The sequence below is a fragment of the Sturnus vulgaris genome, unplaced genomic scaffold, assembly GCF_052056855.1.
Source record: "Sturnus vulgaris isolate bStuVul1 unplaced genomic scaffold, bStuVul1.hap1 Scaffold_521, whole genome shotgun sequence".
Classification (NCBI taxonomy): Eukaryota; Metazoa; Chordata; class Aves; order Passeriformes; family Sturnidae; genus Sturnus; species Sturnus vulgaris.
In genome coordinates this window covers 446,185-517,702 of record NW_028276515.1, presented here as the reverse complement: position 1 = coordinate 517,702, position 71,518 = coordinate 446,185, and the positions used below count along the sequence as shown (strand labels likewise).

General features: G+C 50.0%; 4 long non-coding RNA genes across 4 annotated transcripts; all 4 read right to left on the bottom strand.

The window, feature by feature from the left end:
• Window positions 1–2,794: 2,794 nt before the first annotated feature.
• Window positions 2,795–4,259, bottom strand: LOC148217640 (uncharacterized). The gene is made up of 2 exons (XR_015800934.1): window positions 4,091–4,259; window positions 2,795–3,764 (listed from the first exon to the last, which is right to left on the bottom strand). It is a non-coding gene; the product is annotated as an uncharacterized LOC148217640 (long non-coding RNA).
• Window positions 4,260–22,220: 17,961 nt separating this feature from the next.
• Window positions 22,221–24,891, bottom strand: LOC148217639 (uncharacterized). The gene is made up of 2 exons (XR_015800933.1): window positions 23,517–24,891; window positions 22,221–23,190 (listed from the first exon to the last, which is right to left on the bottom strand). It is a non-coding gene; the product is annotated as an uncharacterized LOC148217639 (long non-coding RNA).
• A 17,761-nt stretch (window positions 24,892–42,652) lies between these two features.
• On the bottom strand, window positions 42,653–45,277 carry LOC148217638 (uncharacterized). Its single transcript, XR_015800932.1, has 2 exons — window positions 43,949–45,277; window positions 42,653–43,622 (listed from the first exon to the last, which is right to left on the bottom strand). It is a non-coding gene; the product is annotated as an uncharacterized LOC148217638 (long non-coding RNA).
• A 16,801-nt stretch (window positions 45,278–62,078) lies between these two features.
• On the bottom strand, window positions 62,079–64,749 carry LOC148217637 (uncharacterized). Its single transcript, XR_015800928.1, has 2 exons — window positions 63,375–64,749; window positions 62,079–63,048 (listed from the first exon to the last, which is right to left on the bottom strand). It is a non-coding gene; the product is annotated as an uncharacterized LOC148217637 (long non-coding RNA).
• Window positions 64,750–71,518: the final 6,769 nt, after the last annotated feature.

Genomic DNA, 71,518 nt, shown 5'->3' with positions numbered 1-71,518 from the left:
TATATCGGCGTTCGATTGCTAATGCCTGCCGATCGATTAGATCGGCGATCGATTGATCGCGCCTGCCGATCGATTAGATCGGCGATCGATTGATCGCGCCTGCCGATCGATTATATCGGCGTTCGATTGCTAATGCCTGCCGATCGATTATATCGGCGATCGATTGCTAATGCCTGCCGATCGATTAGATCGGCGATCGATTGCTAATGCCTGCCGATCGATTGATCGCGCCTGCCGATCGATTATATCGGCGATCGATTGCTAATGCCTGCCGATCGATTCGATCGGCGATCGATTGATCGCGGCTGCCGATCGATTAGATCGGCGATCGATTGATCGTGCCTGTCGATCGATTAGATCGGCGAGCGATTGCTAATGCCTGCCGATCGATTAGATCGGCGATCGATTGATCGCGCCTGCCGATCGATTATATCGGCGTTCGATTGCTAATGCCTGCCGATCGATTAGATCGGCGATCGATTGATCGCGCCTGCCGATCGATTAGATCGGCGATCGATTGCTAATGCCTGCCGATCGATTAGATCGGCGATCGATTGATCGCGCCTGCCGATCGATTAGATCGGCGATCGATTGATCGCGCCTGCTGATCGATTAGATCGGCGATCGATTGCTAATGCCTGCCGATCGATTAGATCGGCGATCGATTGATCGCGCCTGCCGATCGATTAGATCGGCGATCGATTGCCAATGCCTGCCGATCGATTGCTAATGCACACTATTTGCACACTCCTTGCACACCCTTTGCACTCATACAGAGGCAGGAGGTTTCTCAGTTCTGGTCGGGGTTTTTTGGGGCGTTCATTCAGGGGGATTTCCTCAAGGATTGGGACACTCCTTGATTCCATCCCTTGCCTGTCTCCCAAGCGCCACCCTGTGGGCAGAGCGCGGTACTGCGCGCCTGCCTCTCCCAAGATGGCGGCTAGGGTGTCGCTCCCCGACCTTCTAACTCTGGCTGCAAAAGGAGGGTGGCACAGCAAGGAGCCCGCTCGCTCTAGTGGGATGCCTGCGCACGACGCCGACACCGATCCCACGGGTGCGATTTTCGGCGGCGTTTCCAATCGTGCGGACATCTCCTTCAGCCCGCTTCGGCCCGGGGAAGAGGGGCGGGGCCGCCAGCGATGGTCCCGGCGCAGCCCGGGCAGGCTCGGGGCGGAGCCGGGGCTTGGCGAGGCGGGGCACGGAGGTCCCGGGGACGGGACCGGGCGGGGCCGGGGCGGTGCTTTAGGGGCGGTCCCCAGTGGTCCCGGGCGGCACCGGGGCCGGGGCCGGGTGATCCCGGAGCGGTACCGAGCTGTGCTGGGGACGGTGCTGCAGGGGCGGTGCCGGGCCCGCCTCAGGGTGATTGAATGCCCAGAAATCGCCTCCTCTGCCCCGTGCTCACACTGAGCTGCGGGCTGCAGCGTGCTGTCGGAGCTCCGCACACAGCACGGATTTGGGCTTCCCCTCCTCTCAAACCCTCTCCCCCTTCTTCCTCCTCCTCATCTTCCTCTTTGTCCTCTGTCACTGCTGAGGCTCTGGAAAGAACTGAAATTCTGCAGGGAGAGATGTCCTCTCGTGGCCCCAGGGACTGCCTCGGCACGGGCCACGAGCGCCTCCGGCCCCTGCCTTCTCCTGCTTGAAAAGATCACCTGGAGCCCGAGCTCGGGGGGGTGAAATCAGCTGAAATCCAGGTAACTCTGTCAAGTGCCCCCCAGGGACATCGGCGGGGCTGGGGGATGAGGGTTTGAAACAGCAAATTCTTTGGAATATACACCTGTCCCCGTGCCGATGCTGCTGAGCTTCCTGCCACAGTATATCCCCACTCCATGAGGCGCTGTGAGGTTATGGCAGTGGGAATTGAGCAGGGAATTCGGGGCTATGGGCATAATTCACGGGAGCTAGCAAAGCTGACAGCCAACCCCAAATCGGGGCACAGCACAGAGAACAATCTGTGTGCTGCCCTGTCAGCTCAAGCTCCTGGGCTGGCAAGTATTGGGAGTTAAATGTATGGAATTACACAAATCACAGCAACTGGCATCACCCAGAGGGACAATCCAAGGCCCAAACAATTCCTCCACAGTCCACTCTGGGAAAAACACCCTGTGCCTGCCAGGAGCTCTGACCCTGCTTTTCCTACCAGCTCCTGAGCAGTGTCAGGGCCACCACGACGCCTTTAAAATCCAGATAAACCCCAAATCCTACACAGTGATTAATCCAAAGAAAGTACTGAATTGTTGTCATTAAAAGCTCAAAACTCATTAAGAATTCTATGACAACAGTGTAATGGACTCCCAGGAACCTCATGAATGCTCTCGGTTTCATTTTTGTGTATTTTTACTCCCTCATTTGGCAGCTTGTAAAACTTACCTTGGAATTCAGAGGTCAAGCAGGATCGACTTTGGATTGACCTTCACCTCTGTTCCCACTTTGTGCAAACACAACTCGTGCCCAGGTGGGTGAACTCATCACCTCAGCTTTTCACTCCAGAGTATCCCCTCCTTATTTCCCTGTAGATGAACTCAGATCCACTCCTCACCTCCACTGGTCATCCAAGCGTCCATTCTGTTCCCCACAGGCCCTGGTGGCCCCGGGGAGCTCCCTTGGCCTTTCTCCTGCCCCTCTGCAGCCCGAGGTCGCTACACAAACAGTTCTTGTGTCCCCTCTAAATGACCCCGGGTTTTCTGCTCAATGAATGGCATGACCCGTGCCCACTGCTCATGATTCACCCAACCAAAATCAAGAGCAAATGTTGCTTGGGCTTTAAGAACTTGAAATAACTCTGAAGCAAAAGAAATCACCTTTTTCTCCTGGTTTTTATTTTTATTTTTTCATTTAAGATGCTGGACTTGCCTCTGTGGATGTGTGCTGAGCTCTCACTGCAGGGGACTGTCAGGCCTGAATGGCTGTGAGTTCGTGTTCTTCTCAGTAGGGAATCAGAAATTATTCTTAGACCATAGAATTGTTTTCTGAAACCTTTCCCCTTTCCTCTTTGTGCCTTTGAATTTTTCAGCTGTTCCCTGTTGTCACTTCCCCTGCCTGACTTCTGTGCAGCTCCTAGCTGGGAAAAACTGGGAAAACTTAGGGGGTACAGAGGTGGAATTTTTGGCTGGATTTTTCTAACATTTCTAATTTTGCTGAACTTATTTCCCCAGTGAGAAGAGCACGAACTCACAGCCATGCAGGCCTGACAGTCACTGCGGGAAATCTGACACAGTATTAATAAGTAACCTTTCCTGAGAGCAGTCACCACCCCAGTCCTCCAGCCTTGTCAAATGTTTGCAATAAATGGACCCAAGTTCTAATCCTTAATCTAAATTTATGTCAGCTTTTGTTAGAAAGATACCGGACAGTAAATCATACAAGAGAATTTAAAAATTGCACAAAGAATAACAGGCCCAGACCAAACCCAACCACCCCCATCAGTGCTCCACCCCAATTTTGGGAGAAACAGTGATACAGTTTATAAATACTCTCCTTCCACACTATTCAGTCCTTCACCGCACATCCCCAGAGAGGAGTCCCTCAGACCTTGCTCCCCTGAACACCAGGAGAGCTGGAGTTTCACCCAGATCCCACATTCCCATGGCAGTTAATCCCAGCAGGGAGGCAAAGAGGAACCCTGCATCCTCTGACATAGCCCACAGCACGGGCAGCACCAGGAGCCCTCCAGGCTCAGACCTCTGGTGCTGAAGCCTCTGGGCTTTGGCTGATCAAACACCACAGCTCTTGGCAAAGATGGCAGGAGAGTCGTGATTCTTCCTGTCCTGAAAGAGAGGAGGAAAAGAAAATTAAGTCGACTGCAGAAGGATTCCAGCTCTCAACTTCTGCTCTGATTCCTCACTCTGGGGTTTTATCCATGACAAGTGACACCAATTCAGAGTGCCCTTTTCCAGCATTTTTATTCCTAACTATTTCAGACATTAAAAGGATGCTCATTTCTCTTATTGTATTCTTTGCTTAATTTTATTAGCGGCATTTTCATCCCAGACCCCACTTGTCAGTTCTTCAATCCTTTAGCACTGGACTTGGCACAAAGGGATACCCGTGGTGCTGCATCACAAGAAATCCCAAAGAGAAACCCCTTCCAAACCTGACGGAGAAAGCTTTCAAGGCACTCCAGAACACAGACAGCTTTTCCTGCCTTGTCAGGCCACACCAATTCTGTCCCATCCACCTGAACTGTGCAGGTGAGGAAAAGGCTTTCCTTGCTCCTCGGGAATCACTGTCTGAGACCACAGATGTCCATCCTGGGCAGCACCTGGAAACAACGTGGGAAAGGCAAAATGAGAGTGTTTTCTATCAGAAAATTACTACTACTAATAAAAATAACAATCAGAACTTCTGGACAAATTTAGTAACATCACTTTGATATGAGAAATACAGGCCATGCCCATCCTTGTAGCCCAGGTGAAAACAGGAAGGAGAACTAGAGGAAAAGCAGAGTCCCTTATTTGATCTCTGGACACAAACGGAGGCCTTTTCCCTGTGAAAGCAAACTCACCCTTCCAGGGTTCCTGAGATCAGCTACGAGGAGGCTTTTGGCACTCCAAGAGCAGCTGGGTCACAGCTGGATGCGGCTTGGGTCTGGGAGACACCGTGCTCCTTCTGGAATTCTAGCACGCAAATGCCTGCTCCTGGCCCCAGGCCCGGAGATAAAATCTGTGGGGTTTTTCCCTGTGCAACATTGTTCACCCCTCCCAGGTTCCTGAGATCTGCACAGAGGAGGCTTTGGGCACCCCAAAGGCAGCCAGGGTTACAGGTGGGGGCAGCTTGGGGCTGGGAGAAATCCTCATCCATTTGGAATTTTATCAGGCAGAAACCTGGCTGGGTGCACAGGTCTCTGGACACGACCAGTGGCCCTTTCCCCTGTGAAACAAAACTCACCCTGCCAGGCTCCTGAGACCACTTAGGAGGAGGGGTTTGACTCTCCAAGAGCAGTCGCAACGAGAGATGCTCACACAGAAGGCCATGCAGAAGAGGAAACGAGCGCACCCGCATTCCCCCAAGGCGCGCCCCAACGCCCCAGACCCGGCACCGCCAGCTCGGGCAGTCCCATAAAGCATCCCCCGCCTCCGCAGCGGCGGGACAGGCGGGGCCCGGGGTCCCCGGGTCCGCACGGGCAGTCCCCGCGTCCCGGCCGGTCCCGAGGGCCCCGAGGAAACCGAGCGTGCCCGGAGGCGCGGCAGGACGGCAGCGCAGCGCCGCCTGGCGGCGGAGCAGGAGAGCAGCGCCGGGCCCCATGGCAGTATCGGTACCCGTGCGCCCCCTGCTGTCCGCGGCGATGCAGCGCCCGATGCCGAGTTCCACGCCCGTGTCGCCGAGGGAGAGGGGCACCGCTGGCTGGGGCCTCCCCGCCGACACGGACAGAAGCCGAAGCAGAAGCCCCGGTGCCATTGGCGGCCCCTACCCAGCGGGCCGGGCTCCGCACGGGCCCGCGGCCCCGCGCGGTATCGGGTCATCCCGCTCCCGTCTTCGTCGCACCCGGGCCCTGCTCCTGGCATGAAGCGCGTCACCGCCCCGCGCCGTCCCGCCCCCCGCGCGTCATCGCGTGCGTTCGGCGGCCCGCCCCGGGGGCGGTGCCGGGGGCGCTACCCGGGGCGGTGCCGGGGCAGTGCCGGGGGCGGCACCGGGGGCGGTGCCGGGGGCGTTCCCGGTCGCCGTGCCGGGGTAGCCCGGGGAGCGGTTCCGGGAGCGGTTCGGGGGGCGGTGCCGATTGCAGTCCCGGTCACTGTCCCCAGTCCCCGTTCCCAGTCCTGGTCCCGGTCCCAGTCCCCGGTTCCGGTCCCCGATCCTGGTCCCAGTCCCAGTTCCCCGTCCCGGAACCCGATCACGGTCCTGGTCCCAGTCCCCCATCCCGGTCCCGGTCCCTGTCTCCAGTCCCCGTCCCCGATCCCGGTCCCTGTCCCTTTTCCCCGTCCCGGTCCCCAATCCCAGTCCCGGTCCACGTCCCCGATCCCGATTTTTCCCCCCCTTTCACACTGATTTTTCCCCCGATTTATCAATGATTTTTTTCCCCATTTTTCCCCCATTTCTCACTGATATTTCCCCCCATTTTTCAGGGATTTTTTCCAGATTTATCCCCATTTCCCACTGATTTTTCCCCATTTTTCATGGATTTCCCCCCCCCCCGTTTCTTACTTATGTTTTTCCCCGATTTCTCATTGATTCCCCCCCCCCCCCCGCCCCCCCATTTCGCACTGATTTTTTACCCATTTTTCCCCATTTCTCACTGATTTCTTTCGCCATTTTTCATGGAATTTCCCCACCCATTTCTCACTGATTTGTTCCCCCATTTTTCATGGATTTTTTTCCCCATTTCTCACTGATTTTTCCCCCCCATTCTTCATGATTTACAGGATACTCTATCGTGAATGGAAAGCAATTAAAGGAAGGGGGGAGGTTACCAGCCACCTGGTCAGCTCAGACAGCAGAGCTGCACACGCTTGTGAGAGCCTGTGAATTATAGCAGGACAAGACATTAAATATATTTACTGATTCTAAATATGCATATGCGGTAATACATGCATTTGGAAAACTATGGGGAAAAAAAGAGGTTTATTAAGCTGCAGAAGAAAGAAGAAAAAAATTGGTTTACAAGGGATGGCAAGCAGTGGATACCAAAAGCTCTAGCCTTACAATTGTTAAAACACCTTCATTAAAGGAGTCGTTCTGTGCCTTCTTTGGGGTGAGGAAAAAAGGCTGAGGGGGGCTCCGACGTGGTTTGGGGCACCCCAAGGTCCCTGGGAGAGGGAGCCGGGCTGCGCTGGAGGAGCAGGTGAGTCGGGCATGGGGGGGGGGTCATGGTGGGTGCCAGAACATTGAGAGGGAGGGGTGGGTGTAGAATGCATGAAAAACAGAACCTTAAAAAATAGCTAAATATAGTCTAAAAGGAATGTTTTATTGGCTTGTGTTTGGCTAGAGGTAGGGTTTTTTTATAGATACTGTAAATAGAAAAGATAAAGAATAAAAATATAGAAGCAAATATAAGAAACCAATATATAAATATATTACATTACATTATATTATGTTATGAAAATAGAAATATATAAATATTCAGACTTTAAAAGGAATGTTTTATTGGTTCTTATTTGGTTAGAGGAGGGTTTTTTGAAAATAATATAGGCAAAAATATACAAATATGCAAAAATAGATACTGACATAAAATTATTATAACTATATATGCATATATATATGTAAGTATAAATATATAGAAATAAATATAAATATAAAATACATGTATGTAGTATGTAATACAAATAATTTATCGATTTTAATATGTTATATTAAATAGTATGTTATAATAGAATGTAAATAGCATCTAGTATATTAATATACTAGTAAAAACTACATTAAATAGTATATAAATATAGAATACACAATATAGACATATAAATCTACAGTTATAAATATGAAAACTAAATAGAAAAATATATTCAAATATAATTTAAAATAATCGAGTTTTTTGTTTCTATTTGGTTAGAGGCAGAGCTTTTAAAGAAATAATATTAAAAACTATGAACCTCCAAATATAGATGGATATAGATAAAATAGAAATAACATTAGTAATATAAATCTATGTATATAATGAATAATAAAAGAATATTGTATATATGATAAATAGAATAGCAATTAAATTGAATATATGAAATATGTCTAGATTATGACTATAAATTAAATATTAAAAATTAGATGATTTTTATATATAAAAGGTTTTTTTTTTCATTTGGTCAGAGGCAGGGCATTTTTAGTTTGGGTCGGGGTTTTTTTGGGGCATTCATTGAGAGGATTTTATGACGGGTGGGGACTCTGGTGCTTGGAACTCTCTCCCTTCTCTGTCTGTCCCTGACAGGGCGGCAGTGCCGGGCTGAGTTGGGCGGCAGTGCTGCCGCCGTGTGGACACAGGCGGGTACTGCACCGTGCCCCTCTCAGGATGGCGGAAGGGCCCGCGGGCCGGGACCCAGCCGTGCGGCAGCGCTCAAGATGGCGGCCGGTCTAGGACCCCGGCGGATAGGCGTTTACATAAAACGCCTGCCCGCGCCTGCCGACGCCCTCACGCCCGCGGCACCGCGAACCGCGCGGCCGTTGTCGGCACGCTCTGGAACGTCCGGGAAAATTGGCGGCGAGCGGATCGGCGTCGGCGATGTAATCAGGCATCTTATGCCTACACACCGGGGTCCTGATTTTTTCCCGCCCTTTCTGCCGCCATTTTGGGAAGGTCAGGCGGGGTGCCGCCCGAGCCGCCATTTTGAGAGTGCGGACACGCTCAAGATGGCGGCCGGTCTAGGACCCCGGCGGATAGGCGTCTACATAAAACGCCTGCCCGCGCCCGCCGGCGCCCTCACGCCCGCGGCACCGCGGACCGCGCGGCCGTTGTCGGCACGCTCTGACACGTCCGGGAAAATTGGCGGCGAGCGGATCGGCGTCGGCGATGTAATCAGGCATCTTATGCCTACACACCGGGGTCCTGATTTTTTCCCGCCCTTTCTGCCGCCATTTTGGGAAGGTCAGGCGGGGTGCCGCCCGAGCCGCCATTTTGAGAGTGCAGACACGCTCAAGATGGCGGCCGGTCTAGGACCCCGGCGGATAGGCGTTTACATAAAACGCCTGCCCGCGCCCGCCGGCGCCCTCACGCCCGCGGCACCGCGGTCAGCGCGGCCGTTGTCGGCACGCTCTGAAACGTCCGGGAAAATTGTCGGCGAGCGGATCGGCGTCGGCGATGTAATCAGGCATCTTATGCCTACACACCGGGGTCCTGATTTTTTCCCGCCCTTTCTGCCGCCATTTTGGGAAGGTCAGCCGGGGTGCTGCCCGAGCCACCATTTTGAGAGTGCGGACACGCTCAAGATGGCGGCCTCTCTAGGACCCCGGCGGATAGGCGTCTACATAAAACGCCTGCCCGCGCCCGCCGGCATAAAAATAAATATGCATAAATATAAACATAGACATAAACATGCACAAACGTTAACCTGCATAGATATAAACAATAACATAAACATAAACATAAACATAAACATGCAAAAGAATAATAATAAATATAAATATAAATATAAATATAAATATAAATATAAATATAAATATAAATATAAATATAAATATAAATATAAATATAAATATAAATATAAATATAAATATAAACATAATTAGAAATAGAAATACAAACATTAATAAAATCAGTGAGAAATGGGGTAAAATCAGTGAGAAATGGGGGGGAAAAACCATGAAAAATGATGGAAAAATCAGAGAGAAATGGGGGAAAAATCGGTGAGGAATGGGGAAAAAGATCATCGAAAAATTGGGAAAAATCAGTCAGAAGTGGGGGATAAAAATCAGTGAGAAATGGGGGGAAAAGTCAGTGAGAAATGGGGGAAAAATCAGTGATTAATGGGCGGGAAAATGCATGAAAAATGGGGGGAATAATTCAGAGAGAAATGGGGGCAAATATCAGTGAGAAATGGGGGGGAAAATCAGGAAATATCCATGAAAATTGGGGGAAACATCCATGAAAAATGGCGGAAAAAATCAGTGAGAAATGGGGAAAAATGGGGAAAAAGGAGTGATAAATGGGGGAAAAAATCAGTGAGAAATGGGGAAAAATGGGGAAAAAATCCACGAAAAATGGATGGAAAAATCCATGAAAAATCAACGGAAAAATCAGTGAGAAATGGGGAAAACATCATGGTGAAATGGGGAAAAAATCAGAGAGAAATGGGGAAAAATCATTGAAAAATGGGGGATAAAAATCAGTGAGAAATGGGGGGAAAATGGGGAAAAACATCAGTGAGAAATGGGGAAAAAAATCTTTGATAAATTGGGGCAAAAATCATTGAGAAATGGGGAAAAAAATCAGTGAGAAATGGGGAAAATTTGGGATAAATCCACGAAAATTGCGGGAAAAAATGCTTGAAAAATTGGGGAAAAAAATCCGAGAGAAAATCCCCGGGAATCCCCGGGAAAATCCCCCCGGAATCCCCGAGAAAATCCCCCGGAATTCCCCGGGAAAATCCCCCTGAATTCCCCGAGAAACTCATCCCGGAATCCCCGTGATAATCCGTCCGCTATCCCCGAGAAAATCCCCCAGGAATCCCCCAGAAAATCTCCCCGAAATCCCCGGGATAATCTCCCCGGAATCCCCGAGAAAATCCGCCCCGAATCCCCTGGAAGATTCCCCCGGAATCCCCGAGAAAATCCCCCCGGAATTCGCCGGGAAAATCCCCCCGGAATCCCCGAGAAAATCCCCCCAGATTCCCCGGAAAATCCCCCCGGAATACTCTGCAATATCCCCCCGGAATCCCCTGGATAATCCCCCCGGAATCCCCGAGAAAATCCCCCCGGAATTCCTCGGGAAAATCCCCCCGGAATCCCCGAGAATATCCCCCCGGAATACTCGGGAAAATCCTCCCGGAATCCCCGAGAAAATCCACCCGGTATCTCCGGGAAAATCCCCCCGGAATCCCCGAGAAAATCCCCCCGGATTCCCCGGGAAAATCGCCCCGGAAAACCCGAGAAATTCTTCCAGGAATTCCCTGGGAAAATCCCTCCGGAATCCCCGAGAAAATCCCCCGGAATCCCCGAAAAAATCCCCCCGGAATACTCGGGAAAATCCCCCCGGAATACTCCTGAAAATCCTCCCGGAATTCCCGAGAAAATCCCCCGGAATTCCCTGAGAAAATCGCCCCGGAATCCCAGTGAAAATCCCCCCGGAATCCCCGGGAAAATCCCCATGAATTCCCCGGGAAAATAATCTCGGAATCCCCGTGAAAATCTCCCCGGAATCACCGAGATAATGGCCCCGGAATACCCGAGAACATCCCCCGGAATTGCCCGAGAAAATCATCCCGTAATCCCCGAGGAAATCCCCCCGGAACACTCGGGAAAATCCCCCCGGAATTCCTCGTAAAATCACCCCGGATACCCCGGGAAAATCCCTCCGGACTCCCCGAAAAATTCCCCCCGGAATACTCGGGAAAATCCCCCCGGAATCCCCGAGAAAATCCCCCGGAATCCCCTGGAAAATCCCCCAGGTATCCCCGATAAAATCCCCCTGGAATCCCCTGGATAATCCCCATGGAATCCCTTGGAAAATACCCCCGGATTTCCTGGGAAAAATCCCCCCGGAATCCCCGATAAAATCTCCCCGGAATCCCTGAGAAAATCCCCCCGGAATCCGCGAGAAAATATGCCCAGAATCCCCGATAAAATCCCCCCGGCATCCCCGAGAAAATCCCCCAGGAATCCCCGAGAAAATCCCCCCGGAATCCCCGGGATAATTCCCCGGAATTCCTCGTAAAATCCCCCTGGAATCCCCGGGAAAATCCCTCCGGACTCCCCGAAAAAATCCCCCGGATTTCCCGGGAAAAATCCCCCCGGAATCCCCGAGAAAATCCCCCGGAATTTCCCGGGAAAATCACCCCGGAATCGCCAAGAAAATTCTCCCGAAATACTCGGCAAAATCCCCCAGGAATCCACGGAAAATTCCCCGGAATCCAGGAGAAAATACCCCGGAATTCCCATGAAAATCCCCCCGGAATCTCCGAGAAAATCCCCCGGAATCACCGAGATAATGGCCCCGGAATACCCGAGAACATCCCCCGGAATTGCCCGAGAAAATCATCCCGTAATCCCCGAGGAAATCCCCCCGGAACACTCGGGAAAATCCCCCCGGAATTCCTCGTAAAATCACCCCGGATACCCCGGGAAAATCCCTCCGGACTCCCCGAAAAATTCCCCCCGGAATACTCGGGAAAATCCCCCCGGAATCCCCGAGAAAATCCACCCGGAATCCCCTGGAAAATCCACCGGGAATTCCCCGGGAAATTCCTCGCTGAAACCCCTGGAAAATCCCCCCGGAATCCCGGAGAAAATCCCCCCGGAATTCCCCGGGAATATCCCCTCGGAATCCCCGGGAAAATCCCCCCGGACTCCCCGAAAATATCCCCCCGGAATACTCGGGAAAATCCCCCCGGAATACTCCTGAAAATCCTCCCGGAATTCCCGAGAAAATCCCCCGGAATTCCCTGAGAAAATCGCCCCGGAATTCCCTGAGAAAATTCCCCCGGAATCCCCGTGAAAATCCCCCCGGAATCCCCGGGAAAATCCCCATGGAATCCCTTGGAAAATCCCCCAGGAATCCCCGAGAAAATATGCCCGGAATCCCCTGGAAAATCCCCCTGGAATTGCGGGGAAAATCCCCCCGGATTTCCCGGGAAAAATCCCCCCGGAATCCCCGATAAAATCTCCCCGGAATCCCCGAGAAAATCCCCCCGGAATCCGCGAGAAAATCTGCCCAGAATCCCCGATAAAATCCCCCCGGAATCCCCGGGAATATCCCCCAGGAATCCCCGATAAAATCCCCCCGGAATCCCCCAGAAAATCCCCCCGGAATCCCCGACAAAATCCCCCCGGAATTCCAGAGAAAATCCCCCCGGAATCCCCGACAAAATCCCCCCGGAATTCCAGAGAAAATCCCCCCGGAAATCCCCGACAAAATCCTCCCGGAATACTCGAGAAAATCCCCCCGGAATACTCGGGAAAATCCTCCCGGAATCCTCGAGAAAATCCACCCGGTATCTCCGGGAAAATCCCCCCGGAATCCTCGGCAAAATCCCCCCGGAATCCCCGAGAAAATCCCCCCGGATTCCCCGGGAAAATCGCCCCGGAAAACCCGAGAAATTCTTCCAGGCTTTCCCTGGGAAAATCTCCCCGGAATCACCGAGATAATGGCCCCCGAATACCCGAGAACATTCCCCGGAATTGCCCGAGAAAATCATCCCGTAATCCCCGAGGAAATCCCCCCGGAACACTCGGGAAAATCCCCCCGGAATTCCTCGTAAAATCACCCCGGATACCCCGGGAAAATCCCTCCGGACTCCCCGAAAAATTCCCCCCGGAATAATCGGGAAAATCCCCCCGGAATCCCCGAGAAAATCCACCCGGAATCCCCTGGAAAATCCACCGGGAATTCCCCGGGAAATTCCTCGCTGAAACCCCTGGAAAATCCCCCCGGAATCCCGGAGAAAATCCCCCCGGAATTCCCCGGGAATATCCCCTCGGAATCCCCGGGAAAATCCCCCCGGACTCCCCGAAAAAATCCCCCCGGAATACTCGGGAAAATCCCCCCGGAATACTCGGGAAAATCCTCCCGGAATTCCCGAGAAAATCCCCCGGAATTCCCTGAGAAAATCGCCCCGGAATCCCAGTGAAAATCCCCCCGGAATCCCCGTGAAAATCCCCCCGGAATCCCCGGGAAAATCCCCATGGAATCCCTTGGAAAATCCCCCAGGTATCCCCGATAAAATCCCCCTGGAATCCCCTGGAAAATCCCCCTGGAATCGCGGGGAAAAAGCCCCCCGGATTTCCCGGGAAAAATCCCCCCGGAATCCCCGATAAAATCTCCCCGGAATCCCTGAGAAAATCCCCCCGGAATCCGCGAGAAAATATGCCCAGAATCCCCCATAAAATCCCCCCGGAATCCCCGGGAATATCCCCCAGGAATCCCCGATAAAATCCCCCCGGAATCCCCCAGAAATTCCCCCCGGAATCCCCGACAAAATCCTCCCGGAATCCCCAGAAAATCCCCCCGGAATTCCCGATAAAATCCCCCCGGAATCCCCGGAAAATCCCCGCGGAATTCCGGTCCATTTCTGTAGGAGAATAGTTTGTAAGGATAGTGCAGAAGGCACTAGTTGCCAACGAGTTACAGCTGTACTGACTAGCAAGGAGTGGAAACAGCCTTGCCTGCCCAGTGAGGCTGGTTGTTATAAAAGCGTGGGTCAGCTGGCTGCCAGTTTCACTAAGCACAGCTCCAGCTGGAGGTGCAGAGCCTGCTGCAGTGTGGGCTGGAGCCTGCTGGCTGTGCTGCGAGGAGGAAGGGACACGTGGCCGTGCAAGGGATGGACAAGGTGAGAGGATGCTGTGTGTGGGACAGACAGGCTCAGGTGGCTGGGGAAGGGACAGGCTGGGGTTTAGCCAGTCGTACAGAGGAGAGGAGGAGTCGGTGCTGTGTGGAGCTGCCTGTGAGAAAAGGAGTCAGAGTTGCCTCAAAGAAATCTGTGGAGAGAAGGCATGAAAAGTGTGTAATGAAAGACTAATGTTGGTGCCTGTCATGTCTGTCTTGATATAATTGCTACACGTTTTCTCGGAATGCTTGAATTTAGACATAAAATGAAAACTTTCTTGTAAGAAAGGAATGCATTTCTCACCAAAGTGGTGTAGGGTGGGGGATCACAACTCCCAGATGGCCTGGAAGCGGAACGGCCACAGGGGTTACTGTAACTGGGCCTCCAGTACCAAAGCCCCAGTGGGTTTAAAGGCTAGAGCTGGGCTGGGATTAGCACGGGCTATGCAGCTGGGCTCATGCACAGGTCTGTCAGCACTCCTACCCGAGGACAGTCCCTCACCTAGGGAGAGGTTCTAGGCCTGGAGATGAGGCTGAGTTTGGGAAGGGTGATGAGGACATGGTTAGGGAGGGATGTAAATGCATCTCAAAAGACTTAATTTTGAGGGGTGGCAAGCATTAGCTATAAACCAGTAAGTATTTACAGCTAAAGGCTGGAGGTGGGGGCTGTCTGAGGAGGACAGGACTGTTTAAGGCTGAAGTTGGAAGAGAAACCTTGGTGAAGCTTTTGCGTTAGAAACGGCCTCACCTGCCAAATCAGATTTTTGTCCTCAGGATTGCATGAGTGAGGATGCCACAGCCAAGGAAAAGGTTCAGGTTTGGGAGGCAAAGGCGAGTTAGGCAGGGCTGCAGGGCTGGGGCTTGGCTGTTTCCATACTGCTCAGGGCAGCAAAGGGTAGCTGGCTCACTGGGCCTTGGATCTAGAACTCTTTCTGGAACAAGGTGGAGAGCTGAGGTTCATGCAAGGAAGGGGCCAGGAATTCTTTGTCTGACTGGAAAATGCCAGAGGGGCAGTGTGTGACTCGGATAGGATGATATGTTCGTCTGGCGAGAGTCACAAAAGAATATTTTGGTTTACTGATAACTGGGCAGCTCAGAAGTTACTACTTGACTTAGTTGCTGCTCCCATCTGTTGCACACATAAACAGAGCAAAGCAGACGAATTCTCTCGGAGCCTGAGGTCTTTGACTGGCCCTCCAAAAATGCTGCCCGCTAAAAAACAGACGTGGGGGAGGAAAGTTGTCAGATACAATAGAGCAAGAAAAGGACACGGGCTTCAAAGTGCCCTCCAGCAGACCATGGAAGTGACCTGTCTGGAAGTGAAACCAGCAGTCTGCTTCCCCAGCCTCCTGGAAGCCTCTAACAGCTACACAGGCAGTGAGGGGAGAGAACAATTCAACCTCAAAATAATTTTCAGTAGCGTTCTGCACTGCTGTTAAAAATACTGCAACCAGGGAATGTGGTGTGGTGATAACTATTAGGCCTGTAAGTCTGGTAACTGGGGCTTTTAGCTCAAACATCTCGGTATGGCTACTTTGAGCCTTGTAAAAGCTGCGTTAAGTCCAATTTCTTGGGTAGTTCTACTAGCTCTAGCCTTGCTTTTCATCCCCTCAGTAACAAAGCAACTCCCTCTCGAGAATGTTATTTACTTTCCATATGATGTGCCTACCGATTTCTGGAATTGCAAATGTCTTTGGATACATGCGTAAATTGAAGTTTCAAGAAAGCTGTCAAGCTAAAACAAAGGCTTGCCATAATGCAGAAGAAAATGTTTTATGGAAGAACTGAGAGGTCCCTACCTGGGCATAGAATTTGCTATACGAAGGTGTGTTCCAAACGGATCTGCCATCTAAACAAGCAGAAAAATAGTTGGAATGTAGTGAGTTCAATTTAACTATTGCTAGAAATAGGAATTATTAGCAGAGCTTGGAGCATGATATCACTAGCAGCAGTAAGACGCTTTTAGCTTGCTTCTCATCAATTACTTGTCAAAAGCATTTGTACCTAGTGTGTAGCAATTAATATTTCCCCATTTTCTTCCCCCCCGCCCCCCAGTCTCAGGTACTCCTTTTATTTTACCCTTTTCTGTCTTGTAACATCACCTTCCTTTATTTTATTCTATCTTCTGTTCTCAGAACATCGCAGCATCCTCTGTCAATGTGAAAGCATTTGTTCATCCTGTCTTGGAATGGCTGTCAATGTTGCCCTCTTCTGGATCACTTTTTTTTTTTTTTTTTTTTTTTTTTTTTTTTTTTTTTTTTTTAACAATATGTTGCTAAATGTCAGGAAAATTAATCCACAAACACCAGCGGTTTATGTCCAAAAAGGAAACAGAGGAGTCCTTTTTGCTTTATTCGAATAAAGGGAGAGGCCATGGGACATTCCCCTGGGATCTCTCAAATTTTTGGAGGACGCAGCCTCCTTTTTATCCTATTTTCCCGGCCGCATTTCCCTCTCTCTTTTCCCATTGGCTGAGGTACTTGAGAGGCACAGACTTCCCGGAACGCCTGATACCTGAAATTCCCCTCTAATGTATAACCCTCCCTTTTAATTTTTAATTCTTCTAGAATTCATAGTTTCCCCCCGTTGCTTCTTTCATCTTTCGATATCCAATTTCATTTATCAGCAGCCCCGCAGTTTGTTTGTAAAGGCAACTATCTCTTTCCATTCATCAATCAGTGGAATCCATCCCATTGTTTCTTTTATCTCTCAGTGCTAGCCTTATCTACAGGCTGATCCACAGCTCATTTGTAAAGACAAATTCAACATTCCTCTCAGCTAATAAATGAGAAGTTAGCTGAAAAAAGTAAAAACTGGATTTTTTTTCCGGTGTGTGTCGGACAATACAGTGGAGAGAATTTGCGGGAGGATGATCGAGGATATCCTATTATAATATCGTTCTCGGACATTTTACTATTTTAGATCATCAGTTGTATTCTGAAAGAAATCTATTTTCATGATATGTGTACGTTTGCACGAAGTTATAGTTAAATATAGCTTGCGGCTGGGCTCTTTAATGACTAGGGGTATTTTTGGTTTTAATTCAATATTTTATGCTTGTGGTGTGTAGTGTGCTGATTTATTTTTTAATGTTATTTACTACGTGCGCTTTTGTTTTTGAGTGAAGGTAACTTTCTGGATGGTTTTGTATTTGAGGCAGAATGAATTGAAGTAGGTTTTTAAAACTGATTTTTCATCTGTACGATGGGGAGTTTAGTAGGGGCAGCTCTGATGGTGGGGGCTTGGTTGTTAATTTTATCAGACGGCTTTTGTTAGATACAGCTTTTAATTCTGGAAAGTTTTTTTTTCTAATGTCGTGCTTTGAAGGTGGTTTTCGAGGATGTATGGTATAGCTTTATTTTGTTTGTAGATGGTGTATGATAAGGGCTATGGTCTATTTATCTAATGCCATGTTTTTTCATTCAGGTGTTGATAAGGGAGTTCTTGAATGGCGTTTTGTGTTGTTTTTGTTTTTGGTGGGGCGTTGTTTTTAAAGGATACCTTGATAAGGTTTGCCGATGGCGTTCTAGGCTGTAGCATAAGGCATAGGGTAGTTTTTGAATTATTTTGTGGTGGCTTTGATTCTTGCCAGTATGTAGTGTTTGTTTGAGGTAATGCTGTGTAGCTAATTTCTGTTTTCTTATTAATATTAGAATTGGAGTGTTGTAGTATATGGGCTGTTATTATATCCTAGGGGTTCTATTTATTTGGTTGGATTGTTTTCTAGTTATGGATAATTTTTCTCAAAAAACCATTTTCAGGATTTCAGGCGTGACACAAAAGAACACTCAGATTGCTGGAAGGGAAACGTGTGCCCAGATTGTCTCGAAGCAGTGCTGCTGTCGGTTCTCGTTCAGTTGTGTCTTCTGAAAATGAGACTGTTGTATTCATTGCGCTGTGCTAAACACTTGTCATTCTCCCAATGCCAGGAAACAGATGAAGCTTGAAGAAAGAGGAAGGAATTTGGAAGCGTACAAACAAGCTGAGAAGAGGTTCGGAGATCAGGGTGCTCACTGGCAGCAGGGGCTGGGGTTAGGGCTGAGCAGGAGCAAAGCCGGAGCACATCAACCTCACCTCGTGTTTTCTCGGGGGCTTTATGGCCCTGGCAAGAGAGAGATGTTCACTGATGAGTCCCAGGCCGAGCCGTGAGCACAGCATGTTGTGTTGGAGCTGGGGGTTTTTTTTGAGACGTTCAGCAGCCACACTCTCTAGTCAAGAGTCCTGAGGTTTGTTGCTGCTCCACTTTCATCCTCATATCCAGCTTCCAGCCCTTTTCTTCTCTCTGTCCAGTGTGTCTTTTGTGTTCCTTTCTTGTCCTGTGTGCTCCCCATCCCATTCCCGTTCCCTACGGAGGGGGAGGGTGTGGAGACTGGGGGCTCCGACGTGGTTTGGGGCACCCCAAGGTCCCTGGGAAAGGGAGCCGGGCTGCGCTGGAGGAGCAGGTGAGTCGGGCATGGGGGGGGGGGGGGGGGGGTCATGCTGGGTGCCAGAACATTGAGAGGGAGGGGTGGGTGTAGAATGCATGAAAAACAGAACCATAAAAAATAGCTAAATATAGTCTAAAAGGAATGTTTAAATGCTTTTTATTTGGGTAGAGGCACGGTTTTTATAGCTAATATAAAAATAAAATATGAAGAATAGAAATAGATTGGTATACATGTAAAATATAATGAAATATAAGTAGCAAATATCTATGAAAAATCTAGTGTATAACAGAAATAATGCAACTATAAGAATATGTATAAATATAAAATAGAGCTATGAGAATGGTAATAAGAATGGGGTAAAACATCAGTGAGAAATGGAAAAAAACCACATGAAAAATGGTGGGAAAATCAGTGAGAAATGGAGAAAAATCAGTGAAAAACGGGGGGGGGGGAATCTTTGAAAAATGGGGAAAAAAATCCGTGAGAAATGGGGGAAAAAAAATCCATGAAAAATGGGGGAATAAATCAGTGAGAAACGGGGAAAAGTGGGGAAAAAATAATTGAGAAATGGGGAAAAAATCAGTGAGAAATGGGGGAAAAGTCGATGAAAAATGGGGGAATATTCAGTGAGAAATGGGGGGGGGGGGGAATCAGTGAGAAATGGGGAAAAAATCCATGGAAAACAGGGAAACAATCCATGGGCAATGGCGGGAACAGAGCGAGCTGTTGTCGCTCGTGCTGTGGGGAAAAAATAAGTGAAAAATGGGGGCAATAATCAGTGATAAATGGGGAGAAAATCAGTGATTAATGGGCGGAAAAATGCATGAAAAATGGGGGGAAAATTCAGAGAGAAATGGGGGCAAATATCAGTGATAAATGGGGAAAAAAATCAGTGATTAATGGGGGGAAAAATGCATGGAAAATGGGGGGAAAATTCAGAGAGAAATGGGGGCAAAAATCAGTGAGCAATGGGGGGGAAAATCGGGAAATATCCATGGAAAAATGGGGGGAAAAAATCACTGAGAAATGGGGGAAAAAATCAGTGAGAAATGGGGAAAATATGGGAAAAAATCCACGAAAATTGCGGGAAAAAATGCATGAAAAATTGGGGAAAAATCAGTAAGAAATGGGGGAAAAAATCCATGAAAAATGGCGGGAAAAATCAGATCGGCGATCGATAGCTAATGCGTGCCTATGGATTAGATCGGCGATCGATTGATCACGACTACCGATCGATTAGATCGGCGATCGATTGCTAATGCCTGCCGATCGATTAGATCGGCGATCGATTGATCGCGCCTGCCGATCGATTAGATCGGCGTTCGATTGCTAATGCCTGCCGATCGATTATATCGGCGTTCGATTGCTAATGCCTGTCGATCGATTAGATCGGCGATCGATTGGTAATGCCTGCCGATCGATTAGATCGGCGATCGATTGCTAATGCCTGCCGATCGATTAGATCGGCGATCGATTGCTAATGCCTGCCGATCGATTGCCTCGGCGATCGATTGCTAATGCCTGCCGATCGATTATATCGGCGATCGATTGCTAATGCCTGCCGATCGATTAGATCGGCGATCGATTGCTAATGCCTGCCGATCGATTAGATCGGCGATCGATTGCTAATGCCTGGCGATCGATTAGATCGGCGATCGATTGATCGCGCCTGCCGATCGATTAGATCGGCGATCGATTGCTAATGCCTGTCGATCGATTAGATCGGCGATCGATTGCTAATGCCTGCCGATCGATTAGATCGGCGATCGATTGATCGCGCCTGCCGATCGATTAGATCGGCGATCGATTTCCAATGCCTGCCGATCGATTGCTAATGCACACTATTTGCACACTCCTTGCACACCCTTTGCACTCGTACAGATGCAGGAGGTTTCTCAGTTCTGGTCGGGGTTTCTTGGGGCGTTCATTTCGGAGGATTTCCTCAAGGATTGGGACACTCCTTGATTCCATCCCTTGCCTGTCTCCCAAGCGCCACCCTGTGGGCAGAGCGCGGTACTGCGCGCCTGCCTCTCCCAAGATGGCGGCTCGGGTGTCGCTCCCCGACCTTCTAACTCTGGCTGCAAAAGGAGGGGGGCACAGCAAGGAGCCCGCTCGCTCTAGTGGGATGCCTGCGCACGACGCCGACACCGATGCCACGGGTGCGATTTTCGGCGGCGTTTCCAATCGTGCGGACATCTCCTTCAGCCCGCTTCGGCCCGGGGAAGAGGGGCGGGGCCGCCAGCGATGGTCCCGGCGCAGCCCGGGCAGGCTCGGGGCGGAGCCGGGGCTTGGCGAGGCGGGGCACGGAGGTCCCGGGGACGGGACCGGGCGGGGCCGGGGCGGTGCTTTAGGGGCGGTCCCCAGTGGTCCCGGGCGGCACCGGGGGCGGGGCCGGGTGATCCCGGAGCGGTACCGAGCTGTGCTGGGGACGGTGCTGCAGGGGCGGTGCCGGGCCCGCCTCAGGGTGATTGAATGCCCAGAAATCGCCTCCTCTGCCCCGTGCTCACACTGAGCTGCGGGCTGCAGCGTGCTGTCGGAGCTCCGCACACAGCACGGATTTGGGCTTCCCCTCCTCTCAAACCCTCTCCCCCTTCTTCCTCCTCCTCATCTTCCTCTTTGTCCTCTGTCACTGCTGAGGCTCTGGAAAGAACTGAAATTCTGCAGGGAGAGATGTCCTCTCGTGGCCCCAGGGACTGCCTCGGCACGGGCCACGAGCGCCTCCGGCCCCTGCCTTCTCCTGCTTGAAAAGATCACCTGGAGCCCGAGCTCGGGGGGGTGAAATCAGCTGAAATCCAGGTAACTCTGTCAAGTGCCCCCCAGGGACATCGGCGGGGCTGGGGGATGAGGGTTTGAAACAGCAAATTCTTTGGAATATACACCTGTCCCTGTGCCGATGCTGCTGAGCTTCCTGCCACAGTATATCCCCACTCCATGAGGCGCTGTGAGGTTATGGCAGTGGGAATTGAGCAGGGAATTGGGGGCTATGGGCATAATTCACGGGAGCTAGCAAAGCTGACAGCCAACCCCAAATCGGGGCACAGCACAGAGAACAATCTGTGTGCTGCCCTGTCAGCTCAAGCTCCTGGGCTGGGAAGTATTGGGAGTTAAATGTATGGAATTACACAAATCACAGCAACTGGCATCACCCAGAGGGACAATCCAAGGCCCAAACAATTCCTCCACAGTCCACTCTGGGAAAAACACCCTGTGCCTGCCAGGAGCTCTGACCCTGCTTTTCCTACCAGCTCCTGAGCAGTGTCAGGGCCACCACGACGCCTTTAAAATCCAGATAAACCCCAAATCCTACACAGTGAATAATCCAAAGAAAGTACTGAATTGTTGTCATTAAAAGCTCAAAACTCATTAAGAATTCTATGACAACAGTGTAATGGACTCCCAGGAACCTCATGAATGCTCTCGGTTTCATTTTTGTGTATTTTTACTCCCTCATTTGGCAGCTTGTAAAACTTATCCTGGAATTCAGAGGTCAAGCAGGATCGACTTTGGATTGACCTTCACCTCTGTTCCCACTTTGTGCAAACACAACTCGTGCCCAGGTGGGTGAACTCATCACCTCAGCTTTTCACTCCAGAGTATCCCCTCCTTATTTCCCTGTAGATGAACTCAGATCCACTCCTCACCTCCACTGGTCATCCAAGCGTCCATTCTGTTCCCCACAGGCCCTGGTGGCCCCGGGGAGCTCCCTTGGCCTTTCTCCTGCCCCTCTGCAGCCCGAGGTCGCTACACAAACAGTTCTTGTGTCCCCTCTAAATGACCCCGGGTTTTCTGCTCAATGAATGGCATGACCCGTGCCCACTGCTCATGATTCACCCAACCCAAATCAAGAGCAAATGTTGCTTGGGCTTTAAGAACTTGAAATAACTCTGAAGCAAAAGAAATCACCTTTTTCTTCTGGTTTTTATTTTTATTTTTTCATTTAAGATGCTGGACTTGCCTCTGTGGATGTGTGCTGAGCTCTCACTGCAGGGGACTGTCAGGCCTGAATGGCTGTGAGTTCGTGTTCTTCTCAGTAGGGAATCAGAAATTATTCTTAGACCATAGAATTGTTTTCTGAAACCTTTCCCCTTTCCTCTTTGTGCCTTTGAATTTTTCAGCTGTTCCCTGTTGTCACTTCCCCTGCCTGACTTCTGTGCAGCTCCTAGCTGGGAAAAACTGGGAAAACTTAGGGGGTACAGAGGTGGAATTTTTGGCTGGATTTTTCTAACATTTCTAATTTTGCTGAACTTATTTCCCCAGTGAGAAGAGCACGAACTCACAGCCATGCAGGCCTGACAGTCACTGCGGGAAATCTGACACAGTATTAATAAGTAACCTTTCCTGAGAGCAGTCACCACCCCAGTCCTCCAGCCTTGTCAAATGTTTGCAATGAATGGACCCAAGTTCTAATCCTTAATCTAAATTTATGTCAGCTTTTGTTAGGAAGATACCGGACAGTAAATCATACAAGAGAATTTAAAAATTGCACAAAGAATAACAGGCCCAGACCAAACCCAACCGCCCCCATCACCGCTCCACCCCAATTTTGGGAGAAACAGTGATACAGTTTATAAATACTCTCCTTCCACACTATTCAGTCCTTCACCGCACATCCCCAGAGAGGAGTCCCTCAGACCTTGCTCCCCTGAACACCAGGAGAGCTGGAGTTTCACCCAGATCCCACATTCCCATGGCAGTTAATCCCAGCAGGGAGGCAAAGAGGAACCCTGCATCCTCTGACATAGCCCACAGCACGGGCAGCACCAGGAGCCCTCCAGGCTCAGACCTCTGGTGCTGAAGCCTCTGGGCTTTGGCTGATCAAACACCACAGCTCTTGGCAAAGATGCCAGGAGAGTCGTGATTCTTCCTGTCCTGAAAGAGAGGAGGAAAAGAAAATTAAGTCGACTGCAGAAGGATTCCAGCTCTCAACTTCTGCTCTGATTCCTCACTCTGGGGTTTTATCCATGACAAGTGACACCAATTCAGAGTGCCCTTTTCCAGCATTTTTATTCCTAACTATTTCAGACATTAAAAGGATGCTCATTTCTCTTATTGTATTCTTTGCTTAATTTTATTAGCGGCATTTTCATCCCAGACCCCACTTGTCAGTTCTTCAATCCTTTAGCACTGGACTTGGCACAAAGGGATACCCGTGGTGCTGCATCACAAGAAATCCCAAAGAGAAACCCCTTCCAAACCTGACGGAGAAAGCTTTCAAGGCACTCCAGAACACAGACAGCTTTTCCTGCCTTGTCAGGCCACACCAATTCTGTCCCATCCACCTGAACTGTGCAGGTGAGGAAAAGGCTTTCCTTGCTCCTCGGGAATCACTGTCTGAGACCACGGATGTCCATCCTGGGCAGCACCTGGAAACAACGTGGGAAAGGCAAAATGAGAGTGTTTTCTATCAGAAAATTACTACTACTAATAAAAATAATAATCAGAACTTCTGGACAAATTTAGTAACATCACTTTGATATGAGAAATACAGGCCATGCCCATCCTTGTAGCCCAGGTGAAAACAGGAAGGAGAACTAGAGGAAAAGCAGAGTCCCTTATTTGATCTCTGGACACAAACTGAGGCCTTTTCCCTGTGAAACCAAACTCACCCTTCCAGGGTTCCAGAGATCAGCTACGAGGAGGCTTTTGGCACTCCAAGAGCAGCTGGGTCACAGCTGGATGCGGCTTGGGTCTGGGAGACACCGTGCTCCTTCTGGAATTATAGCACGCAAATGCCTGCTCCTGGCCCCAGGCCCGGAGATAAAATCTGTGGGGTTTTTCCCTGTGCAACATTGTTCACCCCTCCCAGGTTCCTGAGATCTGCACAGAGGAGGCTTTGGGCACCCCAAAGGCAGCCAGGGTTACAGGTGGGGGCAGCTTGGGGCTGGGAGAAATCCTCATCCATTTGGAATTTTATCAGGCAGAAACCTGGCTGGGTGCACAGGTCTCTGGACACGACCAGTGGCCCTTTCCCCTGTGAAACAAAACTCACCCTGCCAGGCTCCTGAGACCACTTAGGAGGAGGGGTTTGACTCTCCAAGAGCAGTCGCAACGAGAGATGCTCACACAGAAGGCCATGCAGAAGAGGAAACGAGCGCACCCGCAGCCCCCCAAGGCGCGCCCCAACGCCCCAGACCCGGCACCGCCAGCTCGGGCAGTCCCATAAAGCATCCCCCGCCTCCGCAGCGGCGGGACAGGCGGGGCCCGGGGTCCCGAGGAAACCGAGCGTGCCCGGAGGCGCGGCAGGACGGCAGCGCAGCGCCGCCTGGCGGCGGAGCAGGAGAGCAGCGCCGGGCCCCATGGCAGTATCGGTACCCGTGCGCCCCCTGCTGTCCGCGGCGATGCAGCGCCCGATGCCGAGTTCCACGCCCGTGTCGCCGAGGGAGAGGGGCACCGCTGGCTGGGGCCTCCCCGCCGACACGGACAGAAGCCGAAGCAGAAGCCCCGGTGCCATTGGCGGCCCCTACCCAGCGGGCCGGGCTCCGCCGGGCCCGCGGCCCCGCGCGGTATCGGGTCGGCCCGCTCCCGTCTTCGTCGCACCCGGGCCCTGCTCCTGGCATGAAGCGCGTCACCGCCCCGCGCCGTCCCGCCCCCCGCGCGTCATCGCGTGCGTTCGGCGGCCCGCCCCGGGGGCGGTGCCGGGGGCGCTACCCGGGGCTGTGCCGGGGCAGTGCCGGGGGCGGCACCGGGGGCGGTGCCGGGGGCGTTCCCGGTCGCCGTGCCGGGGTAGCCCGGGGAGCGGTTCCGGGAGCGGTTCGGGGGGCGGTGCCGATTGCAGTCCCGGTCACTGTCCCCAGTCCCCGTCCCCAGTCGTGGTCCCGGTCCCAGTCCCCGGTTCCGGTCCCCGATCCTGGTCCCAGTCCCAGTTCCCCGTCCCGGAACCCGATCACGGTCCTGGTCCCAGTCCCCAATCCCGGTCCCGGTCCCTGTCTCCAGTCCCCGTCCCCGATCCCGGTTCCGGTCCCTGTCCCAGGTCCCCGTCCGCGATCCCGGTCCCTGTCCCATTTCCCCGTCCCGGTCCCCGATCCCAGTCCCGGTCCACGTCCCCGATCCCGATTTTTCCCCCCCTTTCACACTGATTTTTCCCCCGATTTATCAATGATTTTTTTCCCCATTTTTTCCCATTTCTCACTGATATTTTCCCCCATTTTTCAGGGATTTTTTTCCCCATTTCTCACTGATTTTTTTCCCCATTCTTCATGGAGTTTTCCCCCCGTTTTTCACTGACTTTTCCCCATTTCTCACTGACTTTTTCCCCATTTTCCCCCATTTCTCACTGATATTTTCCCCCATTTTTCATGGATTTTTTCCAGATTTATCCCCATTTCCCACTGATTTTTCCCCATTTTTCATGGACTTTTCCCCCCCGTTTCTTACTTATGTTTTTCCCCGATTTCTCATTGATTCCCCCCCCCCCCCCCCCCCCATTTCGCACTGATTTTTTACCCATTTTTCCCCATTTCTCACTGATTTCTTTCGCCATTTTTCATGGAATTTCCCCACCCATTTCTAACGGATTTTTTCCCCACTTTTCCCCATTTCTCACTGATTTTTCCCCCCATTCTTCAGGGATTTTTTTCCCCATTTCTCACTGATTTTTTCCCCATTTCTCAATTAACTTTTCCCCACTTTTCCCCGTTGCTCACTGATTTGTTCCCCCATTTTTCATGGATTTTTTTTCCCCATTTCTCACTGATTTTTCCCCCCCATTCTTCATGATTTACAGGATACTCTATCGTTAATGGAAAGCAATTAAAGGAAGGGGGGAGGTTACCAGCCACCTGGTCAGCTCAGACAGCAGAGCTGCACACGCTTGTGAGAGCCTGTGAATTATAGCAGGACAAGACATTAAATATATTTACTGATTCTAAATATGCATATGCGGTAATACATGCATTTGGAAAACTATGGGGAAAAAAAGAGGTTTATTAAGCTGCAGAAGAAAGAAGAAAAAAATTGGTTTACAAGGGATGGCAAGCAGTGGATACCAAAAGCTCTAGCCTTACAATTGTTAAAACAACTTCATTAAAGGAGTCGTTCTGTGCCTTCTTTGGGGTGAGGAAAAAAGGCTGAGGGGGGCTCCGACGTGGTTTGGGGCACCCCAAGGTCCCTGGGAGAGGGAGCCGGGCTGCGCTGGAGGAGCAGGTGAGTCGGGCATGGGGGGGGGTCATGGTGGGTGCCAGAACATTGAGAGGGAGGGGTGGGTGTAGAATGCATGAAAAACAGAACCTTAAAAAATAGCTAAATATAGTCTAAAAGGAATGTTTTATTGGCTTGTGTTTGGATAGAGGTAGGGTTTTTTTATAGATACTGTAAATAGAAAAGATAAAGAATAAAAATATAGAAGCAAATATAAGAAACCAATATATAAATATATTACATTACATTATATTATGTTATGAAAATAGAAATATATAAATATTCAGACTTTAAAAGGAATGTTTTATTGGTTCTTATTTGGTTAGAGGAGGGTTTTTTGAAAATAATATAGGCAAAAATATACAAATATGCAAAAATAGATACTGACATAAAATTATTATAACTATATATGCATATATATATGTAAGTATAAATCTATAGAAATAAATATAAATATAAAATACATGTATGTAGTATGTAATATAAATAATTTATCGATTTTAATATGTTATATTAAATAGTATGTTATAATAGAATGTAAATAGCATCTAGTATATTAATATACTAGTAAAAACTACATTAAATAGTATATAAATATAGAATCCACAATATAGACATATAAATCTACAGATATAAATATGAAAACTAAATAGAAAAATATATTCAAATATAATTTAAAATAATCGAGTTTTTTGTTTCTACTTGGTTAGAGGCAGAGCTTTTAAAGAAATAATATTAAAAACTATGAACCTCCAAATATAGATGGATATAGATAAAATAGAAATAACATTAGTAATATAAATCTATGTATATAATGAATAATAAAATAATATTGTATATATGATAAATAGAATAGCAATTAAATTGAATATATGAAATATGTCTAGATTATGACTATAAATTAAATATTAAAAAATAGATGATTTCTATATATAAAAGGGTTTTTTTTTCATTTGGTCAGAGGCAGGGCATTTTTAGTTTGGGTCGGGGTTTTTTTGGGGCGTTCATTGAGAGGATTTTATGACGGGTGGGGACTCTGGTGCTTGGAACTCTCTCCCTTCTCTGTCTGTCCCTGACAGGGCGGCAGTGCCGGGCTGAGTTGGGCGGCAGTGCTGCCGCCGTGTGGACACGGGCGGGTACTGCACCGTGCCCCTCTCAGGATGGCGGAAGGGCCCGCGGGCCGGGACCCAGCCCTGCGGCAGCGCTCAAGATGGCGGCCTCACTAGGACCCCGGCGGATAGGCGTCTACATAAAACGCCTGTCCGCGCCCGCCGGCGCCCTCACGCCCGCGGCACCGCGGACCGCGCGGCCGTTGTCGGCACGCTCTGAAACGTCCGGGAAAATTGTCGGCGAGCGGATCGGCGTCGGCGATGTAATCAGGCATCTTATGCCTACACACCGGGGTCCTGATTTTTTCCCGCCCTTTCTGCCGCCATTTTGGGAAGGTCAGGCGGGGTGCCGCCCGAGCCGCCATTTTGAGAGTGCGGACACGCTCAAGATGGCGGTCTCTCTAGGACCCCGGCGGATAGGCGTTTACATAAAACGCCTGCCCGCATCCGCCGGCACCCTCACTCCCGCGGCACCGCGGACCGCGCGGCCGTTGTCGGCACGCTCTGAAACGTCCGGGAAAATTGTCGGCGAGCGGATCGGCGTCGGCGATGCAATCAGGCATCTTATGCTTACACACCGGGGTCCTGATTTTTTCCCGCCCTTTTCTGCCGCCATTTTGGGCAGGTCAGCCGGGGTGCCGCCCGAGGCGCCATTTTGAGAGTCCAGACACGCTCAAGATGGCGGCCTCTCTAGGACCCCGGCGGATGGGCGTTTACATAAAACGCCTGTCCGCGTTCGCCGGCATAAAAATAAATATGCATAAATATAAACATAGACATAAACATGCACAAACGTTAACCTGCATAGATATAAACATAAACATAAACATAAACATAAACATACAAAACAATAATAATAAATATAAATATAAATATAAATATAAACATAATTAGAAATAGAAATACAAACATTAAAAAAATCAGTGAGAAATGGGGTAAAATCAGTGAGAAATGGGGGGGAAAAACCATGAAAAATGATGGAAAAATCAGAGAGAAATGGGGGAAAAATCGGTGAGGAATGGGGAAAAAGATCAACGAAAAATTGGGAAAAATCAGTCAGAAGTGGGGGATAAAAATCAGTGAGAAATGGGGGAAAAGTCGGTGAGAAATGGGGAAAAAATCCGTGATTAATGGGCGGGAAAATGCATGAAAAATGGGGGGAATAATTCAGAGAGAAATGGGGGCAAATATCAGTGAGAAATGGGGGGGGAAATCAGGAAATATCCATGAAAATTGGGGGAAACATCCATGAAAAATGGCGGAAAAAATCAGTGAGAAATGGGGAAAAATGGGGAAAAAGGAGTGATAAATGGGGGAAAAAATCAGTGAGAAATGGGGAAAAATGGGGAAAAATCCACGAAAAATGGGTGGAAAAATCCATGAAAAATCAACGGAAAAATCAGTGAGAAATGGGGAAAACATCATGGTGAAATGGGGAAAAAATCAGAGAGAAATGGGGAAAAATCATTGAAAAATGGGGGATAAAAATCAGTGAGAAATGGGGGGAAAATGGGGAAAAACATCAGTGAGAAATGGGGAAAAAAATATTTGATAAATTGGGGCAAAAATCATTGAGAAATGGGGAAAAAAAATCAGTGAAAAATGGGGAAAATTTGGGAAAAATCCACGAATATTGCGGGAAAAAATGCTTGAAAAATTGGGGAAAAAAATCCGAGAGAAAATCCCCGGGAATCCCCGAGAAAATCCCCCCGGAATCCCCGAGAAAATCCCCCGGAATTCCCCGGGAAACTCATCCCGGAATCCCCGTGATAATCCGTCCGCTATCCCCGAGAAAATCCCCCAGGAATCCCCCAGAAAATCTCCCCGAAATCCCCGGGATAATCTCCCCGGAATCCCCGAGAAAATCTGCCCCGAATCCCCTGGAAGATTCCCCCGGAATCCCCGAGAAAATCCCTCGGAATTCCCCGGGAAAATCAACCCGGAATCCCCGAGAAAATCCCCCCGGAATCCCCGGAAAATGCCCCCCGAATCCCCGGGATACTCACCCCGAGATCCCCGGGAAAATCCCCTGGAATTACCAGGGAAAATCCCCCCAGAATCCCCGCGAAAATCGGCCCCGAATCCCCTGGAAAATTCCCCCAGAATCCCCGGAAAATCCCCCCGGAATCCCCGGGAAAATCCCCCCGGAATCCCCGAGAAAATCCCCCCGGAATTCCCCGGGAAAATTCCCCGGGAATCCCCGAGAAAATCCCCCGGAATCCCCGGAAAATGCCCCCCGAATCCCCGGGATACTCTCCCCGAGATCCCCGGGAAAATCCCCTGGAATTACCAGGGAAAATCCCCCCGCAATCCCAGGGAAAATCCCCCCAGAATCCCCGCGAAAATCGGCCCCGAATCCCCTGGAAAATTCCCCCGGAATCCCCGAAAAATCCCCCCGGAATCCCCGGAAAAATCCCCCCGGAATTCCCCGGGAAAATCCCCCGGGAATCCCCGAGAAAAAAAACCCGGAATCCACGAGAAAATCCGCCCGGAATCCCCGGGAAAATCCTCCAGAAATCCCCGAGAAAATCCCCCGGAGTCCCCGGGAAAATCAACCCGGAGTCCGATGGAAAATCCCCCCAGAATCCCCGAGAAAATCCCCCGGAATTCCCCTAGAAAATCCCCCCGGACTCCCCGAGAAATTTCCCCCGGAATCCCCGGGAAAATAGACCCCGGAATCCGCGAGAAAATCCCCCCGGAATCCACGCGAAAATCCCCCAGAAATCCCTGTGAAACCCCCCCGGAATCCCCAAGAAAATCTCCCCGGAATCCCCGAGAAAATTCGCCCGTAATACTCGGGAAAATATGCCCGGAATCCCCTGGAAAAACCCCCCGGAATCCCCTGGATAATCCCCCCGGAATCCCCTGGATAATCCCCCCGGAATCCCCGATAAAATCCCCCCGGAATCCCCTGAAAATCCCCCCTGAATCCCCGAGAAAATCCCCCCGGATTCCCCTGAAAATCCCTCGGAATTCCCCGGGAAAATCCCCCCGGAATCCACGAGAAAATCCGCCCGGAATCCCCGGGAAAATCCTCCAGAAATCCCCGAGAAAATCCCCCGGAGTCCCCGGGAAAATCAACCCGGAGTCCGATGGAAAATCCCCCCGGACTCCCCGAGAAATTCCTCCCGGAATCCCCGGGAAAATCCCCCCGGAATCCCCAAGAAAATCTCCCCGGAATCCCCGAGAAAATTCGCCCGTAATAGTCGGGAAAATATGCCCGGAATCCCCTGGAAAATCCCCCCGGAATCCCCGACAAAATCCCCCCGGAATCCCCGACAAAATCCCCCCGGAATCCTCGGAAAATGCCCCCCGAATCTCCGGGATACTCTCCCCGAGATCCCCGGAAAAATCCCCTGGAATTACCAGGGAAAATCCCCCCGCAATCCCAGGGAAAATCCCCCCAGAATCCCCGCGAAAATCGGCCCCGAATCCCCTGGAAAATTCCCCCAGAATCCCCGGAAAATCCCCCCGGAATCCCCGGGAAAATCCCCCCGGAATCCCCGAGAAAATCCCCCCGGAATTCCCGAGAAAATCCCCCCGGAATCCCCGAGAAAATCCCCCTGGAATTCCTCGGGAAAATCGTCCCGGAATCCACGAGAAAATCCGCCGGAAATCCCCGACAAAATCCTCCCGGAATACTCGGGAAAATCCCCCCGGAATCCCCGGGGAAATCCCCACGGAATCCCCGAGAAAACCCCCCCGGATTCCCCGGGAAAATCGCCCCGGAAAACCCGAGAAATTCTTCCAGGAATTCCCTGGGAAAATCCCTCCGGAATCCCCGAGGAAATCGCCCCGGAAACCCAGGGAAAATCCACCCGGAATACCCGGGGAAAATCCCCCCGGAATCCCCGAGAAAATCCCCCCGAAATCCCCGGAAAATGACCACCGGAATCACGCGGGAAATCCCCCCGCAATCCCGGGGAACATCTCCCCGGAATTCCCGAGAAAATCCGCCCCGAATCCACGGAAAATCTCCACGGAATCCCCGGAAAATCCCCCGGAATTCCTCGTAAAATCCCCCTGGAATCCCCGGGAAAATCCCTCCGGACTCCCCGAAAAAATCCCCCCGGAATACTCGGGAAAATCCCCCCGGAATCCCCGAGAAAATCCCCCGGAATTCCTCGTAAAATCCCCCCAGAATCCCCGGGAAAATCCCTCCGGACTCCCCGAAAAAATCCCCCGGGATACTCGGGAAAATCCCCCGGGAATCCCCGAGAAAATCCCCCGGAATTTCCCGGGAAAATCACCCCGAAATCCCCGAGAAAATTCTCCCGAAATACTCGAGAAAATCCCCCAGGAATCCACGGAAAATTCCCCGGAATCCAGGAGAAAATACCCCGGAATCCCCATGAAAATCCCCCCGGAATCCCCGGGAAAATCCCCCGGAATCCCCGGGAAAATCCCCATGAATTCCCCGGGAAAATAATCTCGGAATCCCCGAGAAAATCTCCCCGCAATCACCGAGATAATGGCCCCGGAATACCCGAGAACATCCCCCGGAATTGCCCGAGAAAATCATCCCGTAATCCCCGAGGAAATCCACGCGGAACACTCGGGAAAATCCCCCCGGAATTCCTCGTAAAATCACCCCGGATACCCCGGGAAAATCCCTCCGGACTCCCCGAAAAATTCCCCCCGGAATACTCGGGAAAATCCCCCCGGAATCCCCGAGAAAATCCACCCGGAATCCCCTGGAAAATCCACCGGGAATTCCCCGGGAAATTCCTCGCTGAAACCCCTGGAAAATCCCCCCGGAATCCCGGAGAAAATCCCCCCGGAATTCCCCGGGAATATCCCCTCGGAATCCCCGGGAAAATCCCCCCGGAATACTCGGGAAAATCCCCCCGGAATACTCCTGAAAATCCTCCCGGAATTCCCGAGAAAATCCCCCGGAATTCCCTGAGAAAATCGCCCCGGAATCCCAGTGAAAATCCCCCCGGAATCCCCGGGAAAATCCCCCAGGAATCCCCTGGAAAATCCCCCAGGAATCCCCGATAAAATCCCCCTGGAATCCCCTGGAAAATCCCCCTGGAATCGCGGGGAAAAAGCCCCCCGCATTTCCCGGGAAAAATCCCCCCGGAATCCCCGATAAAATCTCCCCGGAATCCCTGAGAAAATCCCCCCGGAATCCGCGAGAAAATCTGCCCAGAATCCCCGAGAAAATCCCCCCGGAATCCCCCAGAAATTCCCCCCGGAATCCCCGACAAAATCCCCCCGGAATTCCCGACAAAATCCTCCCGGAATCCCCGGAAAATCCCCCCGGAATTCCCGACAAAATCCCCCCGGAATTCCCGACAAAATCCCCCCGGAATCCCCGGAAAATCCCCGCGGAATTCCGGTCCATTTCTGTAGGAGAATAGTTTGTAAGGATAGTGCAGAAGGCACTAGTTGCCAACGAGTTACAGCTGTAGTGATTAGCAAGGAGTGGAAACAGCCTTGCCTGCCCAGTGAGGCTGGTTGTTATAAAAGCGTGGGTCAGCTGGCTGCCAGTTTCACTAAGCACAGCTCCAGCTGGAGGTGCAGAGCCTGCTGCAGTGTGGGCTGGAGCCTGCTGGCTGTGCTGCGAGGAGGAAGGGACACGTGGCCGTGCAAGGGATGGACAAGGTGAGAGGATGCTGTGTGTGGGACAGACAGGCTCAGGTGGCTGGGGAAGGGACAGGCTGGGGTTTAGCCAGTCGTACAGAGGAGAGGAGGAGTCGGTGCTGTGTGGAGCTGCCTGTGAGAAAAGGAGTCAGAGTTGCCTCAAAGAAATCTGTGGAGAGAAGGCATGAAAAGTGTGTAATGAAAGACTCATGTTGGTGCCTGTCATGTCTGTCTTGATAGAATTGCTACACGTTTTCTCGGAATGCTTGAATTTAGACATAAAATGAAAACTTTCTTGTAAGAAAGGAATGCATTTCTCACCAAAGTGGTGTAGGGTGGGGGATCACAACTCCCAGATGGCCTGGAAGCGGAACGGCCACAGGGGTTACTGTAACTGGGCCTCCAGTACCAAAGCCCCAGTGGGTTTAAAGGCTAGAGCTGGGCTGGGATTAGCACGGGCTCTGCAGCTGGGCTCATGCACAGGTCTGTCAGCACTCCTACCCGAGGACAGTCCCTCACCTAGGGAGAGGTTCTAGGCCTGGAGATGAGGCTGAGTTTGGGAAGGGTGATGAGGACATGGTTAGGGAGGGATGTAAATGCATATCAAAAGACTTAATTTTGAGGGGTGGCAAGCATTAGCTATAAACCAGTAAGTATTTACAGCTAAAGGCTGGAGGTGGGGGCTGTCTGAGGAGGACAGGACTGTTTAAGGCTGAAGTTGGAAGAGAAACCTTGGTGAAGCTTTTGCGTTAGAAACGGCCTCACCTGCCAAATCAGATTTTTGTCTTCAGGATTGCATGAGTGAGGATGCCACAGCCAAGGAAAAGGTTCAGGTTTGGGAGGCAAAGGCGAGTTAGGCAGGGCTGCAGGGCTGGGGCTTGGCTGTTTCCATACTGCTCAGGGCAGCAAAGGGTAGCTGGCTCACTGGGCCTTGGATCTAGAACTCTTTCTGGAACAAGGTGGAGAGCTGAGGTTCATGCAAGGAAGGGGCCAGGAATTCTTTGTCTGACTGGAAAATGCCAGAGGGGCAGTGTGTGACTCGGATAGGATGATATGTTCGTCTGGCGAGAGTCACAAACGAATATTTTGGTTTACTGATAACTGGGCAGCTCAGAAGTTACTACTTGACTTAGTTGCTGCTCCCATCTGTTGCACACATAAACAGAGCAAAGCAGACGAATTCTCTCGGAGCCTGAGGTCTTTGACTGGCCCTCCAAAAATGCTGCCCGCTAAAAAACAGACGTGGGGGAGGAAAGTTGTCAGATACAATAGAGCAAGAAAAGGCCACGGGCTTCAAAGTGCCCTCCAGCAGACCATGGAAGTGACGTGTCTGGAAGTGAAACCAGCAGTCTGCTTCCCCAGCCTCCTGGAAGCCTCTAACAGCTACACAGGCAGTGAGGGGAGAGAACAATTCAACCTAAAAATAATTTTCAGTAGCGTTCTGCACTGCTGTTAAAAATACTGCAACCAGGGAATGTGGTGTGGTGATAACTATTAGGCCTGTAAGTCTGGTAACTGGGGCTTTTAGCTCAAACATCTCGGTATGGCTACTTTGAGCCTTGTAAAAGCTGCGTTAAGTCCAATTTCTTGGGTAGTTCTACTAGCTCTAGCCTTGCTTTTCATCCCCTCAGTAACAAAGCAACTCCCTCTCGAGAATGTTATTTACTTTCCATATGATGTGCCTACCGATTTCTGGAATTGCAAATGTCTTTGGATACATGCGTGAATTGAAGTTTCAAGAAAGCTGTCAAGCTGAAATAAAGGCTTGCCATAATGCAGAAGAAAATGTTTTATGGAAGAACTGAGAGGTCCCTAGCTGGGCATAGAATTTGCTATACTAAGGTGTGTTCCAAACGGATCTGCCATCTAAACAAGCAGAAAAATAGTTGGAATGTAGTGAGTTCAATTTAACTATTGCTAGAAAGAGGAATTATTAGCAGAGTTTGGAGCATGATATCACTAGCAGCAGTAAGACGCTTTTAGCTTGCTTCTCATCAATTACTTGTAAAAAGCATTTGTACCTAGTGTGTAGCAATTAATATTTCCCCATTTTCTTCCCCCCCGCCCCCCAGTCTCAGGTACTCCTTTTATTTTACCCTTTTCTGTCTTGTAACATCACCTTCCTTTATTTTATTCTATCTTCTGTTCTCAGAACATCGCAGCATCCTCTGTCAATGTGAAAGCATTTGTTCATCCTGTCTTGGAATGGCTGTCAATGTTGCCCTCTTCTGGATCACTTTTTTTTTTTTTTTTTTTTTTTAACAATATGTTGCTAAATGTCAGGCAAATTAATCCACAAACACCAGCGGTTTATGTCCAAAAAGGAAACGGAGGAGTCCTTTTTGCTTTATTCGAATAAAGGGAGAGGCCATGGGACATTCCCCTGGGATCTCTCAAATTTTTGGAGGACGCAGCCTCCTTTTTATCCTATTTTCCCGGCCGCATTTCCCTCTCTCTTTTCCCATTGGCTGAGGTACTTGAGAGGCACAGACTTCCCGGAACGCCTGATACCTGAAATTCCCCTCTAATGTATAACCCTCCCTTTTAATTTTTAATTCTTATAGAATTCATAGTTTCCCCCCGTTGCTTCTTTCATCTTTCGATATCCAATTTCATTTATCAGCAGCCCTGCAGTTTGTTTGTAAAGGCAACTATCTCTTTCCATTCATCAATCAGTGGAATCCATCCCATTGTTTCTTTTATCTCTCAGTGCTAGCCTTATCTACAGGCTGCTCCACAGCTCATTTGTAAAGACAAATTCAACATTCCTCTCAGCTAATAAATGAGAAGTTAGCTGAAAAAAGTAAAAACTGGATTTTTTTTCCGGTGTGTGTCGGACAATACAGTGGAGAGAATTTGCGGGAGGATGATCGAGGATATCCTATTATAATATCGTTCTCGGACATTTTACTATTTTAGATCATCAGTTGTATTCTGAAAGAAATCTATTTTAATGATATGTGTACGTTTGCACGAAGTTATAGTTAAATATAGCTTGCGGCTGGGCTCTTTAATGACTAGGGGTATTTTTGGTTTTAATTCAATATTTTATGCTTGTGGTGTGTAGTGTGCTGATTTATTTTTTAATGTTATTTACTACGTGCGCTTTTGTTTTTGAGTGAAGGTAACTTTCTGGATGGCTTTGTATTTGAGGCAGAATGAATTGAAGTAGGTTTTTAAAACTGATTTTTCATATGTACGATGGGGAGTTTAGTAGGGGCAGCTCTGATGGTGGGGGCTTGGTTGTTAATTTTATCAGACGGCTTTTGTTAGATACAGCTTTTAATTCTGGAAAGTTTTTTTTTCTAATGTCGTGCTTTGAAGGTGGTTTTCGAGGATGTATGGTATAGCTTTATTTTGTTTGTAGATGGTGTATGATAAGGGCTATGGTCTATTTATCTAATGCCATGTTTTTTCATTCAGGTGTTGATAAGGGAGTTCTTGAATGGCGTTTTGTGTTGTTTTTGTTTTTGGTGGGGCGTTGTTTTTAAAGGATACCTTGATAAGGTTTGCCGATGGCGTTCTAGCCTGTAGCATAAGGCATAGGGTAGTTTTTGAATTATTTTGTGGTGGCTTTGATTCTTGCCAGTATGTAGTGTTTGTTTGAGGTAATGCTGTGTAGCTAATTTCTGTTTTCTTATTAATATTAGAATTGGAGTGTTGTAGTATATGGGCTGTTATTATATCATAGGGGTTCTATTTATTTGGTTTGATTGTTTTCTAGTTATGGATAATTTTTCTCAAAAAACCATTTTCAGAATTTCAGGCGTGACACAAAAGAACGCTCAGATTGCTGGAAGGGAAACGTGTGCCCAGATTGTCTCGAAGCAGTGCTGCTGTCGGTTCTCGTTCAGTTGTGTCTTCTGAAAATGAGACTGTTGTATTCATTGCGCTGTGCTAAACACTTGTCATTCTCCCAATGCCAGGAAACAGATGAAGCTTGAAGAAAGAGGAAGGAATTTGGAAGCGTACAAACAAGCTGAGAAGAGGTTCAGAGATCAGGGTGCTCACTGGCAGCAGGGGCTGGGGTTAGGGCTGAGCAGGAGCAAAGCCGGAGCACATCAACCTCACCTCGTGTTTTCTCGGGGGCTTTATGGCCCTGGCAAGAGAGAGATGTTCACTGACGAGTCCCAGGCCGAGCCGTGAGCACAGCATGTTGTGTTGGAGCTGGGGTTTTTTTTTGAGACGTTCAGCAGCCACACTCTCTAGTCAAGAGTCCTGAGGTTTGTTGCTGCTCCACTTTCATCCTCATATCCAGCTTCCAGCCCTTTTCTTCTCTCTGTCCAGTGTGTCTTTTGTGTTCCTTTCTTGTCCTTTGTGCTCCCCATCCCATTCCCGTTCCCTACGGAGGGGGAGGGTGTGGAGACTGGGGGCTCCGACGTGGTTTGGGGCACCCCAAGGTCCCTGGGAAAGGGAGCCGGGCTGCGCTGGAGGAGCAGGTGAGTCGGGCATGGGGGGGGGGGGGGGGGGGGGGGTCATGGTGGGTGCCAGAACATTGACAGGGAGGGGTGGGTGTAGAATGCATGAAAAACAGAACCATAAAAAATACCTAAATATAGTCTAAAAGGAATGTTTAAATGCTTTTTATTTGGGTAGAGGCACGGTTTTTATAGCTAATATAAAAATAAAATATAAAGAATAGAAATAGATTGGTATACATGTAAAATATAATGAAATATAAGTAGCAAATATCTATGAAAAATCTAGTGTATAACAGAAATAATGCAAATATAAGAATATGTATAAATATAAAATAGAGCTATGAGAATGGTAATAAGAATGGGGTAAAACATCAGTGAGAAATGGAAAAAGACCACATGAAAAATGGTGGGAAAATCAGTGAGAAATGGAGAAAAATCAGTGAAAAACGGGGGGGGGGAATCTTTGAAAAATGGGGAAAAAAATCAGTGAGAAATGGGGGAAAAAAATCCATGAAAAATGGGGGAATAAATCAGTGAGAAATGGGGAAAAGTGGGGGAAAAAATAATTGAGAAGTGGGGAAAAAATCAGTGAGAAATGGGGGAAAAAATCCGTGACGAATGGCGGGAAAAGTCATTAAGAAATAGGGGAAAAATCAGTGAGAAACAGGGAAAAAAAATCAATGAGAAATGGGGGAAAATTTGGGACAAAGTCAGCGAGAAATGGGGGAAAAATCAGTGGTAAATGGAGGAAAAGTCGATGAAAAATGGGGGAATATTCAGTGAGAAATGGGGGGGGGGGGAAATCAGTGAGAAATGGGGAAAAAATCCATGGAAAACAGGGAAACAATCCATGGGCAATGGCGGGAACAGAGCGAGCTGTTGTTGCTCGTGCTTTGGTGGCCGATGCTGTGGGGAAAAAATAAGTGAAAAATGGGGGCAATAATCAGTGATAAATGGGGAGAAAATCAGTGATTAATGGGCGGAAAAATGCATGAAAAATGGAAGGAAAAATTCAGAGAGAAATGGGGGCAAATATCAGTGATAAATGGGGAAAAAAAATCAGTGATTAATGGGGGGAAAAATGCATGGAAAATGGGGGGAAAATTCAGAGAGAAATGGGGGCAAAAATCAGTGAGCAATGGGGGGGAAAATCGGGAAATATCCATGGAAAAATGGGGGGAAAAAATCAGTGAGAAATGGGGGAAAAAATCAGTGAGAAATGGGGGAAACATCATGGTGAAATGGGGAAAAAAAAATCTTTGATAAATTGGGGAAACAAATCATTGAGAAATGTGGGAAAAAAATCAGTGAGAAATGGGGAAAATATGGGAAAAAATCCACGAAAATTGCGGGGAAAAATGCATGAAAAATTGGGGAAAAATCAGTAAGAAATGGGGGAAAAAATCCATGAAAAATGGCGGGAAAAATCAGATCGGCGATCGATAGCTAATGCGTGCCGATCGATTAGATCGGCGATCGATTGATCACGACTACCGATCGATTATATCGGCGTTCGATTGCTAATGCCTGCCGATCGATTAGATCGGCGATCGATTGATCGCGCCTGCCGATCGATTATTTCGGCGATCGACTGTTAATGCCTGCCGATCGATTATATCGGCGTTCGATTGCTAATGCCTGCCGATCGATTATATCGGCGATCGATTGCTAATGCCTGCCGATCGATTAGATCGGCGATCGATTGATCGCGCCTGCCGATCGATTAGATCGGCGATCGATTGCTAATGCCTGCCGATCGATTAGATCGGCGATCGATTGATCGCGCCTGCCGATCGATTAGCTCGGCGATCGATTGCCAATGCCTGCCGATCGATTAGCTCGGCGATCGATTGCTAATGCCTGCCGATCGATTAGATCGGCGATCGATTGCCAATGCCTGCCGATCGATTAGATCGCGCCTGCCGATCGATTAGCTCGGCGATCGATTGCTAATGCCTGCCGATCGATTACATCGGCTTTCGATTGCTAATGCCTGCCGATCGATTAGATCGGCGATCGATTGATCGCGCCTGCCGATCGATTAGCTCGGCGATCGATTGATCGCGCCTGCCGATCGATTATATCGGCGATCGATTGCTAATGCCTGCCGATCGATTAGATCGGCGTTCGATTGCTAATGCCTGCCGATCGATTAGATCGGCGATCGATTGATCGCGCCTGCCGATCGATTGCTAATGCCTGCCGATCGATTAGATCGGCGATCGATTGATCGCGCCTGCCGATCGATTAGCTCGGCGTTCGATTGCTAATGCCTGCCGATCGATTATATCGGCGTTCGATTGCTAATGCCTGCCGATCGATTAGATCGGCGATCGATTGATCGCGCCTGCCGATCGATTAGATCGGCGATCGATTGATCGCGCCTGCCGATCGATTATATCGGCGTTCGATTGCTAATGCCTGCCGATCGATTATATCGGCGATCGATTGCTAATGCCTGCCGATCGATTAGATCGGCGATCGATTGCTAATGCCTGCCGATCGATTGATCGCGCCTGCCGATCGATTATATCGGCGATCGATTGCTAATGCCTGCCGATCGATTCGATCGGCGATCGATTGATCGCGGCTGCCGATCGATTAGATCGGCGATCGATTGATCGTGCCTGTCGATCGATTAGATCGGCGAGCGATTGCTAATGCCTGCCGATCGATTAGATCGGCGATCGATTGATCGCGCCTGCCGATCGATTATATCGGCGTTCGATTGCTAATGCCTGCCGATCGATTAGATCGGCGATCGATTGATCGCGCCTGCCGATCGATTAGATCGGCGATCGATTGCTAATGCCTGCCGATCGATTAGATCGGCGATCGATTGATCGCGCCTGCCGATCGATTAGATCGGCGATCGATTGATCGCGCCTGCTGATCGATTAGATCGGCGATCGATTGCTAATGCCTGCCGATCGATTAGATCGGCGATCGATTGATCGCGCCTGCCGATCGATTAGATCGGCGATCGATTGCCAATGCCTGCCGATCGATTGCTAATGCACACTATTTGCACACTCCTTGCACACCCTTTGCACTCATACAGAGGCAGGAGGTTTCTCAGTTCTGGTCGGGGTTTTTTGGGGCGTTCATTCAGGGGGATTTCCTCAAGGATTGGGACACTCCTTGATTCCATCCCTTGCCTGTCTCCCAAGCGCCACCCTGTGGGCAGAGCGCGGTACTGCGCGCCTGCCTCTCCCAAGATGGCGGCTAGGGTGTCGCTCCCCGACCTTCTAACTCTGGCTGCAAAAGGAGGGTGGCACAGCAAGGAGCCCGCTCGCTCTAGTGGGATGCCTGCGCACGACGCCGACACCGATCCCACGGGTGCGATTTTCGGCGGCGTTTCCAATCGTGCGGACATCTCCTTCAGCCCGCTTCGGCCCGGGGAAGAGGGGCGGGGCCGCCAGCGATGGTCCCGGCGCAGCCCGGGCAGGCTCGGGGCGGAGCCGGGGCTTGGCGAGGCGGGGCACGGAGGTCCCGGGGACGGGACCGGGCGGGGCCGGGGCGGTGCTTTAGGGGCGGTCCCCAGTGGTCCCGGGCGGCACCGGGGCCGGGGCCGGGTGATCCCGGAGCGGTACCGAGCTGTGCTGGGGACGGTGCTGCAGGGGCGGTGCCGGGCCCGCCTCAGGGTGATTGAATGCCCAGAAATCGCCTCCTCTGCCCCGTGCTCACACTGAGCTGCGGGCTGCAGCGTGCTGTCGGAGCTCCGCACACAGCACGGATTTGGGCTTCCCCTCCTCTCAAACCCTCTCCCCCTTCTTCCTCCTCCTCATCTTCCTCTTTGTCCTCTGTCACTGCTGAGGCTCTGGAAAGAACTGAAATTCTGCAGGGAGAGATGTCCTCTCGTGGCCCCAGGGACTGCCTCGGCACGGGCCACGAGCGCCTCCGGCCCCTGCCTTCTCCTGCTTGAAAAGATCACCTGGAGCCCGAGCTCGGGGGGGTGAAATCAGCTGAAATCCAGGTAACTCTGTCAAGTGCCCCCCAGGGACATCGGCGGGGCTGGGGGATGAGGGTTTGAAACAGCAAATTCTTTGGAATATACACCTGTCCCCGTGCCGATGCTGCTGAGCTTCCTGCCACAGTATATCCCCACTCCATGAGGCGCTGTGAGGTTATGGCAGTGGGAATTGAGCAGGGAATTCGGGGCTATGGGCATAATTCACGGGAGCTAGCAAAGCTGACAGCCAACCCCAAATCGGGGCACAGCACAGAGAACAATCTGTGTGCTGCCCTGTCAGCTCAAGCTCCTGGGCTGGCAAGTATTGGGAGTTAAATGTATGGAATTACACAAATCACAGCAACTGGCATCACCCAGAGGGACAATCCAAGGCCCAAACAATTCCTCCACAGTCCACTCTGGGAAAAACACCCTGTGCCTGCCAGGAGCTCTGACCCTGCTTTTCCTACCAGCTCCTGAGCAGTGTCAGGGCCACCACGACGCCTTTAAAATCCAGATAAACCCCAAATCCTACACAGTGATTAATCCAAAGAAAGTACTGAATTGTTGTCATTAAAAGCTCAAAACTCATTAAGAATTCTATGACAACAGTGTAATGGACTCCCAGGAACCTCATGAATGCTCTCGGTTTCATTTTTGTGTATTTTTACTCCCTCATTTGGCAGCTTGTAAAACTTACCTTGGAATTCAGAGGTCAAGCAGGATCGACTTTGGATTGACCTTCACCTCTGTTCCCACTTTGTGCAAACACAACTCGTGCCCAGGTGGGTGAACTCATCACCTCAGCTTTTCACTCCAGAGTATCCCCTCCTTATTTCCCTGTAGATGAACTCAGATCCACTCCTCACCTCCACTGGTCATCCAAGCGTCCATTCTGTTCCCCACAGGCCCTGGTGGCCCCGGGGAGCTCCCTTGGCCTTTCTCCTGCCCCTCTGCAGCCCGAGGTCGCTACACAAACAGTTCTTGTGTCCCCTCTAAATGACCCCGGGTTTTCTGCTCAATGAATGGCATGACCCGTGCCCACTGCTCATGATTCACCCAACCAAAATCAAGAGCAAATGTTGCTTGGGCTTTAAGAACTTGAAATAACTCTGAAGCAAAAGAAATCACCTTTTTCTCCTGGTTTTTATTTTTATTTTTTCATTTAAGATGCTGGACTTGCCTCTGTGGATGTGTGCTGAGCTCTCACTGCAGGGGACTGTCAGGCCTGAATGGCTGTGAGTTCGTGTTCTTCTCAGTAGGGAATCAGAAATTATTCTTAGACCATAGAATTGTTTTCTGAAACCTTTCCCCTTTCCTCTTTGTGCCTTTGAATTTTTCAGCTGTTCCCTGTTGTCACTTCCCCTGCCTGACTTCTGTGCAGCTCCTAGCTGGGAAAAACTGGGAAAACTTAGGGGGTACAGAGGTGGAATTTTTGGCTGGATTTTTCTAACATTTCTAATTTTGCTGAACTTATTTCCCCAGTGAGAAGAGCACGAACTCACAGCCATGCAGGCCTGACAGTCACTGCGGGAAATCTGACACAGTATTAATAAGTAACCTTTCCTGAGAGCAGTCACCACCCCAGTCCTCCAGCCTTGTCAAATGTTTGCAATAAATGGACCCAAGTTCTAATCCTTAATCTAAATTTATGTCAGCTTTTGTTAGAAAGATACCGGACAGTAAATCATACAAGAGAATTTAAAAATTGCACAAAGAATAACAGGCCCAGACCAAACCCAACCACCCCCATCAGTGCTCCACCCCAATTTTGGGAGAAACAGTGATACAGTTTATAAATACTCTCCTTCCACACTATTCAGTCCTTCACCGCACATCCCCAGAGAGGAGTCCCTCAGACCTTGCTCCCCTGAACACCAGGAGAGCTGGAGTTTCACCCAGATCCCACATTCCCATGGCAGTTAATCCCAGCAGGGAGGCAAAGAGGAACCCTGCATCCTCTGACATAGCCCACAGCACGGGCAGCACCAGGAGCCCTCCAGGCTCAGACCTCTGGTGCTGAAGCCTCTGGGCTTTGGCTGATCAAACACCACAGCTCTTGGCAAAGATGGCAGGAGAGTCGTGATTCTTCCTGTCCTGAAAGAGAGGAGGAAAAGAAAATTAAGTCGACTGCAGAAGGATTCCAGCTCTCAACTTCTGCTCTGATTCCTCACTCTGGGGTTTTATCCATGACAAGTGACACCAATTCAGAGTGCCCTTTTCCAGCATTTTTATTCCTAACTATTTCAGACATTAAAAGGATGCTCATTTCTCTTATTGTATTCTTTGCTTAATTTTATTAGCGGCATTTTCATCCCAGACCCCACTTGTCAGTTCTTCAATCCTTTAGCACTGGACTTGGCACAAAGGGATACCCGTGGTGCTGCATCACAAGAAATCCCAAAGAGAAACCCCTTCCAAACCTGACGGAGAAAGCTTTCAAGGCACTCCAGAACACAGACAGCTTTTCCTGCCTTGTCAGGCCACACCAATTCTGTCCCATCCACCTGAACTGTGCAGGTGAGGAAAAGGCTTTCCTTGCTCCTCGGGAATCACTGTCTGAGACCACAGATGTCCATCCTGGGCAGCACCTGGAAACAACGTGGGAAAGGCAAAATGAGAGTGTTTTCTATCAGAAAATTACTACTACTAATAAAAATAACAATCAGAACTTCTGGACAAATTTAGTAACATCACTTTGATATGAGAAATACAGGCCATGCCCATCCTTGTAGCCCAGGTGAAAACAGGAAGGAGAACTAGAGGAAAAGCAGAGTCCCTTATTTGATCTCTGGACACAAACGGAGGCCTTTTCCCTGTGAAAGCAAACTCACCCTTCCAGGGTTCCTGAGATCAGCTACGAGGAGGCTTTTGGCACTCCAAGAGCAGCTGGGTCACAGCTGGATGCGGCTTGGGTCTGGGAGACACCGTGCTCCTTCTGGAATTCTAGCACGCAAATGCCTGCTCCTGGCCCCAGGCCCGGAGATAAAATCTGTGGGGTTTTTCCCTGTGCAACATTGTTCACCCCTCCCAGGTTCCTGAGATCTGCACAGAGGAGGCTTTGGGCACCCCAAAGGCAGCCAGGGTTACAGGTGGGGGCAGCTTGGGGCTGGGAGAAATCCTCATCCATTTGGAATTTTATCAGGCAGAAACCTGGCTGGGTGCACAGGTCTCTGGACACGACCAGTGGCCCTTTCCCCTGTGAAACAAAACTCACCCTGCCAGGCTCCTGAGACCACTTAGGAGGAGGGGTTTGACTCTCCAAGAGCAGTCGCAACGAGAGATGCTCACACAGAAGGCCATGCAGAAGAGGAAACGAGCGCACCCGCATTCCCCCAAGGCGCGCCCCAACGCCCCAGACCCGGCACCGCCAGCTCGGGCAGTCCCATAAAGCATCCCCCGCCTCCGCAGCGGCGGGACAGGCGGGGCCCGGGGTCCCCGGGTCCGCACGGGCAGTCCCCGCGTCCCGGCCGGTCCCGAGGGCCCCGAGGAAACCGAGCGTGCCCGGAGGCGCGGCAGGACGGCAGCGCAGCGCCGCCTGGCGGCGGAGCAGGAGAGCAGCGCCGGGCCCCATGGCAGTATCGGTACCCGTGCGCCCCCTGCTGTCCGCGGCGATGCAGCGCCCGATGCCGAGTTCCACGCCCGTGTCGCCGAGGGAGAGGGGCACCGCTGGCTGGGGCCTCCCCGCCGACACGGACAGAAGCCGAAGCAGAAGCCCCGGTGCCATTGGCGGCCCCTACCCAGCGGGCCGGGCTCCGCACGGGCCCGCGGCCCCGCGCGGTATCGGGTCATCCCGCTCCCGTCTTCGTCGCACCCGGGCCCTGCTCCTGGCATGAAGCGCGTCACCGCCCCGCGCCGTCCCGCCCCCCGCGCGTCATCGCGTGCGTTCGGCGGCCCGCCCCGGGGGCGGTGCCGGGGGCGCTACCCGGGGCGGTGCCGGGGCAGTGCCGGGGGCGGCACCGGGGGCGGTGCCGGGGGCGTTCCCGGTCGCCGTGCCGGGGTAGCCCGGGGAGCGGTTCCGGGAGCGGTTCGGGGGGCGGTGCCGATTGCAGTCCCGGTCACTGTCCCCAGTCCCCGTTCCCAGTCCTGGTCCCGGTCCCAGTCCCCGGTTCCGGTCCCCGATCCTGGTCCCAGTCCCAGTTCCCCGTCCCGGAACCCGATCACGGTCCTGGTCCCAGTCCCCCATCCCGGTCCCGGTCCCTGTCTCCAGTCCCCGTCCCCGATCCCGGTCCCTGTCCCTTTTCCCCGTCCCGGTCCCCAATCCCAGTCCCGGTCCACGTCCCCGATCCCGATTTTTCCCCCCCTTTCACACTGATTTTTCCCCCGATTTATCAATGATTTTTTTCCCCATTTTTCCCCCATTTCTCACTGATATTTCCCCCCATTTTTCAGGGATTTTTTCCAGATTTATCCCCATTTCCCACTGATTTTTCCCCATTTTTCATGGATTTCCCCCCCCCCCGTTTCTTACTTATGTTTTTCCCCGATTTCTCATTGATTCCCCCCCCCCCCCCGCCCCCCCATTTCGCACTGATTTTTTACCCATTTTTCCCCATTTCTCACTGATTTCTTTCGCCATTTTTCATGGAATTTCCCCACCCATTTCTCACTGATTTGTTCCCCCATTTTTCATGGATTTTTTTCCCCATTTCTCACTGATTTTTCCCCCCCATTCTTCATGATTTACAGGATACTCTATCGTGAATGGAAAGCAATTAAAGGAAGGGGGGAGGTTACCAGCCACCTGGTCAGCTCAGACAGCAGAGCTGCACACGCTTGTGAGAGCCTGTGAATTATAGCAGGACAAGACATTAAATATATTTACTGATTCTAAATATGCATATGCGGTAATACATGCATTTGGAAAACTATGGGGAAAAAAAGAGGTTTATTAAGCTGCAGAAGAAAGAAGAAAAAAATTGGTTTACAAGGGATGGCAAGCAGTGGATACCAAAAGCTCTAGCCTTACAATTGTTAAAACACCTTCATTAAAGGAGTCGTTCTGTGCCTTCTTTGGGGTGAGGAAAAAAGGCTGAGGGGGGCTCCGACGTGGTTTGGGGCACCCCAAGGTCCCTGGGAGAGGGAGCCGGGCTGCGCTGGAGGAGCAGGTGAGTCGGGCATGGGGGGGGGGTCATGGTGGGTGCCAGAACATTGAGAGGGAGGGGTGGGTGTAGAATGCATGAAAAACAGAACCTTAAAAAATAGCTAAATATAGTCTAAAAGGAATGTTTTATTGGCTTGTGTTTGGCTAGAGGTAGGGTTTTTTTATAGATACTGTAAATAGAAAAGATAAAGAATAAAAATATAGAAGCAAATATAAGAAACCAATATATAAATATATTACATTACATTATATTATGTTATGAAAATAGAAATATATAAATATTCAGACTTTAAAAGGAATGTTTTATTGGTTCTTATTTGGTTAGAGGAGGGTTTTTTGAAAATAATATAGGCAAAAATATACAAATATGCAAAAATAGATACTGACATAAAATTATTATAACTATATATGCATATATATATGTAAGTATAAATATATAGAAATAAATATAAATATAAAATACATGTATGTAGTATGTAATACAAATAATTTATCGATTTTAATATGTTATATTAAATAGTATGTTATAATAGAATGTAAATAGCATCTAGTATATTAATATACTAGTAAAAACTACATTAAATAGTATATAAATATAGAATACACAATATAGACATATAAATCTACAGTTATAAATATGAAAACTAAATAGAAAAATATATTCAAATATAATTTAAAATAATCGAGTTTTTTGTTTCTATTTGGTTAGAGGCAGAGCTTTTAAAGAAATAATATTAAAAACTATGAACCTCCAAATATAGATGGATATAGATAAAATAGAAATAACATTAGTAATATAAATCTATGTATATAATGAATAATAAAAGAATATTGTATATATGATAAATAGAATAGCAATTAAATTGAATATATGAAATATGTCTAGATTATGACTATAAATTAAATATTAAAAATTAGATGATTTTTATATATAAAAGGTTTTTTTTTTCATTTGGTCAGAGGCAGGGCATTTTTAGTTTGGGTCGGGGTTTTTTTGGGGCATTCATTGAGAGGATTTTATGACGGGTGGGGACTCTGGTGCTTGGAACTCTCTCCCTTCTCTGTCTGTCCCTGACAGGGCGGCAGTGCCGGGCTGAGTTGGGCGGCAGTGCTGCCGCCGTGTGGACACAGGCGGGTACTGCACCGTGCCCCTCTCAGGATGGCGGAAGGGCCCGCGGGCCGGGACCCAGCCGTGCGGCAGCGCTCAAGATGGCGGCCGGTCTAGGACCCCGGCGGATAGGCGTTTACATAAAACGCCTGCCCGCGCCTGCCGACGCCCTCACGCCCGCGGCACCGCGAACCGCGCGGCCGTTGTCGGCACGCTCTGGAACGTCCGGGAAAATTGGCGGCGAGCGGATCGGCGTCGGCGATGTAATCAGGCATCTTATGCCTACACACCGGGGTCCTGATTTTTTCCCGCCCTTTCTGCCGCCATTTTGGGAAGGTCAGGCGGGGTGCCGCCCGAGCCGCCATTTTGAGAGTGCGGACACGCTCAAGATGGCGGCCGGTCTAGGACCCCGGCGGATAGGCGTCTACATAAAACGCCTGCCCGCGCCCGCCGGCGCCCTCACGCCCGCGGCACCGCGGACCGCGCGGCCGTTGTCGGCACGCTCTGACACGTCCGGGAAAATTGGCGGCGAGCGGATCGGCGTCGGCGATGTAATCAGGCATCTTATGCCTACACACCGGGGTCCTGATTTTTTCCCGCCCTTTCTGCCGCCATTTTGGGAAGGTCAGGCGGGGTGCCGCCCGAGCCGCCATTTTGAGAGTGCAGACACGCTCAAGATGGCGGCCGGTCTAGGACCCCGGCGGATAGGCGTTTACATAAAACGCCTGCCCGCGCCCGCCGGCGCCCTCACGCCCGCGGCACCGCGGTCAGCGCGGCCGTTGTCGGCACGCTCTGAAACGTCCGGGAAAATTGTCGGCGAGCGGATCGGCGTCGGCGATGTAATCAGGCATCTTATGCCTACACACCGGGGTCCTGATTTTTTCCCGCCCTTTCTGCCGCCATTTTGGGAAGGTCAGCCGGGGTGCTGCCCGAGCCACCATTTTGAGAGTGCGGACACGCTCAAGATGGCGGCCTCTCTAGGACCCCGGCGGATAGGCGTCTACATAAAACGCCTGCCCGCGCCCGCCGGCATAAAAATAAATATGCATAAATATAAACATAGACATAAACATGCACAAACGTTAACCTGCATAGATATAAACAATAACATAAACATAAACATAAACATAAACATGCAAAAGAATAATAATAAATATAAATATAAATATAAATATAAATATAAATATAAATATAAATATAAATATAAATATAAATATAAATATAAATATAAATATAAATATAAATATAAATATAAACATAATTAGAAATAGAAATACAAACATTAATAAAATCAGTGAGAAATGGGGTAAAATCAGTGAGAAATGGGGGGGAAAAACCATGAAAAATGATGGAAAAATCAGAGAGAAATGGGGGAAAAATCGGTGAGGAATGGGGAAAAAGATCATCGAAAAATTGGGAAAAATCAGTCAGAAGTGGGGGATAAAAATCAGTGAGAAATGGGGGGAAAAGTCAGTGAGAAATGGGGGAAAAATCAGTGATTAATGGGCGGGAAAATGCATGAAAAATGGGGGGAATAATTCAGAGAGAAATGGGGGCAAATATCAGTGAGAAATGGGGGGGAAAATCAGGAAATATCCATGAAAATTGGGGGAAACATCCATGAAAAATGGCGGAAAAAATCAGTGAGAAATGGGGAAAAATGGGGAAAAAGGAGTGATAAATGGGGGAAAAAATCAGTGAGAAATGGGGAAAAATGGGGAAAAAATCCACGAAAAATGGATGGAAAAATCCATGAAAAATCAACGGAAAAATCAGTGAGAAATGGGGAAAACATCATGGTGAAATGGGGAAAAAATCAGAGAGAAATGGGGAAAAATCATTGAAAAATGGGGGATAAAAATCAGTGAGAAATGGGGGGAAAATGGGGAAAAACATCAGTGAGAAATGGGGAAAAAAATCTTTGATAAATTGGGGCAAAAATCATTGAGAAATGGGGAAAAAAATCAGTGAGAAATGGGGAAAATTTGGGATAAATCCACGAAAATTGCGGGAAAAAATGCTTGAAAAATTGGGGAAAAAAATCCGAGAGAAAATCCCCGGGAATCCCCGGGAAAATCCCCCCGGAATCCCCGAGAAAATCCCCCGGAATTCCCCGGGAAAATCCCCCTGAATTCCCCGAGAAACTCATCCCGGAATCCCCGTGATAATCCGTCCGCTATCCCCGAGAAAATCCCCCAGGAATCCCCCAGAAAATCTCCCCGAAATCCCCGGGATAATCTCCCCGGAATCCCCGAGAAAATCCGCCCCGAATCCCCTGGAAGATTCCCCCGGAATCCCCGAGAAAATCCCCCCGGAATTCGCCGGGAAAATCCCCCCGGAATCCCCGAGAAAATCCCCCCAGATTCCCCGGAAAATCCCCCCGGAATACTCTGCAATATCCCCCCGGAATCCCCTGGATAATCCCCCCGGAATCCCCGAGAAAATCCCCCCGGAATTCCTCGGGAAAATCCCCCCGGAATCCCCGAGAATATCCCCCCGGAATACTCGGGAAAATCCTCCCGGAATCCCCGAGAAAATCCACCCGGTATCTCCGGGAAAATCCCCCCGGAATCCCCGAGAAAATCCCCCCGGATTCCCCGGGAAAATCGCCCCGGAAAACCCGAGAAATTCTTCCAGGAATTCCCTGGGAAAATCCCTCCGGAATCCCCGAGAAAATCCCCCGGAATCCCCGAAAAAATCCCCCCGGAATACTCGGGAAAATCCCCCCGGAATACTCCTGAAAATCCTCCCGGAATTCCCGAGAAAATCCCCCGGAATTCCCTGAGAAAATCGCCCCGGAATCCCAGTGAAAATCCCCCCGGAATCCCCGGGAAAATCCCCATGAATTCCCCGGGAAAATAATCTCGGAATCCCCGTGAAAATCTCCCCGGAATCACCGAGATAATGGCCCCGGAATACCCGAGAACATCCCCCGGAATTGCCCGAGAAAATCATCCCGTAATCCCCGAGGAAATCCCCCCGGAACACTCGGGAAAATCCCCCCGGAATTCCTCGTAAAATCACCCCGGATACCCCGGGAAAATCCCTCCGGACTCCCCGAAAAATTCCCCCCGGAATACTCGGGAAAATCCCCCCGGAATCCCCGAGAAAATCCCCCGGAATCCCCTGGAAAATCCCCCAGGTATCCCCGATAAAATCCCCCTGGAATCCCCTGGATAATCCCCATGGAATCCCTTGGAAAATACCCCCGGATTTCCTGGGAAAAATCCCCCCGGAATCCCCGATAAAATCTCCCCGGAATCCCTGAGAAAATCCCCCCGGAATCCGCGAGAAAATATGCCCAGAATCCCCGATAAAATCCCCCCGGCATCCCCGAGAAAATCCCCCAGGAATCCCCGAGAAAATCCCCCCGGAATCCCCGGGATAATTCCCCGGAATTCCTCGTAAAATCCCCCTGGAATCCCCGGGAAAATCCCTCCGGACTCCCCGAAAAAATCCCCCGGATTTCCCGGGAAAAATCCCCCCGGAATCCCCGAGAAAATCCCCCGGAATTTCCCGGGAAAATCACCCCGGAATCGCCAAGAAAATTCTCCCGAAATACTCGGCAAAATCCCCCAGGAATCCACGGAAAATTCCCCGGAATCCAGGAGAAAATACCCCGGAATTCCCATGAAAATCCCCCCGGAATCTCCGAGAAAATCCCCCGGAATCACCGAGATAATGGCCCCGGAATACCCGAGAACATCCCCCGGAATTGCCCGAGAAAATCATCCCGTAATCCCCGAGGAAATCCCCCCGGAACACTCGGGAAAATCCCCCCGGAATTCCTCGTAAAATCACCCCGGATACCCCGGGAAAATCCCTCCGGACTCCCCGAAAAATTCCCCCCGGAATACTCGGGAAAATCCCCCCGGAATCCCCGAGAAAATCCACCCGGAATCCCCTGGAAAATCCACCGGGAATTCCCCGGGAAATTCCTCGCTGAAACCCCTGGAAAATCCCCCCGGAATCCCGGAGAAAATCCCCCCGGAATTCCCCGGGAATATCCCCTCGGAATCCCCGGGAAAATCCCCCCGGACTCCCCGAAAATATCCCCCCGGAATACTCGGGAAAATCCCCCCGGAATACTCCTGAAAATCCTCCCGGAATTCCCGAGAAAATCCCCCGGAATTCCCTGAGAAAATCGCCCCGGAATTCCCTGAGAAAATTCCCCCGGAATCCCCGTGAAAATCCCCCCGGAATCCCCGGGAAAATCCCCATGGAATCCCTTGGAAAATCCCCCAGGAATCCCCGAGAAAATATGCCCGGAATCCCCTGGAAAATCCCCCTGGAATTGCGGGGAAAATCCCCCCGGATTTCCCGGGAAAAATCCCCCCGGAATCCCCGATAAAATCTCCCCGGAATCCCCGAGAAAATCCCCCCGGAATCCGCGAGAAAATCTGCCCAGAATCCCCGATAAAATCCCCCCGGAATCCCCGGGAATATCCCCCAGGAATCCCCGATAAAATCCCCCCGGAATCCCCCAGAAAATCCCCCCGGAATCCCCGACAAAATCCCCCCGGAATTCCAGAGAAAATCCCCCCGGAATCCCCGACAAAATCCCCCCGGAATTCCAGAGAAAATCCCCCCGGAAATCCCCGACAAAATCCTCCCGGAATACTCGAGAAAATCCCCCCGGAATACTCGGGAAAATCCTCCCGGAATCCTCGAGAAAATCCACCCGGTATCTCCGGGAAAATCCCCCCGGAATCCTCGGCAAAATCCCCCCGGAATCCCCGAGAAAATCCCCCCGGATTCCCCGGGAAAATCGCCCCGGAAAACCCGAGAAATTCTTCCAGGCTTTCCCTGGGAAAATCTCCCCGGAATCACCGAGATAATGGCCCCCGAATACCCGAGAACATTCCCCGGAATTGCCCGAGAAAATCATCCCGTAATCCCCGAGGAAATCCCCCCGGAACACTCGGGAAAATCCCCCCGGAATTCCTCGTAAAATCACCCCGGATACCCCGGGAAAATCCCTCCGGACTCCCCGAAAAATTCCCCCCGGAATAATCGGGAAAATCCCCCCGGAATCCCCGAGAAAATCCACCCGGAATCCCCTGGAAAATCCACCGGGAATTCCCCGGGAAATTCCTCGCTGAAACCCCTGGAAAATCCCCCCGGAATCCCGGAGAAAATCCCCCCGGAATTCCCCGGGAATATCCCCTCGGAATCCCCGGGAAAATCCCCCCGGACTCCCCGAAAAAATCCCCCCGGAATACTCGGGAAAATCCCCCCGGAATACTCGGGAAAATCCTCCCGGAATTCCCGAGAAAATCCCCCGGAATTCCCTGAGAAAATCGCCCCGGAATCCCAGTGAAAATCCCCCCGGAATCCCCGTGAAAATCCCCCCGGAATCCCCGGGAAAATCCCCATGGAATCCCTTGGAAAATCCCCCAGGTATCCCCGATAAAATCCCCCTGGAATCCCCTGGAAAATCCCCCTGGAATCGCGGGGAAAAAGCCCCCCGGATTTCCCGGGAAAAATCCCCCCGGAATCCCCGATAAAATCTCCCCGGAATCCCTGAGAAAATCCCCCCGGAATCCGCGAGAAAATATGCCCAGAATCCCCCATAAAATCCCCCCGGAATCCCCGGGAATATCCCCCAGGAATCCCCGATAAAATCCCCCCGGAATCCCCCAGAAATTCCCCCCGGAATCCCCGACAAAATCCTCCCGGAATCCCCAGAAAATCCCCCCGGAATTCCCGATAAAATCCCCCCGGAATCCCCGGAAAATCCCCGCGGAATTCCGGTCCATTTCTGTAGGAGAATAGTTTGTAAGGATAGTGCAGAAGGCACTAGTTGCCAACGAGTTACAGCTGTACTGACTAGCAAGGAGTGGAAACAGCCTTGCCTGCCCAGTGAGGCTGGTTGTTATAAAAGCGTGGGTCAGCTGGCTGCCAGTTTCACTAAGCACAGCTCCAGCTGGAGGTGCAGAGCCTGCTGCAGTGTGGGCTGGAGCCTGCTGGCTGTGCTGCGAGGAGGAAGGGACACGTGGCCGTGCAAGGGATGGACAAGGTGAGAGGATGCTGTGTGTGGGACAGACAGGCTCAGGTGGCTGGGGAAGGGACAGGCTGGGGTTTAGCCAGTCGTACAGAGGAGAGGAGGAGTCGGTGCTGTGTGGAGCTGCCTGTGAGAAAAGGAGTCAGAGTTGCCTCAAAGAAATCTGTGGAGAGAAGGCATGAAAAGTGTGTAATGAAAGACTAATGTTGGTGCCTGTCATGTCTGTCTTGATATAATTGCTACACGTTTTCTCGGAATGCTTGAATTTAGACATAAAATGAAAACTTTCTTGTAAGAAAGGAATGCATTTCTCACCAAAGTGGTGTAGGGTGGGGGATCACAACTCCCAGATGGCCTGGAAGCGGAACGGCCACAGGGGTTACTGTAACTGGGCCTCCAGTACCAAAGCCCCAGTGGGTTTAAAGGCTAGAGCTGGGCTGGGATTAGCACGGGCTATGCAGCTGGGCTCATGCACAGGTCTGTCAGCACTCCTACCCGAGGACAGTCCCTCACCTAGGGAGAGGTTCTAGGCCTGGAGATGAGGCTGAGTTTGGGAAGGGTGATGAGGACATGGTTAGGGAGGGATGTAAATGCATCTCAAAAGACTTAATTTTGAGGGGTGGCAAGCATTAGCTATAAACCAGTAAGTATTTACAGCTAAAGGCTGGAGGTGGGGGCTGTCTGAGGAGGACAGGACTGTTTAAGGCTGAAGTTGGAAGAGAAACCTTGGTGAAGCTTTTGCGTTAGAAACGGCCTCACCTGCCAAATCAGATTTTTGTCCTCAGGATTGCATGAGTGAGGATGCCACAGCCAAGGAAAAGGTTCAGGTTTGGGAGGCAAAGGCGAGTTAGGCAGGGCTGCAGGGCTGGGGCTTGGCTGTTTCCATACTGCTCAGGGCAGCAAAGGGTAGCTGGCTCACTGGGCCTTGGATCTAGAACTCTTTCTGGAACAAGGTGGAGAGCTGAGGTTCATGCAAGGAAGGGGCCAGGAATTCTTTGTCTGACTGGAAAATGCCAGAGGGGCAGTGTGTGACTCGGATAGGATGATATGTTCGTCTGGCGAGAGTCACAAAAGAATATTTTGGTTTACTGATAACTGGGCAGCTCAGAAGTTACTACTTGACTTAGTTGCTGCTCCCATCTGTTGCACACATAAACAGAGCAAAGCAGACGAATTCTCTCGGAGCCTGAGGTCTTTGACTGGCCCTCCAAAAATGCTGCCCGCTAAAAAACAGACGTGGGGGAGGAAAGTTGTCAGATACAATAGAGCAAGAAAAGGACACGGGCTTCAAAGTGCCCTCCAGCAGACCATGGAAGTGACCTGTCTGGAAGTGAAACCAGCAGTCTGCTTCCCCAGCCTCCTGGAAGCCTCTAACAGCTACACAGGCAGTGAGGGGAGAGAACAATTCAACCTCAAAATAATTTTCAGTAGCGTTCTGCACTGCTGTTAAAAATACTGCAACCAGGGAATGTGGTGTGGTGATAACTATTAGGCCTGTAAGTCTGGTAACTGGGGCTTTTAGCTCAAACATCTCGGTATGGCTACTTTGAGCCTTGTAAAAGCTGCGTTAAGTCCAATTTCTTGGGTAGTTCTACTAGCTCTAGCCTTGCTTTTCATCCCCTCAGTAACAAAGCAACTCCCTCTCGAGAATGTTATTTACTTTCCATATGATGTGCCTACCGATTTCTGGAATTGCAAATGTCTTTGGATACATGCGTAAATTGAAGTTTCAAGAAAGCTGTCAAGCTAAAACAAAGGCTTGCCATAATGCAGAAGAAAATGTTTTATGGAAGAACTGAGAGGTCCCTACCTGGGCATAGAATTTGCTATACGAAGGTGTGTTCCAAACGGATCTGCCATCTAAACAAGCAGAAAAATAGTTGGAATGTAGTGAGTTCAATTTAACTATTGCTAGAAATAGGAATTATTAGCAGAGCTTGGAGCATGATATCACTAGCAGCAGTAAGACGCTTTTAGCTTGCTTCTCATCAATTACTTGTCAAAAGCATTTGTACCTAGTGTGTAGCAATTAATATTTCCCCATTTTCTTCCCCCCCGCCCCCCAGTCTCAGGTACTCCTTTTATTTTACCCTTTTCTGTCTTGTAACATCACCTTCCTTTATTTTATTCTATCTTCTGTTCTCAGAACATCGCAGCATCCTCTGTCAATGTGAAAGCATTTGTTCATCCTGTCTTGGAATGGCTGTCAATGTTGCCCTCTTCTGGATCACTTTTTTTTTTTTTTTTTTTTTTTTTTTTTTTTTTTTTTTTTTTAACAATATGTTGCTAAATGTCAGGAAAATTAATCCACAAACACCAGCGGTTTATGTCCAAAAAGGAAACAGAGGAGTCCTTTTTGCTTTATTCGAATAAAGGGAGAGGCCATGGGACATTCCCCTGGGATCTCTCAAATTTTTGGAGGACGCAGCCTCCTTTTTATCCTATTTTCCCGGCCGCATTTCCCTCTCTCTTTTCCCATTGGCTGAGGTACTTGAGAGGCACAGACTTCCCGGAACGCCTGATACCTGAAATTCCCCTCTAATGTATAACCCTCCCTTTTAATTTTTAATTCTTCTAGAATTCATAGTTTCCCCCCGTTGCTTCTTTCATCTTTCGATATCCAATTTCATTTATCAGCAGCCCCGCAGTTTGTTTGTAAAGGCAACTATCTCTTTCCATTCATCAATCAGTGGAATCCATCCCATTGTTTCTTTTATCTCTCAGTGCTAGCCTTATCTACAGGCTGATCCACAGCTCATTTGTAAAGACAAATTCAACATTCCTCTCAGCTAATAAATGAGAAGTTAGCTGAAAAAAGTAAAAACTGGATTTTTTTTCCGGTGTGTGTCGGACAATACAGTGGAGAGAATTTGCGGGAGGATGATCGAGGATATCCTATTATAATATCGTTCTCGGACATTTTACTATTTTAGATCATCAGTTGTATTCTGAAAGAAATCTATTTTCATGATATGTGTACGTTTGCACGAAGTTATAGTTAAATATAGCTTGCGGCTGGGCTCTTTAATGACTAGGGGTATTTTTGGTTTTAATTCAATATTTTATGCTTGTGGTGTGTAGTGTGCTGATTTATTTTTTAATGTTATTTACTACGTGCGCTTTTGTTTTTGAGTGAAGGTAACTTTCTGGATGGTTTTGTATTTGAGGCAGAATGAATTGAAGTAGGTTTTTAAAACTGATTTTTCATCTGTACGATGGGGAGTTTAGTAGGGGCAGCTCTGATGGTGGGGGCTTGGTTGTTAATTTTATCAGACGGCTTTTGTTAGATACAGCTTTTAATTCTGGAAAGTTTTTTTTTCTAATGTCGTGCTTTGAAGGTGGTTTTCGAGGATGTATGGTATAGCTTTATTTTGTTTGTAGATGGTGTATGATAAGGGCTATGGTCTATTTATCTAATGCCATGTTTTTTCATTCAGGTGTTGATAAGGGAGTTCTTGAATGGCGTTTTGTGTTGTTTTTGTTTTTGGTGGGGCGTTGTTTTTAAAGGATACCTTGATAAGGTTTGCCGATGGCGTTCTAGGCTGTAGCATAAGGCATAGGGTAGTTTTTGAATTATTTTGTGGTGGCTTTGATTCTTGCCAGTATGTAGTGTTTGTTTGAGGTAATGCTGTGTAGCTAATTTCTGTTTTCTTATTAATATTAGAATTGGAGTGTTGTAGTATATGGGCTGTTATTATATCCTAGGGGTTCTATTTATTTGGTTGGATTGTTTTCTAGTTATGGATAATTTTTCTCAAAAAACCATTTTCAGGATTTCAGGCGTGACACAAAAGAACACTCAGATTGCTGGAAGGGAAACGTGTGCCCAGATTGTCTCGAAGCAGTGCTGCTGTCGGTTCTCGTTCAGTTGTGTCTTCTGAAAATGAGACTGTTGTATTCATTGCGCTGTGCTAAACACTTGTCATTCTCCCAATGCCAGGAAACAGATGAAGCTTGAAGAAAGAGGAAGGAATTTGGAAGCGTACAAACAAGCTGAGAAGAGGTTCGGAGATCAGGGTGCTCACTGGCAGCAGGGGCTGGGGTTAGGGCTGAGCAGGAGCAAAGCCGGAGCACATCAACCTCACCTCGTGTTTTCTCGGGGGCTTTATGGCCCTGGCAAGAGAGAGATGTTCACTGATGAGTCCCAGGCCGAGCCGTGAGCACAGCATGTTGTGTTGGAGCTGGGGGTTTTTTTTGAGACGTTCAGCAGCCACACTCTCTAGTCAAGAGTCCTGAGGTTTGTTGCTGCTCCACTTTCATCCTCATATCCAGCTTCCAGCCCTTTTCTTCTCTCTGTCCAGTGTGTCTTTTGTGTTCCTTTCTTGTCCTGTGTGCTCCCCATCCCATTCCCGTTCCCTACGGAGGGGGAGGGTGTGGAGACTGGGGGCTCCGACGTGGTTTGGGGCACCCCAAGGTCCCTGGGAAAGGGAGCCGGGCTGCGCTGGAGGAGCAGGTGAGTCGGGCATGGGGGGGGGGGGGGGGGGGTCATGCTGGGTGCCAGAACATTGAGAGGGAGGGGTGGGTGTAGAATGCATGAAAAACAGAACCATAAAAAATAGCTAAATATAGTCTAAAAGGAATGTTTAAATGCTTTTTATTTGGGTAGAGGCACGGTTTTTATAGCTAATATAAAAATAAAATATGAAGAATAGAAATAGATTGGTATACATGTAAAATATAATGAAATATAAGTAGCAAATATCTATGAAAAATCTAGTGTATAACAGAAATAATGCAACTATAAGAATATGTATAAATATAAAATAGAGCTATGAGAATGGTAATAAGAATGGGGTAAAACATCAGTGAGAAATGGAAAAAAACCACATGAAAAATGGTGGGAAAATCAGTGAGAAATGGAGAAAAATCAGTGAAAAACGGGGGGGGGGGAATCTTTGAAAAATGGGGAAAAAAATCCGTGAGAAATGGGGGAAAAAAAATCCATGAAAAATGGGGGAATAAATCAGTGAGAAACGGGGAAAAGTGGGGAAAAAATAATTGAGAAATGGGGAAAAAATCAGTGAGAAATGGGGGAAAAGTCGATGAAAAATGGGGGAATATTCAGTGAGAAATGGGGGGGGGGGGGAATCAGTGAGAAATGGGGAAAAAATCCATGGAAAACAGGGAAACAATCCATGGGCAATGGCGGGAACAGAGCGAGCTGTTGTCGCTCGTGCTGTGGGGAAAAAATAAGTGAAAAATGGGGGCAATAATCAGTGATAAATGGGGAGAAAATCAGTGATTAATGGGCGGAAAAATGCATGAAAAATGGGGGGAAAATTCAGAGAGAAATGGGGGCAAATATCAGTGATAAATGGGGAAAAAAATCAGTGATTAATGGGGGGAAAAATGCATGGAAAATGGGGGGAAAATTCAGAGAGAAATGGGGGCAAAAATCAGTGAGCAATGGGGGGGAAAATCGGGAAATATCCATGGAAAAATGGGGGGAAAAAATCACTGAGAAATGGGGGAAAAAATCAGTGAGAAATGGGGAAAATATGGGAAAAAATCCACGAAAATTGCGGGAAAAAATGCATGAAAAATTGGGGAAAAATCAGTAAGAAATGGGGGAAAAAATCCATGAAAAATGGCGGGAAAAATCAGATCGGCGATCGATAGCTAATGCGTGCCTATGGATTAGATCGGCGATCGATTGATCACGACTACCGATCGATTAGATCGGCGATCGATTGCTAATGCCTGCCGATCGATTAGATCGGCGATCGATTGATCGCGCCTGCCGATCGATTAGATCGGCGTTCGATTGCTAATGCCTGCCGATCGATTATATCGGCGTTCGATTGCTAATGCCTGTCGATCGATTAGATCGGCGATCGATTGGTAATGCCTGCCGATCGATTAGATCGGCGATCGATTGCTAATGCCTGCCGATCGATTAGATCGGCGATCGATTGCTAATGCCTGCCGATCGATTGCCTCGGCGATCGATTGCTAATGCCTGCCGATCGATTATATCGGCGATCGATTGCTAATGCCTGCCGATCGATTAGATCGGCGATCGATTGCTAATGCCTGCCGATCGATTAGATCGGCGATCGATTGCTAATGCCTGGCGATCGATTAGATCGGCGATCGATTGATCGCGCCTGCCGATCGATTAGATCGGCGATCGATTGCTAATGCCTGTCGATCGATTAGATCGGCGATCGATTGCTAATGCCTGCCGATCGATTAGATCGGCGATCGATTGATCGCGCCTGCCGATCGATTAGATCGGCGATCGATTTCCAATGCCTGCCGATCGATTGCTAATGCACACTATTTGCACACTCCTTGCACACCCTTTGCACTCGTACAGATGCAGGAGGTTTCTCAGTTCTGGTCGGGGTTTCTTGGGGCGTTCATTTCGGAGGATTTCCTCAAGGATTGGGACACTCCTTGATTCCATCCCTTGCCTGTCTCCCAAGCGCCACCCTGTGGGCAGAGCGCGGTACTGCGCGCCTGCCTCTCCCAAGATGGCGGCTCGGGTGTCGCTCCCCGACCTTCTAACTCTGGCTGCAAAAGGAGGGGGGCACAGCAAGGAGCCCGCTCGCTCTAGTGGGATGCCTGCGCACGACGCCGACACCGATGCCACGGGTGCGATTTTCGGCGGCGTTTCCAATCGTGCGGACATCTCCTTCAGCCCGCTTCGGCCCGGGGAAGAGGGGCGGGGCCGCCAGCGATGGTCCCGGCGCAGCCCGGGCAGGCTCGGGGCGGAGCCGGGGCTTGGCGAGGCGGGGCACGGAGGTCCCGGGGACGGGACCGGGCGGGGCCGGGGCGGTGCTTTAGGGGCGGTCCCCAGTGGTCCCGGGCGGCACCGGGGGCGGGGCCGGGTGATCCCGGAGCGGTACCGAGCTGTGCTGGGGACGGTGCTGCAGGGGCGGTGCCGGGCCCGCCTCAGGGTGATTGAATGCCCAGAAATCGCCTCCTCTGCCCCGTGCTCACACTGAGCTGCGGGCTGCAGCGTGCTGTCGGAGCTCCGCACACAGCACGGATTTGGGCTTCCCCTCCTCTCAAACCCTCTCCCCCTTCTTCCTCCTCCTCATCTTCCTCTTTGTCCTCTGTCACTGCTGAGGCTCTGGAAAGAACTGAAATTCTGCAGGGAGAGATGTCCTCTCGTGGCCCCAGGGACTGCCTCGGCACGGGCCACGAGCGCCTCCGGCCCCTGCCTTCTCCTGCTTGAAAAGATCACCTGGAGCCCGAGCTCGGGGGGGTGAAATCAGCTGAAATCCAGGTAACTCTGTCAAGTGCCCCCCAGGGACATCGGCGGGGCTGGGGGATGAGGGTTTGAAACAGCAAATTCTTTGGAATATACACCTGTCCCTGTGCCGATGCTGCTGAGCTTCCTGCCACAGTATATCCCCACTCCATGAGGCGCTGTGAGGTTATGGCAGTGGGAATTGAGCAGGGAATTGGGGGCTATGGGCATAATTCACGGGAGCTAGCAAAGCTGACAGCCAACCCCAAATCGGGGCACAGCACAGAGAACAATCTGTGTGCTGCCCTGTCAGCTCAAGCTCCTGGGCTGGGAAGTATTGGGAGTTAAATGTATGGAATTACACAAATCACAGCAACTGGCATCACCCAGAGGGACAATCCAAGGCCCAAACAATTCCTCCACAGTCCACTCTGGGAAAAACACCCTGTGCCTGCCAGGAGCTCTGACCCTGCTTTTCCTACCAGCTCCTGAGCAGTGTCAGGGCCACCACGACGCCTTTAAAATCCAGATAAACCCCAAATCCTACACAGTGAATAATCCAAAGAAAGTACTGAATTGTTGTCATTAAAAGCTCAAAACTCATTAAGAATTCTATGACAACAGTGTAATGGACTCCCAGGAACCTCATGAATGCTCTCGGTTTCATTTTTGTGTATTTTTACTCCCTCATTTGGCAGCTTGTAAAACTTATCCTGGAATTCAGAGGTCAAGCAGGATCGACTTTGGATTGACCTTCACCTCTGTTCCCACTTTGTGCAAACACAACTCGTGCCCAGGTGGGTGAACTCATCACCTCAGCTTTTCACTCCAGAGTATCCCCTCCTTATTTCCCTGTAGATGAACTCAGATCCACTCCTCACCTCCACTGGTCATCCAAGCGTCCATTCTGTTCCCCACAGGCCCTGGTGGCCCCGGGGAGCTCCCTTGGCCTTTCTCCTGCCCCTCTGCAGCCCGAGGTCGCTACACAAACAGTTCTTGTGTCCCCTCTAAATGACCCCGGGTTTTCTGCTCAATGAATGGCATGACCCGTGCCCACTGCTCATGATTCACCCAACCCAAATCAAGAGCAAATGTTGCTTGGGCTTTAAGAACTTGAAATAACTCTGAAGCAAAAGAAATCACCTTTTTCTTCTGGTTTTTATTTTTATTTTTTCATTTAAGATGCTGGACTTGCCTCTGTGGATGTGTGCTGAGCTCTCACTGCAGGGGACTGTCAGGCCTGAATGGCTGTGAGTTCGTGTTCTTCTCAGTAGGGAATCAGAAATTATTCTTAGACCATAGAATTGTTTTCTGAAACCTTTCCCCTTTCCTCTTTGTGCCTTTGAATTTTTCAGCTGTTCCCTGTTGTCACTTCCCCTGCCTGACTTCTGTGCAGCTCCTAGCTGGGAAAAACTGGGAAAACTTAGGGGGTACAGAGGTGGAATTTTTGGCTGGATTTTTCTAACATTTCTAATTTTGCTGAACTTATTTCCCCAGTGAGAAGAGCACGAACTCACAGCCATGCAGGCCTGACAGTCACTGCGGGAAATCTGACACAGTATTAATAAGTAACCTTTCCTGAGAGCAGTCACCACCCCAGTCCTCCAGCCTTGTCAAATGTTTGCAATGAATGGACCCAAGTTCTAATCCTTAATCTAAATTTATGTCAGCTTTTGTTAGGAAGATACCGGACAGTAAATCATACAAGAGAATTTAAAAATTGCACAAAGAATAACAGGCCCAGACCAAACCCAACCGCCCCCATCACCGCTCCACCCCAATTTTGGGAGAAACAGTGATACAGTTTATAAATACTCTCCTTCCACACTATTCAGTCCTTCACCGCACATCCCCAGAGAGGAGTCCCTCAGACCTTGCTCCCCTGAACACCAGGAGAGCTGGAGTTTCACCCAGATCCCACATTCCCATGGCAGTTAATCCCAGCAGGGAGGCAAAGAGGAACCCTGCATCCTCTGACATAGCCCACAGCACGGGCAGCACCAGGAGCCCTCCAGGCTCAGACCTCTGGTGCTGAAGCCTCTGGGCTTTGGCTGATCAAACACCACAGCTCTTGGCAAAGATGCCAGGAGAGTCGTGATTCTTCCTGTCCTGAAAGAGAGGAGGAAAAGAAAATTAAGTCGACTGCAGAAGGATTCCAGCTCTCAACTTCTGCTCTGATTCCTCACTCTGGGGTTTTATCCATGACAAGTGACACCAATTCAGAGTGCCCTTTTCCAGCATTTTTATTCCTAACTATTTCAGACATTAAAAGGATGCTCATTTCTCTTATTGTATTCTTTGCTTAATTTTATTAGCGGCATTTTCATCCCAGACCCCACTTGTCAGTTCTTCAATCCTTTAGCACTGGACTTGGCACAAAGGGATACCCGTGGTGCTGCATCACAAGAAATCCCAAAGAGAAACCCCTTCCAAACCTGACGGAGAAAGCTTTCAAGGCACTCCAGAACACAGACAGCTTTTCCTGCCTTGTCAGGCCACACCAATTCTGTCCCATCCACCTGAACTGTGCAGGTGAGGAAAAGGCTTTCCTTGCTCCTCGGGAATCACTGTCTGAGACCACGGATGTCCATCCTGGGCAGCACCTGGAAACAACGTGGGAAAGGCAAAATGAGAGTGTTTTCTATCAGAAAATTACTACTACTAATAAAAATAATAATCAGAACTTCTGGACAAATTTAGTAACATCACTTTGATATGAGAAATACAGGCCATGCCCATCCTTGTAGCCCAGGTGAAAACAGGAAGGAGAACTAGAGGAAAAGCAGAGTCCCTTATTTGATCTCTGGACACAAACTGAGGCCTTTTCCCTGTGAAACCAAACTCACCCTTCCAGGGTTCCAGAGATCAGCTACGAGGAGGCTTTTGGCACTCCAAGAGCAGCTGGGTCACAGCTGGATGCGGCTTGGGTCTGGGAGACACCGTGCTCCTTCTGGAATTATAGCACGCAAATGCCTGCTCCTGGCCCCAGGCCCGGAGATAAAATCTGTGGGGTTTTTCCCTGTGCAACATTGTTCACCCCTCCCAGGTTCCTGAGATCTGCACAGAGGAGGCTTTGGGCACCCCAAAGGCAGCCAGGGTTACAGGTGGGGGCAGCTTGGGGCTGGGAGAAATCCTCATCCATTTGGAATTTTATCAGGCAGAAACCTGGCTGGGTGCACAGGTCTCTGGACACGACCAGTGGCCCTTTCCCCTGTGAAACAAAACTCACCCTGCCAGGCTCCTGAGACCACTTAGGAGGAGGGGTTTGACTCTCCAAGAGCAGTCGCAACGAGAGATGCTCACACAGAAGGCCATGCAGAAGAGGAAACGAGCGCACCCGCAGCCCCCCAAGGCGCGCCCCAACGCCCCAGACCCGGCACCGCCAGCTCGGGCAGTCCCATAAAGCATCCCCCGCCTCCGCAGCGGCGGGACAGGCGGGGCCCGGGGTCCCGAGGAAACCGAGCGTGCCCGGAGGCGCGGCAGGACGGCAGCGCAGCGCCGCCTGGCGGCGGAGCAGGAGAGCAGCGCCGGGCCCCATGGCAGTATCGGTACCCGTGCGCCCCCTGCTGTCCGCGGCGATGCAGCGCCCGATGCCGAGTTCCACGCCCGTGTCGCCGAGGGAGAGGGGCACCGCTGGCTGGGGCCTCCCCGCCGACACGGACAGAAGCCGAAGCAGAAGCCCCGGTGCCATTGGCGGCCCCTACCCAGCGGGCCGGGCTCCGCCGGGCCCGCGGCCCCGCGCGGTATCGGGTCGGCCCGCTCCCGTCTTCGTCGCACCCGGGCCCTGCTCCTGGCATGAAGCGCGTCACCGCCCCGCGCCGTCCCGCCCCCCGCGCGTCATCGCGTGCGTTCGGCGGCCCGCCCCGGGGGCGGTGCCGGGGGCGCTACCCGGGGCTGTGCCGGGGCAGTGCCGGGGGCGGCACCGGGGGCGGTGCCGGGGGCGTTCCCGGTCGCCGTGCCGGGGTAGCCCGGGGAGCGGTTCCGGGAGCGGTTCGGGGGGCGGTGCCGATTGCAGTCCCGGTCACTGTCCCCAGTCCCCGTCCCCAGTCGTGGTCCCGGTCCCAGTCCCCGGTTCCGGTCCCCGATCCTGGTCCCAGTCCCAGTTCCCCGTCCCGGAACCCGATCACGGTCCTGGTCCCAGTCCCCAATCCCGGTCCCGGTCCCTGTCTCCAGTCCCCGTCCCCGATCCCGGTTCCGGTCCCTGTCCCAGGTCCCCGTCCGCGATCCCGGTCCCTGTCCCATTTCCCCGTCCCGGTCCCCGATCCCAGTCCCGGTCCACGTCCCCGATCCCGATTTTTCCCCCCCTTTCACACTGATTTTTCCCCCGATTTATCAATGATTTTTTTCCCCATTTTTTCCCATTTCTCACTGATATTTTCCCCCATTTTTCAGGGATTTTTTTCCCCATTTCTCACTGATTTTTTTCCCCATTCTTCATGGAGTTTTCCCCCCGTTTTTCACTGACTTTTCCCCATTTCTCACTGACTTTTTCCCCATTTTCCCCCATTTCTCACTGATATTTTCCCCCATTTTTCATGGATTTTTTCCAGATTTATCCCCATTTCCCACTGATTTTTCCCCATTTTTCATGGACTTTTCCCCCCCGTTTCTTACTTATGTTTTTCCCCGATTTCTCATTGATTCCCCCCCCCCCCCCCCCCCCATTTCGCACTGATTTTTTACCCATTTTTCCCCATTTCTCACTGATTTCTTTCGCCATTTTTCATGGAATTTCCCCACCCATTTCTAACGGATTTTTTCCCCACTTTTCCCCATTTCTCACTGATTTTTCCCCCCATTCTTCAGGGATTTTTTTCCCCATTTCTCACTGATTTTTTCCCCATTTCTCAATTAACTTTTCCCCACTTTTCCCCGTTGCTCACTGATTTGTTCCCCCATTTTTCATGGATTTTTTTTCCCCATTTCTCACTGATTTTTCCCCCCCATTCTTCATGATTTACAGGATACTCTATCGTGAATGGAAAGCAATTAAAGGAAGGGGGGAGGTTACCAGCCACCTGGTCAGCTCAGACAGCAGAGCTGCACACGCTTGTGAGAGCCTGTGAATTATAGCAGGACAAGACATTAAATATATTTACTGATTCTAAATATGCATATGCGGTAATACATGCATTTGGAAAACTATGGGGAAAAAAAGAGGTTATTAAGCTGCAGAAGAAAGAAGAAAAAAATTGGTTTACAAGGGATGGCAAGCAGTGGATACCAAAAGCTCTAGCCTTACAATTGTTAAAACAACTTCATTAAAGGAGTCGTTCTGTGCCTTCTTTGGGGGTGAGGAAAAAAGGCTGAGGGGGCTCCGACGTGGTTTGGGGCACCCCAAGGTCCCTGGGAGAGGGAGCCGGGCTGCGCTGGAGGAGCAGGTGAGTCGGGCATGGGGGGGGTCATGGTGGGTGCCAGAACATTGAGAGGGAGGGGTGGGTGTAGAATGCATGAAAAACAGAACCTTAAAAAATAGCTAAATATAGTCTAAAAGGAATGTTTTATTGGCTTGTGTTTGGATAGAGGTAGGGTTTTTTTATAGATACTGTAATAGAAAAGATAAAGAATAAAAATATAGAAGCAAATATAAGAAACCAATATATAAATATATTACATTACATTAATATTATGTTATGAAAATAGAAATATATAATATTCAGACTTTAAAAGGATGTTTTATTGGTTCTTATTTGGTTAGAGGGGGAAGGGTTTTTTGAAAATAATATAGGCAAAAATATACAAATATGCAAAAATAGATACTGACATAAAATTATTATAACTATATATGCATATATATATGTAAGTATAAATCTATAGAAATAATATAAATATAAATACATGTATGTAGTATGTAATATAAATAATTTATCGATTTTAATATGTTATATTAAATAGTATGTTATAATAGAATGTAAATAGCATCTAGTATATTAATATACTAGTAAAAACTACATTAAATAGTATATAAATATAGAATCCACAATATAGACATATAAATCTACAGATATAAATATGAAAACTAAATAGAAAAATATATTCAAATATAATTTAAAATAATCGAGTTTTTTGTTTCTACTTGGTTAGAGGCAGAGCTTTTAAAGAAATAATATTAAAAACTATGAACCTCCAAATATAGATGGATATAGATAAAATAGAAATAACATTAGTAATATAAATCTATGTATATAATGAATAATAAAATAATATTGTATATATGATAAATAGAATAGCAATTAAATTGAATATATGAAATATGTCTAGATTATGACTATAAATTAAATATTAAAAAATAGATGATTTCTATATATAAAAGGGTTTTTTTTTCATTTGGTCAGAGGCAGGGCATTTTTAGTTTGGGTCGGGGTTTTTTTGGGGCGTTCATTGAGAGGATTTTATGACGGGTGGGGACTCTGGTGCTTGGAACTCTCTCCCTTCTCTGTCTGTCCCTGACAGGGCGGCAGTGCCGGGCTGAGTTGGGCGGCAGTGCTGCCGCCGTGTGGACACGGGCGGGTACTGCACCGTGCCCCTCTCAGGATGGCGGAAGGGCCCGCGGGCCGGGACCCAGCCCTGCGGCAGCGCTCAAGATGGCGGCCTCACTAGGACCCCGGCGGATAGGCGTCTACATAAAACGCCTGTCCGCGCCCGCCGGCGCCCTCACGCCCGCGGCACCGCGGACCGCGCGGCCGTTGTCGGCACGCTCTGAAACGTCCGGGAAAATTGTCGGCGAGCGGATCGGCGTCGGCGATGTAATCAGGCATCTTATGCCTACACACCGGGGTCCTGATTTTTTCCCGCCCTTTCTGCCGCCATTTTGGGAAGGTCAGGCGGGGTGCCGCCCGAGCCGCCATTTTGAGAGTGCGGACACGCTCAAGATGGCGGTCTCTCTAGGACCCCGGCGGATAGGCGTTTACATAAAACGCCTGCCCGCATCCGCCGGCACCCTCACTCCCGCGGCACCGCGGACCGCGCGGCCGTTGTCGGCACGCTCTGAAACGTCCGGGAAAATTGTCGGCGAGCGGATCGGCGTCGGCGATGCAATCAGGCATCTTATGCTTACACACCGGGGTCCTGATTTTTTCCCGCCCTTTTCTGCCGCCATTTTGGGCAGGTCAGCCGGGGTGCCGCCCGAGGCGCCATTTTGAGAGTCCAGACACGCTCAAGATGGCGGCCTCTCTAGGACCCCGGCGGATGGGCGTTTACATAAAACGCCTGTCCGCGTTCGCCGGCATAAAAATAAATATGCATAAATATAAACATAGACATAAACATGCACAAACGTTAACCTGCATAGATATAAACATAAACATAAACATAAACATAAACATACAAAACAATAATAATAAATATAAATATAAATATAAATATAAACATAATTAGAAATAGAAATACAAACATTAAAAAAATCAGTGAGAAATGGGGTAAAATCAGTGAGAAATGGGGGGGAAAAACCATGAAAAATGATGGAAAAATCAGAGAGAAATGGGGGAAAAATCGGTGAGGAATGGGGAAAAAGATCAACGAAAAATTGGGAAAAATCAGTCAGAAGTGGGGGATAAAAATCAGTGAGAAATGGGGGAAAAGTCGGTGAGAAATGGGGAAAAAATCCGTGATTAATGGGCGGGAAAATGCATGAAAAATGGGGGGAATAATTCAGAGAGAAATGGGGGCAAATATCAGTGAGAAATGGGGGGGGAAATCAGGAAATATCCATGAAAATTGGGGGAAACATCCATGAAAAATGGCGGAAAAAATCAGTGAGAAATGGGGAAAAATGGGGAAAAAGGAGTGATAAATGGGGGAAAAAATCAGTGAGAAATGGGGAAAAATGGGGAAAAATCCACGAAAAATGGGTGGAAAAATCCATGAAAAATCAACGGAAAAATCAGTGAGAAATGGGGAAAACATCATGGTGAAATGGGGAAAAAATCAGAGAGAAATGGGGAAAAATCATTGAAAAATGGGGGATAAAAATCAGTGAGAAATGGGGGGAAAATGGGGAAAAACATCAGTGAGAAATGGGGAAAAAAATATTTGATAAATTGGGGCAAAAATCATTGAGAAATGGGGAAAAAAAATCAGTGAAAAATGGGGAAAATTTGGGAAAAATCCACGAATATTGCGGGAAAAAATGCTTGAAAAATTGGGGAAAAAAATCCGAGAGAAAATCCCCGGGAATCCCCGAGAAAATCCCCCCGGAATCCCCGAGAAAATCCCCCGGAATTCCCCGGGAAACTCATCCCGGAATCCCCGTGATAATCCGTCCGCTATCCCCGAGAAAATCCCCCAGGAATCCCCCAGAAAATCTCCCCGAAATCCCCGGGATAATCTCCCCGGAATCCCCGAGAAAATCTGCCCCGAATCCCCTGGAAGATTCCCCCGGAATCCCCGAGAAAATCCCTCGGAATTCCCCGGGAAAATCAACCCGGAATCCCCGAGAAAATCCCCCCGGAATCCCCGGAAAATGCCCCCCGAATCCCCGGGATACTCACCCCGAGATCCCCGGGAAAATCCCCTGGAATTACCAGGGAAAATCCCCCCAGAATCCCCGCGAAAATCGGCCCCGAATCCCCTGGAAAATTCCCCCAGAATCCCCGGAAAATCCCCCCGGAATCCCCGGGAAAATCCCCCCGGAATCCCCGAGAAAATCCCCCCGGAATTCCCCGGGAAAATTCCCCGGGAATCCCCGAGAAAATCCCCCGGAATCCCCGGAAAATGCCCCCCGAATCCCCGGGATACTCTCCCCGAGATCCCCGGGAAAATCCCCTGGAATTACCAGGGAAAATCCCCCCGCAATCCCAGGGAAAATCCCCCCAGAATCCCCGCGAAAATCGGCCCCGAATCCCCTGGAAAATTCCCCCGGAATCCCCGAAAAATCCCCCCGGAATCCCCGGAAAAATCCCCCCGGAATTCCCCGGGAAAATCCCCCGGGAATCCCCGAGAAAAAAAACCCGGAATCCACGAGAAAATCCGCCCGGAATCCCCGGGAAAATCCTCCAGAAATCCCCGAGAAAATCCCCCGGAGTCCCCGGGAAAATCAACCCGGAGTCCGATGGAAAATCCCCCCAGAATCCCCGAGAAAATCCCCCGGAATTCCCCTAGAAAATCCCCCCGGACTCCCCGAGAAATTTCCCCCGGAATCCCCGGGAAAATAGACCCCGGAATCCGCGAGAAAATCCCCCCGGAATCCACGCGAAAATCCCCCAGAAATCCCTGTGAAACCCCCCCGGAATCCCCAAGAAAATCTCCCCGGAATCCCCGAGAAAATTCGCCCGTAATACTCGGGAAAATATGCCCGGAATCCCCTGGAAAAACCCCCCGGAATCCCCTGGATAATCCCCCCGGAATCCCCTGGATAATCCCCCCGGAATCCCCGATAAAATCCCCCCGGAATCCCCTGAAAATCCCCCCTGAATCCCCGAGAAAATCCCCCCGGATTCCCCTGAAAATCCCTCGGAATTCCCCGGGAAAATCCCCCCGGAATCCACGAGAAAATCCGCCCGGAATCCCCGGGAAAATCCTCCAGAAATCCCCGAGAAAATCCCCCGGAGTCCCCGGGAAAATCAACCCGGAGTCCGATGGAAAATCCCCCCGGACTCCCCGAGAAATTCCTCCCGGAATCCCCGGGAAAATCCCCCCGGAATCCCCAAGAAAATCTCCCCGGAATCCCCGAGAAAATTCGCCCGTAATAGTCGGGAAAATATGCCCGGAATCCCCTGGAAAATCCCCCCGGAATCCCCGACAAAATCCCCCCGGAATCCCCGACAAAATCCCCCCGGAATCCTCGGAAAATGCCCCCCGAATCTCCGGGATACTCTCCCCGAGATCCCCGGAAAAATCCCCTGGAATTACCAGGGAAAATCCCCCCGCAATCCCAGGGAAAATCCCCCCAGAATCCCCGCGAAAATCGGCCCCGAATCCCCTGGAAAATTCCCCCAGAATCCCCGGAAAATCCCCCCGGAATCCCCGGGAAAATCCCCCCGGAATCCCCGAGAAAATCCCCCCGGAATTCCCGAGAAAATCCCCCCGGAATCCCCGAGAAAATCCCCCTGGAATTCCTCGGGAAAATCGTCCCGGAATCCACGAGAAAATCCGCCGGAAATCCCCGACAAAATCCTCCCGGAATACTCGGGAAAATCCCCCCGGAATCCCCGGGGAAATCCCCACGGAATCCCCGAGAAAACCCCCCCGGATTCCCCGGGAAAATCGCCCCGGAAAACCCGAGAAATTCTTCCAGGAATTCCCTGGGAAAATCCCTCCGGAATCCCCGAGGAAATCGCCCCGGAAACCCAGGGAAAATCCACCCGGAATACCCGGGGAAAATCCCCCCGGAATCCCCGAGAAAATCCCCCCGAAATCCCCGGAAAATGACCACCGGAATCACGCGGGAAATCCCCCCGCAATCCCGGGGAACATCTCCCCGGAATTCCCGAGAAAATCCGCCCCGAATCCACGGAAAATCTCCACGGAATCCCCGGAAAATCCCCCGGAATTCCTCGTAAAATCCCCCTGGAATCCCCGGGAAAATCCCTCCGGACTCCCCGAAAAAATCCCCCCGGAATACTCGGGAAAATCCCCCCGG